The sequence below is a fragment of the Anolis sagrei genome, chromosome 13 (genome assembly GCF_037176765.1).
Source record: "Anolis sagrei isolate rAnoSag1 chromosome 13, rAnoSag1.mat, whole genome shotgun sequence".
In the NCBI taxonomy this organism is placed as follows: Eukaryota; Metazoa; Chordata; class Lepidosauria; order Squamata; family Dactyloidae; genus Anolis; species Anolis sagrei.
The window spans coordinates 136,797-188,269 of record NC_090033.1 but is presented as its reverse complement, the minus strand read 5'-3'; the positions used below and the strand labels follow the sequence as shown (position 1 = coordinate 188,269).

The window sequence follows — 51,473 nt, the reverse complement described above, 5'->3', positions numbered from 1 at the left end:
CCTGCATCTATGGCAAGCATCCTCAGAGGTTGTGAGCTATATGGCCATGTTCTAGAGGCATTCTCTCCTGACGTTTCGCCTGCATCTATGGCAAGCATCCTCAGAGGTTGTGAGCTATATGGCCATGTTCTAGAGGCATTCTCTCCTGACGTTTCGCCTGCATCTATGGCAAGCATCCTCAGAGGTTGTGAGCTATATGGCCATGTTCTAGAGGCATTCTCTCCTGACGTTTCGCCTGCATCTATGGCAAGCATCCTCAGAGGTTGTGAGCTATATGGCCATGTTCTAGAGGCATTCTCTCCTGACGTTTCGCCTGCATCTATGGCAAGCATCCTCAGAGGTTGTGAGCTATATGGCCATGTTCTAGAGGCATTCTCTCCTGACGTTTCGCCTGCATCTATGGCAAGCATCCTCAGAGGTTGTGAGCTATATGGCCATGTTCTAGAGGCATTCTCTCCTGACGTTTCGCCTGCATCTATGGCAAGCATCCTCAGAGGTTGTGAGCTATATGGCCATGTTCTAGAGGCATTCTCTCCTGACGTTTCGCCTGCATCTATGGCAAGCATCCTCAGAGGTTGTGAGCTATATGGCCATGTTCTAGAGGCATTCTCTCCTGACGTTTCGCCTGCATCTATGGCAAGCATCCTCAGAGGTTGTGAGCTATATGGCCATGTTCTAGAGGCATTCTCTCCTGACGTTTCGCCTGCATCTATGGCAAGCATCCTCAGAGGTTGTGAGCTATATGGCCATGTTCTAGAGGCATTCTCTCCTGACGTTTCGCCTGCATCTATGGCAAGCATCCTCAGAGGTTGTGAGCTATATGGCCATGTTCTAGAGGCATTCTCTCCTGACGTTTCGCCTGCATCTATGGCAAGCATCCTCAGAGGTTGTGAGCTATATGGCCATGTTCTAGAGGCATTCTCTCCTGACGTTTCACCTGCATCTATGGCAAGCATCCTCAGAGGTTGTGAGCTATATGGCCATGTTCTAGAGGCATTCTCTCCTGACGTTTCGCCTGCATCTATGGCAAGCATCCTCAGAGGTTGTGAGCTATATGGCCATGTTCTAGAGGCATTCTCTCCTGACGTTTCACCTGCATCTATGGCAAGCATCCTCAGAGGTTGTGAGCTATATGGCCATGTTCTAGAGGCATTCTCTCCTGACGTTTCGCCTGCATCTATGGCAAGCATCCTCAGAGGTTGTGAGCTATATGGCCATGTTCTAGAGGCATTCTCTCCTGACGTTTCGCCTGCATCTATGGCAAGCATCCTCAGAGGTTGTGAGCTATATGGCCATGTTCTAGAGGCATTCTCTCCTGACGTTTCGCCTGCATCTATGGCAAGCATCCTCAGAGGTTGTGAGCTATATGGCCATGTTCTAGAGGCATTCTCTCCTGACGTTTCACCTGCATCTATGGCAAGCATCCTCAGAGGTTGTGAGCTATATGGCCATGTTCTAGAGGCATTCTCTCCTGACGTTTCGCCTGCATCTATGGCAAGCATCCTCAGAGGTTGTGAGCTATATGGCCATGTTCTAGAGGCATTCTCTCCTGACGTTTCGCCTGCATCTATGGCAAGCATCCTCAGAGGTTGTGAGCTATATGGCCATGTTCTAGAGGCATTCTCTCCTGACGTTTCGCCTGCATCTATGGCAAGCATCCTCAGAGGTTGTGAGCTATATGGCCATGTTCTAGAGGCATTCTCTCCTGACGTTTCGCCTGCATCTATGGCAAGCATCCTCAGAGGTTGTGAGCTATATGGCCATGTTCTAGAGGCATTCTCTCCTGACGTTTCGCCTGCATCTATGGCAAGCATCCTCAGAGGTTGTGAGCTATATGGCCATGTTCTAGAGGCATTCTCTCCTGACGTTTCGCCTGCATCTATGGCAAGCATCCTCAGAGGTTGTGAGCTATATGGCCATGTTCTAGAGGCATTCTCTCCTGACGTTTCGCCTGCATCTATGGCAAGCATCCTCAGAGGTTGTGAGCTATATGGCCATGTTCTAGAGGCATTCTCTCCTGACGTTTCGCCTGCATCTATGGCAAGCATCCTCAGAGGTTGTGAGCTATATGGCCATGTTCTAGAGGCATTCTCTCCTGACGTTTCGCCTGCATCTATGGCAAGCATCCTCAGAGGTTGTGAGCTATATGGCCATGTTCTAGAGGCATTCTCTCCTGACGTTTCACCTGCATCTATGGCAAGCATCCTCAGAGGTTGTGAGCTATATGGCCATGTTCTAGAGGCATTCTCTCCTGACGTTTCGCCTGCATCTATGGCAAGCATCCTCAGAGGTTGTGAGCTATATGGCCATGTTCTAGAGGCATTCTCTCCTGACGTTTCACCTGCATCTATGGCAAGCATCCTCAGAGGTTGTGAGCTATATGGCCATGTTCTAGAGGCATTCTCTCCTGACGTTTCGCCTGCATCTATGGCAAGCATCCTCAGAGGTTGTGAGCTATATGGCCATGTTCTAGAGGCATTCTCTCCTGACGTTTCGCCTGCATCTATGGCAAGCATCCTCAGAGGTTGTGAGCTATATGGCCATGTTCTAGAGGCATTCTCTCCTGACGTTTCGCCTGCATCTATGGCAAGCATCCTCAGAGGTTGTGAGCTATATGGCCATGTTCTAGAGGCATTCTCTCCTGACGTTTCGCCTGCATCTATGGCAAGCATCCTCAGAGGTTGTGAGCTATATGGCCATGTTCTAGAGGCATTCTCTCCTGACGTTTCGCCTGCATCTATGGCAAGCATCCTCAGAGGTTGTGAGCTATATGGCCATGTTCTAGAGGCATTCTCTCCTGACGTTTCGCCTGCATCTATGGCAAGCATCCTCAGAGGTTGTGAGCTATATGGCCATGTTCTAGAGGCATTCTCTCCTGACGTTTCGCCTGCATCTATGGCAAGCATCCTCAGAGGTTGTGAGCTATATGGCCATGTTCTAGAGGCATTCTCTCCTGACGTTTCGCCTGCATCTATGGCAAGCATCCTCAGAGGTTGTGAGCTATATGGCCATGTTCTAGAGGCATTCTCTCCTGACGTTTCGCCTGCATCTATGGCAAGCATCCTCAGAGGTTGTGAGCTATATGGCCATGTTCTAGAGGCATTCTCTCCTGACGTTTCGCCTGCATCTATGGCAAGCATCCTCAGAGGTTGTGAGCTATATGGCCATGTTCTAGAGGCATTCTCTCCTGACGTTTCGCCTGCATCTATGGCAAGCATCCTCAGAGGTTGTGAGCTATATGGCCATGTTCTAGAGGCATTCTCTCCTGACGTTTCGCCTGCATCTATGGCAAGCATCCTCAGAGGTTGTGAGCTATATGGCCATGTTCTAGAGGCATTCTCTCCTGACGTTTCGCCTGCATCTATGGCAAGCATCCTCAGAGGTTGTGAGCTATATGGCCATGTTCTAGAGGCATTCTCTCCTGACGTTTCGCCTGCATCTACGGCAAGCATCCTCAGAGGTAGTGAGGTCGAGGAGTCGGCCTCCATCTTCCTCCAGGCACGTTCCTCGCACGCTGCTCCTTAAAATCGTTGTTCGTCATTCGTCGTCATCCATCCCTATCACAGAATATTGACTCACTCGTCCACAGCCAATCTCCATAGCCAAGTTTTCACCTGTTTTCTGAACATCAGAAAAGTAAAGACGGAAGGGGCAGTTCTGATCTCCAGTGGGAGAGAGTTCCAGAGCCGAGGGGCCACCACCGAGAAGGCCCTGCCCCTCGTCCCCACCAGACGCGCCTGAGAGGCCGGTGGGACCGAGAGCAGGGCCCCTCCAGATGATCTTAACAATCTAGATGGTTCGTAGGGGAGAACGTTGCATATTAGACTAAAAACATTAAAATAGCAAAATGCAATCACATAATTACAATGGTCAGTCATCACAATAAAATCGTTGTTCGTCAGTCATCATCATCCATCCCTATCACAGTCGAAAGCCAATCTCCATAGCCAAGTTTTCACCTGTTTTCTGAACGTCAAGACGGAAGGGGCAGTTCTGATCTCCAGTGGGAGAGAGTTCCAGAGCCGAGGGGCCACCACCGAGAAGGCCCTGTCCCTCATCCCCACCAGGCGTGGTGGGACCGAGAGCAGGGCCCCTCCAGACGATCTTAACAATCTAGATGGTTCATAGGGGAGAATACGTTTGGACAGGTCAACTGGGCTGGAGTCGTTTAGGGTTACTGCTTCTAGAAGTTACTGCTTCCACCCCAATAGCATTTTCAAAGAAGCGTGGAATCAAAGCATTGGAGGAGACCACAAAGGCCATCCAGTCCAACCCACTGCCTATTTATTTATTATTATTGGGAATCGGAGCTGTTAGGCTCAAAATAACCCTCAATTGGGATGATTCCACCATAAACATAGCAGAGTGCTAGAAGTAAACTTCATAACCAGTAGAAAGAAATGGGCCAGAGTGAAGAGAGAGGGGGCCAGGGGAGAGTTCCACCTTGTCTCCTGCATATGTCATCAGTTGGGGACCCCTCCCCCCCCCCCCCCCCCCGCAGCACCAATTGCCGCTCTGGGCCAGAGTGTAGAGAGAGGGGCCCAGGGGAGAGTTCCACCTTGTCTCCTGACTATGTCATCAGTTGGGGAACCCTTCCCCAAGCACCAATGGCTGCTTTGGAACAGAGTGGGGGGGGGGGTGGTGGTGGTTAGGAGACAGTTCCATCTTGTCTCCTGCATATCTCACCCATTGGGGACCCCCTCCCTCCAGCACCAACTGATTTGGATTATGGGACTTGGGGTAAAGCCTATGCAAGGAAATTGTGGAGAGTAGAATCCTAGAATTCTGGGAGACCTGGTGGGCCATCATCCAGTCCAACCCCATTCTGCCAAGAAGCAGGAATATTGCATTCAAATCACGACTGACAGATGGCCATCCAGCCTCTGTTTAAAAGCTTCCAAAGAAGGAGCCTCCACCACACTCCGGGGCAGAGAGTTCCACTGCTGAACAGCTCTCACATAGAATCCTAGAGTTTGAAGAGACCTCCTGGGCCATCCTCCAGTCCAACCCCATTCTGCCAAGAAGCAGGAATATTGCATTCAAATCACCCCTGACAGATGGCCATCCAGCCTCTGTTTCAAAGCTTCCAAAGAAGGAGCCTCCACCACACTCCCTCCGGGGCAGAGAGTTCCACTGCTAAACAGCTCTCACATAGAATCCTAGAGTTTGAAGAGACCTCCTGGGCCATCATCCAGTCCAACCCCATTCTGCCAAGAAGCAGGAATATTGCATTCATATCACGACTGACAGATGGCCATCCAGCCTCTGCTTAAAAGCTTCCAAAAAAGGAGCCTCCACCACACTCCCTCTGGGGCAGAGAGTTCCACTGCTGAACATAGAATCATAGAATCCTAGAGTGGGAAGAGACCTCCTGGGCCATCCTCCAGTCCAACCCCATTCTGCCAAGAAGCAGGAATATTGCATTGAAATCACAACTGACAGATGGCCATCCAGCCTCTGTTTCAAAGCTTCCAAAGAAGGAGCCTCCACCACACTCCCTCCGGGGCAGAGAGTTCCACTGCTAAACAGCTCTCACATAGAATCCTAGAGTTTGAAGAGACCTGGTGGGCCATCATCCAGTCCAACCCCATTCTGCCAAGAAGCAGGAATATTGCGTTCAAATCACCCCTGACAGATGGCCATCCTGCCTCTGTTTAAAACTCTCCAAAGAAGGAGCCTCCACCACACTCCCTCCGGGGCAGAGAGTTCCACTGCTAAACAGCTCTCACATAGAATCCTAGAGTTTGAAGAGACCTGGTGGGCCATCATCCAGTCCAACCCCATTCTGCCAAGAAGCAGGAATATTGCGTTCAAATCACCCCTGACAGATGGCCATCCTGCCTCTGTTTAAAACTCTCCAAAGAAGGAGCCTCCACCACACTCCCTCCGGGGCAGAGAGTTCCACTGCTGAACATAGAATCATAGAATCCTAGAGTTGGAAGAGACCTCCTGGGCCATCATCCAGTCCAACCCCATTCTGCCAAGAAGCAGGAATATTGCATTCAAAGCACCCCTGACAGATGGCCATCCAGCCTCTGCTTCAAAGCTTCCAAAGAAGGAGCCTCCACCACACTCCGGGGCAGAGAGTTCCACTGCTGAACAGCTCTCACATAGAATCCTAGAGTTCTAAGAGACCTGGTGGGCCATCATCCAGTCCAACCCCGTTCTGCCAAGAAGCAGGAATATTGCATTCCAAGCACCCCTGACAGATGGCCATCCTGCCTCTGTTTAAAACTCTCCAAAGAAGTAGCCTCCACCACACTCCGGGGCAGAGAGTTCCACTGCTGAACAGCTCTCTCTCATAGTCAGGAAGTTCTTCCTAATGTTCAGGTGGAATCTCCTCTCTTGTTGTTGGAAGCCATTGTTCTGCATCCTAGTCTCCAGGGAAGCAGAAAGGAAGCCTGCTCTTTCCTCCTCCCTGTGGCTTCCTCTCATGTGTTTACGTGATAGGCAAAAGGGAAAAGTAAAGGTTGGTGGCTATTGAGGCTTCTTGGAGAACAGGGACACTGACGGAAGGTGGGCGTGGGGGTTCAGGGGTCCAAGGGGGCATGTAGGGCATTGGTCTGCAAATACTGAGGGAGAAGCAACAGATCTCGGTATCCGCAGGGAAGGTTTTGTCCCATTAAATCAGCATTTGGATTCAATGGGATAAATGCTTGCAAAATAGCGGAATAAATATACGCTGCTTGTCGTCACGCCTGGCGGTTTAAACAATAGCCGGGATAGAGGATGAGTGTCTGTTTCCTTAAAGCTCAAAGGGAGCTTGTTTCCTGGAGAGAGAGCGCCGGCCTTTCCTTCCCTCTGGCCTCCTTCCCTCTGGGCTTCTCTATCTATGGGCAGCAAAATGGGATGCGGCAGCAAAAAAAGGCAGAGGGATGTTGGCCTCAGGCATCAAGAGGAGCCTCGTGTCTAGATCCAGGGAAGTCATGCTATCCCTCTGTTCTGCCTTGGTCAGACCACTTCACCTGGAATACTGTGTCCAATTCTGGGCACCACAACTCAAGAGAGATATTGAGAAGCTGGAATGTGTCCAGAGAAAGAGGGAGACTAAAATGATCAAGGGTCTGGAGAACAAGCCCTATGAGGAGCGGCTTAAGGAGCTGGGCATGTTTAGCCTGAAGAAGAGAAGGATGAGAGGAGACATGATGAGAGCCATGTGTAAATATGTGAGAGGAAGCCACAGGGAGGAAGAGGGAGCAAGCTTTCTTTCTGCTTCCCTGGAGACTAGGGTCTGGAGAACAAGCCCTATGAGGAGCGGCTTAAGGAGCTGGGCATGTTTAGCCTGAAGGATGAGACGAGATATGATAGCCATGTATAAATATGTGAGAGGAAGCCACAGGGAGGAGGAGGGAGCAAGCTTGTTTTCAGCTGCCCTGGAGACTAAGACATGGAACAATGGCTACAAACTACACAAAAAGAGCATTATTAGGACATTTTTCCTGACTGTGAGAGCTGTTCAGCAGTGGAACTCTCTGCCCCAGAGTGAGTGTGGTGGAGGCTCCTTTTTTGGAAGGTTTTAAACAGAGGCTGGATGGCCATCTGTCGGGAGTGCTTTGAATGCAATATTCCTGCTTCTTGGCAGAATGGGGTTGGACTGGATGTCAGGTGGTGCAATGCTGGCTAAAGAGTCTAATTTCTCTAGTGGTCTGGAGCAAAGAAGGGAGAAGAGAAGAAGTAGGAGGAGGAAGAGAAGGGGAAGGGAGAAGGAGGATGCTGAAGAAAAGGAAGAGAAGGTGAAGGAAGAGATGGACAAAGAAGAGAAGAGAGACGAGGAGGAAGGGGAGGGGGAGGAGAAGAAGAGGGAGAAGAAGAGAAGGGGAGAAGGCGGATGCTCAAAGAAAGGAAGGAGAAGGTGAAGGAAGAGATGGAGAAAGAAGGGAAGAGAGACGATTTGGAAGGGGAGGGGGGAGGAGAAGAAGAGGGAGAAGGAGAATGAAGAAAACGAAGAAGAGAAGGGGAGAAGGAGGATGCTGAAGGAAAGGGAGGAGAAGGTGAAGGAAGAGAGGGAGAAAGAAGGGAAGCAAGATGAGGAGGAGGAGGGGAGGAGGCAACACAGCTGGGCTTGGCCTGACTTCCTTTGACCCTGATCAAGATGAGGAGAAGGAAAAACATAAGAAAAGAAGGAAGGAGGAGGAGGAGGAAGAGAAAGAGGTGGAGGGGAAAAGGAGAAAAGGGAGAGGAAGGAGACGTGAGAAGAGAATAAGAAGGAGAAGAAGGAAGAGAAGGAAGAAGAGAAGGGGGGAGAGGAAGGATACTGAAGGAGAGGAAGGAGAAGGTGAAGGGAGAGATGGAGAAAGAAGGGAAACTAGATGAGGAGGAGGCAGGGGAGGAGGCAACACCGCTGGGACTTCAGCTGGACTTGGCTTGGCTTCCTTTGACCCTGATCAAGATGAGGAGAAGGGGAAACATAACAAGAAGAGAAGCAAGGAGGAGGAGGAGGAAGAGAAAGAGGTGGAGGGGAAAAGGAGAAGAAGGGGGAGAGGAAGGAGAAGGGAGAAGAGAAGGAGGAAGAAGAGCAGAAGGAGGAAGAGAAGGAGGACGCTGAAGGAGAAGGACGAGATGGGGAAGGAAGGACGCCAGAGGAGGAGGAGGAGGAGGAGGGGAGGAGGCGACCCAGCTGGGACTTCAGCTGGACTTGGCTTGGCTTCTTTTGACCCTGATCAAGATGAGGAGGAGGGCAAACATAAGAAGAAGAGGAGGAGGAAGTAGGAGGAGGAAGAGAAAGAGGTGGAGGGGAAAAGAAGGGAGAGAGGATGGAGAAGGGAGAAGAGAAGGAGGGCGCTGAAGGAAAGGAAGGAGAAGGTGAAGGAAGAGATGGAAAAGGGGAAGAAAAAGCACCAGGAGGAGGCGACCCAGCTGGGACTTCAGCTGGACTTGGGATGGCTTCCTTTGACCCTGATCAAGATGAGGAGAAGGAGAAACATAACAAGAAGAGAAGCAAGGAGGAGGAGGAGGAGGAAGAGAAAGAGGTGGAGGGGAAAAGGAGAAGAAGGGGGAGAGGAAGGAGAAGAGAAGGAGGAAGAAGAGCAGGAGGAGGAAGAGAAGGAGGACGCTGAAGGAGAAGGACGAGATGGGGAAGGAAGGACGCCAGAGGAGGAGGAGGAGGAGGAGGCAGGGGAGGAGGCGACCCAGCTTTTGACCCTGATCAAGATGAGGAGAAGGGCAAACATAAGAAGAAGAGGAGGAGGAAGAATGAGGAAGTGGAAGAGAAAGAGGTGGAGGGGAAAAGAAGGGAGAGAGGATGGAGAAGGGAGAAGAAGAGGAGGAGGAAGAGAAGGAGGGCGCTGAAAGAATGGAAGGAGAAGGTGAAGGAAGAGATGGAAAAGGGGAAGAAAAAGCAGCAGGAGGAGGCGACCCAGCTGGGACTTCAGCTGGACTTGGCCTGGCTTCCTTTGACCTTGATCAAGATGAGGAGAAGGGGAAACATAAGAAAAGAAGGAGGAAGTAGGAGGAGGAAGAGAAGGAGGACGCTGAAGGAGGGAGAAGGAAGGAAGGAAGCCAGAGGAGGAGGAGGAGGAGGAGGGGCCCCTGCCTGGGGCTCCAGCTGGGCGTCCAGCTTCCCCCCGCCCCGCGTGGAGGGCGGGAGGTGCCTCTACCGGGAAGGGCTCCCCCCTCCCCTTCCACTTTCGCTTTCCCTTTGGTGTCCAGGCTGCGCCAGAGCAGAGCGGGGCCGGGGGCCGTCTGGATGTCCCCGGGGCGCCCCCTCGGAGGCCCTCCAGCTGGGACCATGCGGCGGGTGAGTGAGGGAGTGGGTGAGTGAGTGAGGGAGTGGGTGGGTAAGTGAGTGGGCCCAAGCACAGCCAGCAAGCAGGACTCCCCAGGGCTGGTTCTGCTCTCCTGAGTTCAGCCTGTTCCTTGGTATCTATCTATCTATCTATCTATCTATCTATCTATCTATCTATCTATCTATCTATCTATTTGTCGTGTCAGAGCAACCAGTCCATTATATTACATTTCTAACAGAATAAAGCAAACAAACAGACAGAATACACAACTTGTGAGTTTGGTAGTGGATTAAATGTCCTTTGACCAGTCTCTGGCCCCGTGGAGTGCCTCTGGTGTTGCCACAAGAAGGTCCTCCATTGTGCATCATGTGGAAGAAGGGCTCAGGGTGCATTGCAGCAGGTGGTCAGCGGTTGGCTCTTCTCCACACTCGCATGTCGTGGATTCCACTTTGTGGCCCCATTTCTGAAGGTTGGCTCTGCATCTCGTGGTGCCAGAGCGCAGTCTGTTCAGTGCCTTCCAAGTCGCCCCGTCTTCTGTGTGCCCAGGGGGGAGTCTCTCATTTGGTGTCAGCCATTGGTTGAGGTGCTGGGTTTGAGCCTGCCACTTTTGGACTCTCGCTTGCTGGGGTGTTCCAGCGAGTGTCTCTGTAGATCTTAGAAAACTATTTCTAGATTTAAGTCGTTGACGTGCTGGCTGATACCCAAACAGGGGATGAGCTGGAGATGTCTCTGCCTTGGTCCTTTCACTATTGGCTGCTACTTCCTGGCGGATGTCCGGTGGTGCAATACCGGCTAAACAGTATAATTTCTCCAGTGGTGTCGGGCACAGACACCCCGTGATAATGCGGCATGTCTCATTAAGAGCCACATCCACTGTTTGAGCGTGGTGAGATGTGTTCCACACTGGGCATGCATACTCAGCAGCAGAGTAGCATAGTGCAAGGGCAGATGCCTTCACTGTATCTGGTTGTGATCCCCAGGTTGTGCCAGTCAGCTTTCGTATCATATTGTTTCTAGCACCCACTTTTTGCTTGATGTTCAGGCAGTGCTTCTTGTAGGTCAGAGAACGGTCCAGAGTGACTCCCAGGTATGTGGGTGTGCTGCAATGCTCCAGTGGGATTCCTTCCCAGGTAATAATCCTCAGAGTTCGGGATGCTTGTCTGTTCTTAAGGTGAAAGGCACATGTCTGTGTTTTAGATGGATTAGGGATCAGCTGGTTTTCCCTGTCAGAGGCAGTAAGAGCACCTAGAGCTTCGGAGAGCTTCTGTTCTACCATCTCAAAGCTCCCTCTTGAGCGGTGATGGCACGATCATCAGCACAGATGAAGCTCTCTGTCCCTTCTGGCAGTGGCTGGTCATTTGTGTAGATGTTGAACATGGATGGAGTGAGCATGCTCCCCTGAGGCAGGCCGTTCTTCTGTTTCCGCCATCTGCTTCTCTGGCCCTGGAACTCAACAAAAAAGCTCCTGTTCGGTAGCTGATTTCCTTGAGCGGTGATGGCACGATCATCAGCATAAATATTATTACTATTGTTATTTGAAGCACAACAAGATGAGTCCACAGCAAACGAGTTATGTCCATGTCTATAAGAAAATATGAAGCAAAGCTGCCTTTTCATGAACCAGCAACTCGTGGCTTTTGGAGTTTCCAAACTTCCTGAGCCAAGGATCCGCCAACAAAGGACGCAACCAGACAATAAGTGAATGGCTGTTGCGTTGGATCACACGTCGGACCCTTCCCAAGTGACTGCGTGATGTATCGGCAAATAACGTGCAGATCCCAGTAAGGTGGTCTTTTGCAGTTGGTGATATGGGCTGTGCTGATTGTGTTTAAGTGCAGGCCAAGGTCTTGAGGCACTGCACCCAGAGTGCCAATCACCTCTGGGACCATCTTGACTGGCTTGTGGCAGAGTCTTTGCAGTTCGATCTTTAAATCCTCGTATCGTGTCATCTTTTCCACTTGTTTCTCTGCAATCCTGCTGTTTCCTGGGATTGCAACATCAACAATCCACACTATGTTTTTTCACACGATTGTGAGGTCAGGAGTGTTGTGCTTTAGAAATCTATCTGTCTAAATCCGGAAGCAGTTTGGCGTGTTCATTCTCTGTAACTTTTTCCGGCTTGTGATCCCACCCGTTCTTTGTCACAGGCTGATGGTGTTTGTGGCACAAGATCCAAGGAGTCATCTGAGCAAGGGTGTTGTGCCTCTGCTTGGAGTCTGTCTGCGTGATCTTCTTGCAGTAGCTGAAGATGGGATCTAGTGTTGCCATCTGCTTCCTTGCAGCGTCTACACTTGGGATCTTTATTTTATTTTGGATTATTATTATTATTATTATTAGGAGATTCCACCTGAACATGAGGAAGAACTTCCTGACTGTGAGAGCCGTTCAGCAGTGGAACTCTCTGCCCTGGAGTATAGTGGAGACTCCTTCTTTGGAGGCTTTTAAACAGAGGCTGGATGGCCGTCTGCCAGGGGTGATTTGAATGCAATATTCCTGCTTCTTGGCAGAAGGGGGTTGGATTGGATGGCCCAGGAGGTCTCTTCCAACTCTCTTGGATTCTAGGATTCTAAGAACTTCCAGACTGTGAGAGCTGTTCAGCAGTGGAACTCTCCGCCCCGGAGTATAGTGGAGACTCCTTCTTTGGAGGCTTTTAAACAGAGGCTGGATGGCCATCTGTCAGGGGTGATTTAAATGCAATTCTCCTGCTTCTTGGCAAGGGGTTGGACTGGATGGCCCATGAGGTCTCTTCCAACTCTAGGATTCTAAGAACTTCCTGACTGTGAGAGCCGTTCAGCAGTGGAACTCTCCGCCCCGGAGTGTGGTGGAGGCTCCTTCTTTGGAAGCTTTTAAACAGAGGCTGGATGGCCATCTGTCAGGAGTGATTTGAATGCAATATTCCTGCTTCTTGGCAGAATGGGGTTGGACTGGATGGCCCACGAGGTCTCGTCCAATTCTTTGATTCTAGGATTCTATGAGGAGGAGGGGGAAGAGGAGGTGGTGGTTGTTTTGCTTCTCAAAGGGTTAGCAGAAATGAGGCTGGATGGCCATCTGTCAGGGGTGATTTGAATGCAATATTCCTGCTTCTTGGCAGAATGGGGGTGGACTGGATGAGTGCCCACCGAGTCTCTTCTGACTCAGTGATTCTATGATTATTGTTATTATTGGGAATCCTAGCCTGTTTGGACTGCCGGGGAACTGTGCTGGGATGCGTAGTTCTCGGATCGATTTCCCCTTCTGTGTTCTGACGGAAATAAAATCTGGGCAGTTGATGACAAGCTAGTACAAGCCAGGACTTCATGCTAGCAGAAGAATGGGATTACATCAGTGTTTCTCAACCTGGGGATCTCAAGGGGGTTTTGGGGGGTCACCATCACAAAACATAGTGTTTTCTGTTAGTCAAGGGGGTTCTGTGTGAGACGTTTGGCCCATTTCTGTCATTGGTGAGGTTCAGAATGCTCTGTGATTGTAGGTGAACTATAAATCCCAGCAACTACAACTCCCAAATGCCAAGGTCCAGTTTCCCCACCAGTGTCCACCCTCCTCCAAACTGCAATAGGATGTAGAGTGGGTCATGGGGGCTCTGTGTGCCAAGTTTGGTCTTGATCAGTCTCTGTTGGGGGCCGCAGTGGTCTGTGGGAACCGAAGGGTTTGAGAGTGCTACAAATCCCAACACCCATTGTCCGTCCTCCCCCCAATCTCACCAGGATGTAGAGTGAGTTATGGGGGGTTTTGTGTCCCAAGTTTGGCCCACGTCCGTCATCCGTGTTGGTCGCTGTGGTCTATGAAAGTGAGAGCTAAGTGAGAGCCAATCAGAAAGCGGCCACATTCCCCTCCGCATACAAACATTCACTTTCATTGCATACACAGAGAGATAGACAAGACATCTGAAAATTAGCAAACCTTGATTTTGCAGTTCTCTATAAGGGATTTATGTATTGTATTATGCCATGGTTTGTAATGGGACTTGAAGACGGAGGATTTTGGTATCGAGAGTGGGGCGGTGCCCTTGGGATCAAACCTCCGTGGGTCCAAGGGGGTCACTTTACTTGGGAAAGCTGACCAGACAGGTCACCGGACAGGTCATAGAATCATAGAATCCTAGAGTGGGAAGAGACCTCCTTCGCCATCATCCAGTCCAACCCCATTCTGCCAAGAAGCAGGAATATTGCAGTCAAATCACCCCTGACAGATGGCCATCCAGCCTCTGCTTAAAAGCCTCCAAAGGAGGAAGGAGCCTTCACCACACTATGGGGCAGGGAGTTCCACTGCTGAACATAGAATAATAGAATCCTAGCGTTGGAAGGGACCTCCTGGGCCATCCAGTCCAACCCCATTCTGCCAAGAAGCAGGAATATTGCATTCAAAGCACCCCCGACAGATGGCCATCCAGCCTCTGTTTAAAAGCCCCCAAAGGAGGAAGGAGCCTCTACCGCACTACGGGGCAGAGAGTTCCACTGCTGAACATAGAATCATAGAATCAAAGAGTTGGAAGAGACCTCCTGGGCCATCATCCAGTCCAACCCCATTCTGCCAAGAAGCAGGAATATTGCAGTCAAATCACCCCTGACAGATGGCCATCCAGCCTCTGCTTAAAAGCCTCCAAAGGAGGAAGGAGCCTTCACCACACTATGGGGCAGGGAGTTCCACTGCTGAACATAGAATAATAGAATCCTAGCGTTGGAAGGGACCTCCTGGGCCATCCAGTCCAACCCCATTCTGCCAAGAAGCAGGAATATTGCTTTCAAAACACCCCTGACAGATGGCCATCCAGCCTCTGTTTAAAAGCCCCCAAAGGAGGAAGGAGCCTCTACCGCACTACGGGGCAGAGAGTTCCACTGCTGAACATAGAATCATAGAATCAAAGAGTTGGAAGAGACCTCCTGGGCCATCATCCAGTCCAACCCCATTCTGCCAAGAAGCAGGAATATTGCATTCAAATCACCCCTGACAGATGGCCATCCAGCCTCTGCTTAAAAGCTTCCAAAGAAGGAGCCTCCACCACACTCCCTCCGGGGCAGAGAGTTCCACTGCTGAACGGCTCTCACAGTCAGGAAGTTCTTCCTCATCTTCAGGTGGAATCTCCTCTCTTGTAGTTTGAAGCCATTGTTCCATTGCGTCCTAGTCTCTCTCCAGGGAAGCAGAAAGGAAGCTTTCTCGTTTTCTGCTCGGTTGTCCAGTTGTCACCGGACAACCGACCTCCCAACGCCAGGCTTTGCCTTTCCACCCCGGAAAGCTCTTGCCCCTAAAAAGGTAAACAATGCACCAGGAGCCCAGAGTTTTTGCAAGAGGGGCTGCTCCACGTTGGGCTCCACGTGCCCCGCTTGCCCCCCATTTTTGCCCCACGGGTGACGTTTCTGCATTCTCTCCTTGTGTGGGATGCAGGCGCGCTCCCGCCCTGCCATTCTTTTCTTGTGGTGGGAAATCACGTAGCGATGGAGGAGTCAGATATTGCGTCGGTTGCGTCAATGGCAAACCCCACAAGCTGCGGTTGCCAAAAGGTCACGGGCCCCTGTTGCCGAGCGCTGTGCCTTCTGAATTTGCAGCTGAAAATATATGAATATACTATATATTATTTTTTACTAGCTTGAGTTATTTGAAAAAGTGAATTTTTTACTTGCTTGTGGGTGAACTATAACTCACTTCATGCCGGATTAACCCCAAGAAACTCCATTAGTACTTAAAGTTTGTTGTGTTGGGCAACTTTGCTCTAGATGCATCATCGGTGGGGTTCAGTGTACTCTTTGGCTGAAGGGTAAACTACAACTCCCACTATGATGAGTCAGTCCTCTCAAACCCTTCCAATAGGTTGAGTTAGTCATGGGGGTCCTGTGTGCCTAGTTTGGTCCAGGTCCATCATTGGTGGAGGTCACAGTTTCTCTGGTTGAGGGTGAACTACAACTCCCAGAAAGAAAGATCAGATCGCTGTCCCCCAAACCCCTCCAGTAATCAAATTTGGGCATATCAGGTATGTGTGCCTAGTTTGGTCCAGGTCCATCATTGGTGGAGATCACGGTTTCTCTGGTTGTGGGTGAACTACAACTCCCAGAAAGAAAGATCAGATCGCTGTCCCCCAAACCCCTCCAGTAATCAAATTTGGGCATATCAGGTATGTGTGCCTAGTTTGGTCCAGGTCCATCATTGGTGGAGATCACGGTTTCTCTGGTTGTGGGTGAACTACAACTCCCAGAAAGAAAGATCAGGTCGCTGCCCCCCAAACCCCTCCAGTAATCAAATTTGGGCACATCAGGTATGTGTGCCTAGTTTGGTCCAGGTCCATCATCAGTGGAAGTCACAGTTTCTCTGGCTGTGGGTGAACTACAACTCCCAGAAAGGAAGGTCACTTCCCCCCAAACCCCGTTCTCTAGTAATCAAATTTCAGCATATCAGGTATGTGTGCCAAGTTTGGTGCAGGTCCATCATTGGTGGAGGTCAACGTTTCTCTGGTTGTGGGTGAACTACAATTCCCAGAAAGGAAGGTCACTTCCCCCCAAACCCCGTTTCCTAGTAATAAAATTTCAACATATCAGCTACGTGTGCCAAGTTTGGTCCAGATCCATCGGTGTTTGGGTTCACAATGCTGTCTGGATGTAGTTGAACTACAACTTTCCCAAATCAAGGTGATTTCCCCCCAAAGGCCTCCAGTATTTTTTTTGCTGATCGTGGGGGCTCTGTGTGCCAAGTTTGGTCCAATTTCATCCTTGGTGGAGTTCAGAGTGCGCTTTGATTGCAGGTGAACTATAAATCCCAGCACCTGCAACTCCAAAATGTCCAGGCAAATTCCCCTCAAAACTCACCAGTATTCAAATGTTGGCATATCAGATACGCATACCAAGCTTGGTCCAGATCCATCGTTGTTTGGGTTCATAGTGCGCTCTGGGGTGAACTACAACTCCTATAAATCCCTCCAAAGACCTCCGGTATGTTTTGTTGGTCATGGTTGTAACTGGAGGTGACCCCCTTCTTCCCAGGGTTCTGTAAAAGATAGTTCAGAATCAGGGAATTCATAGTTTTGCCAAGGACATCAGGCTGGAACGATCCCATAATCCCCTGTCTCTCCTCCTGTTTTATGAACGGACTTGGCGGGGGGGGGGGAGGGGGCTGGTGTGAGTTCCCCTTCAACCCTGCATGACCCCCCCCCCCTTCCCTATGAACTCTGTGTATGCTCCCATGCCCCATTCCTCATTCCCTATAGGTGTCTATGTCTATCTGGAATATTGTGTCCAATTCTGGGCACCACAATTCAAGAGAGATATTGACTCCAAGCTGGAATGTGTCCAGAGGAGGTCGACTAAAATGATCAAGGGTCTGGAGAACAAGCCCTATGAGGAGCGGCTTAAGGAGCTGGGCATGTTTAGCCTGAAGAAGAGAAGGCTGAGAGGAGATATGATAGCCATGTATAAATACGTGAGAGGAAGCCACAGGGAGGAGGAGGAGGGAGCAAGCTTCCTTTCTGCTTCCCTGGAGACTAGGACGCAATGGAACAATGGCTTCAAACTACAAGAGAGGAGATTCCATCTGAACATGAGGAAGAACTTCCTGACTGTGAGAGCTGTTCAGCAGTGGAACTCTCTGCCCCGGAGTGTGGTGGAGGCTCCTTCTTTGGAAGCTTTTAAGCAGAGGCTGGATGGCCATCTGTCAGGGGTGATTTGAATGCAATATTCCTGCTTCTTGGCAGAATGGGGTTGGACTGGATGATGGCCCAGGAGGTCTCTTCCAACTCTTGGATTCTATGTTCTATGTTAAGAAAATATGAAGCAAAGCTGCCTTTTCATGAACCAGCAACTCATGGCTCTTGGAGTTTCCAAACTTCCTGAGCCAATAATCTCCTAACAAAGGACTCAACCAGATCAATTTGCATGGAGAATAAGTAAATGGCTCCTCTTGCCTGGACCTCGGAGGGCCGATAGCCAGGCCATCCGGAATAATGGAGTCTATGGACATATTGAATCACTCAACGCAAAGGACATTTCCCCATCTGCGAGGAACCAGGGATTTGTCACCCGGCCACATCCAGACCTCCGGAACCTCTCTCTGCTTCATCAGTGAACTCCATATCGCAGTAAGACCAAGGACCTGGCCTCTTGGAGCCAGACAAAAATGACAATTCAAGAGACAAAAACAATAACTCAGACCTGGCTTGAGAGCCTGAAGCTATCGCCTGGTTATTTGTAATCCAGTCACCTGGACATTTCTTCGTTGTTTCCCTGTTGCCCGCCTCCTTCCCACCTCATTCGCTGAGCGGCCAAAGCAGGGTCAGGACCCTCATTGGATCTCCTCCCAGCTCGCTGACGTCACCGCCAATCACAACAAAGTCGGTTCAGGGGGCGGGCACGGGAGACTTGAAGTTGACATCTCTATAAATATTGTATTTCTCAGCCCAGTGGGTTATGTTGATTTTTGGGCAGATTACTGCAATCGTCATCCTTTCCTTCAGCTTGGTGAGACTTATTTTGGCAAAATTAGGGAAAAATCTTTTTGGCGCTTGCCGTCTTGCCAGGTGTTCCAGATCCTCCTTTTGGGTCTGGCTGGTCTCTGCCTAGGCAGGGCCTCCCAAATTCGTGTTCGATGTCATTTCGATTAAGTTGGGAAGTTTTCCAGGGGGCTACTGCTGGGTCCCTTCAGTTTGAGGGTGGCTGCCAGTGGCTCCAGTGATGCACAGGCTGGGGTGAGGAGGACCTGCGGAACTCTCTGCCACAGGTCAGTGTGTTGTCAATACGTTATTTTGGTGGTGGTGTTGGGGGGGGAGAAGGTCTTTTCGGCTTGATAGTGCCCTTAAGCGCTCCAGCTGGAGGTCAGCTGTGACCAGCAATGCTGTAGAATTTGAAGAGGCACGAATGGAGGGCGAAAGAGAGAAACGTGCCAAGAGGAAGGTGCGTCAAGCCGACCGGGACCGCCTTCTGTCTGGAAACCGATGCCCTCACTGCGGGAGAAGATGCGGGTCAAGAACTGGGCTCCACAGTCACCTACGGACCCCACGCCAGGACACCGATCTTGGAGGACAATGCTATTCGGACAACGAGGGATCCCCTAAGTAAGTGAGAGAGTAACTCCCACAGGGAAACCCTAGGGACTGCCCCGCACTAGCAGAGATGCATCATAAACCTGCCAAACCTAGATAAGCATTCTTTGCTTTTGGGACTGTTTGGAATCAGGACCGTGCCCGTTATCCAGTATACGTTTGCCTAGCTGTGTACGCAAATATATTTTGCCTGTTGTCAGTGTTGAGACGTCTGTTTTTTAATGGTTGTAAGTTGCTCTGGGTCCTGAACTGAGGGGAAGACAGGCTCCCGTGTCAAACTGCATTAATTCTGCAGTGTTGATGCCGGACCCATAAACTGCACTACGAAACTGCCTTGTATGGGGTCCTGGGGTCCTTAACCCTACTCTCTCTGCCTTGAATCGTTTCCTTGTGTGTTTAATTACTTTGTGTTTTCATTTCTTTCTGTCTCTTTCTTTCTAAGCTCCTGGGAACAAAAGTTATCTGTGAAAAACGAGGTAATGTTCCTTTTGCAAGAGTATTGGTTGTTTTCATGTAACTTCAGGTTTGTGGGGATTTTCCACTCCAAAGGTCAGCAGCGCTGTTGTTTACTTCTTTCCCTCTCAGACTTGGCTCTTGCTCCATCGTGCGGGGAGAGACAAGAAGCACCGCTCTGCCTTCCTGCCATCCATAGGTTCAAAAGTATCTTCCAACCGCATGGTTTTGTGCATGACTACATTGCCTTCTTGTGGAACGCGACGGGTTGAGAATGCCTTATCTGAAATGCTTTGGACCAGAAGTGCTTTGGGTTTCAGATGGTTGTTTTACTTCTGGATTCTGTACAACCTGCATTTGCAGAAAGTTATATCATGAGACACCTTGGACAACCTACATTTGCACAAGTGCATATCATGAGATACTGTGAACAACCTACATTTGCACACATGCATATCAGGAGACACCTTGGACAACCTACATTTGTACACATGCATATCATAAGATACTGTGAACAACCTATATTTGCACACATGCATATTAGGAGATACATTGAACAACTTGCACAAAGGTATATTGCAAGATATCTCGGGCAACTTGCATTTCCACAAGTGCATATCATACGATACCTTGGTCAACTTGCATTTGCACAACTTCATATCGGGAGATACCTTTAACAACCTACATTTGCACAAGTGCATATCATGAGACACCTTGGACAACCTCCATTTGTACATATGCACATTGGGAGATACGTTGAACAACTTGCACAAAGCTATATTGCAAGATACCTTTGACAACCTGCATTTCCACAAGTGCATATCATGTGATACCTTGGCCAACTTGAATTTGCACAACTTCATATTGGGAGATCCTATGGGCAACCTGCATTTGCACAAGTGCATATCATGCAATACCTTGCACAACCTGCATTTGCACAAATGCACATCGGGAGATACCTTGGACAACCTGCATTTGCACAACTGCATATGTTGTTGTTGTTCACTCGTTCAGTCGTCTCCGACTCTTCGTGACCTCATGGACCAGCCCACGCCAGAGCTCCCTGTCGGCCGTCACCACCCCCAGCTCCCTCAAGGTCAGTCCAGTCACTTCAAGGATGCCATCCATCCATCTTGCCCTTGGTCGGCCCCTCTTCCTTTTGCCTTCCACTTTCCCCAGCATCATTCCCTTCTCCAGGCTTTGCTGTCTCCTCATGATGTGGCCAAAGGACTTCCACTTTCCCTCTGGTCTCCTTCCCTCCAATGAGCAGCCGGGCTTTCTTTCCTGGAGGATGGACTGGTTGGATCTTCTCGCAGTCCAAGGCACTCTCAGAACTTTCCTCCAACACCACAGCTCAAAAGCATCTCTCTTCCTTCGCTCAGCCTTCCCTAAGGTCCAGCTCTCACATCCGTAGGTGACTACATATAGGTATTACATTATTTTTCCATATAATCACCATTCAGTTCAATACATTTTGTCATCTGTGGGACGGGTTTTGGATGCCTGTGTCAGAGAAGGTTCTCTTTGCCTTTTTCAGCCAGTTCGTCCTTCGATTTTCACCTTGCCATCGTCAGAAAAGTATTTTCCACCCAAGTGTTCCTTCAATTTAGTGGAGAGATGGTAGTCACTGAGTGCAAGATCAGGGCTGTGAGAGGGGTGGCTTAAAGCATCCCAACTACATGAAGTCAACAACTCTTGTGTTGCATGAATGGTGTGTAGATGCGCATTGTCATGAAGGAGACAGACTCCCACTGTCAGCATCCCGCTGGATGGCTCTGCGAAGCTTCTTCATGGTCTCACAATATATTGCACACCCATTTTGTCACATGCTGTTGTGACATTATGCCCTCTCCATAAACTGAAACAATTTTGCAATGAATCGCAGCAGCCCTTCGCATTTAGCTAATGTATTACAGTGCAAACTTTGCACCGGGAGGGAAACGGAATGAGAATGCTCATCTCTAACCCTCACCACAACGCCAGTCGATGAGCAACTGGCGACTGGCACTGCTCGCTCGCTTCCACTGGCTTCCCACTACACAGTAGTAATGCCAACTTCCCCTGTGAAAATTCCCCATGAGAGCTGTGTGCCTTGTAACCTTACTTTCCGGATATCCCTTTTACAGCCTGAACTTTGTGTTTGAAGGGAAATGGAATGAGGACGCTCATCCCTAACCTTCATCACAATGCCAGTCGATGAGCAACTGACGACTGACACTGCTCGCTCACTTCCACTGGCTTCCCACTACACAGTAGTAATGCCAACTTCCCCTGTGAAAATTCCCCATGAGAGCTGTGTGCCTTGTAACCTTACTTTCCGGATATCCCTTTTACAGCCTGAACTTTGTGTTTGGAGGGAAACGGAATGAGGACGCTCATCCCTAATCTTCATCACAATGCCAGTCGATGAGCAACTGACGACTGGCACTGCTCGTTCGCTTCACTTCCACTGGCTTCCCCCTGCACAGCAGTGAGACCAACTTCCCCCGTGTAAATTCCCCACAAGACCTACGTGCCTTGTAACCTTACTTTCCGGATATCCTTTTTACAGCACGAACTTTGTGCTTGGAGGGAAACGGAATGAGGGTGTTCATCTCTAACCCTCACCACAATGCCAGTCGATGAGCAACTGACGACTGGCACTGCTCGCTCGCTTCACTTCCACTGGCTTCCCCCTGCACAGCAGTGAGAGCAACTTCCCCCGTGTAAATTCCCCACAAGGCCTACGTGCCTTGTAACCTTACTTTCTGGATAACCCTCACATGTCTTAAGCACATAGCCTGAATTCCATGCACGGTACATTTAATACTTTTGTGCATGAAACAAAAGTCGGTGTTCATTGAACCACTGGACAGCCAAGGCATCACCATCTCAGCCACCCATGCCAGAGCATTTCAGATTATGGAATTTGGGACAAGGGATGCTCCGCATGTATTGCATGTTTTGTGTGGCTTTGGGCTGACCCATTTCATTGGAGGAGTTGGGGCACAAGTGATGCATGTTGTGTGTGTTTTATGGTGAATGCCCTTCCTTCCTTCCTTCCTTCCTTCCTTCCTTCCTTCCTTCCTTCCTTCTTTCCTTCCTTCCTTCCTTCCTTCCTTCCTTCCTTCCTTCCTTCCTTCCTTCCTTCTCTCCCTCTGGCCACCAGTATTAAACAACTCTAAAATCATAACAGTAAATAAAGAACACTCAAAAACAGGGGAACTCCAGACAAGAAACAATCAAGGACAGCTAATCACCCCTCAACAAAGGATTCCCCCAGGCAGCAAGACGCCACACCTGAAACGGCCAGGGCATTAAATGCTAATCAAGGTATCCAGTGGAAACATTCACACCTGCCTCAAACAGACAAGAGTTCTTTCTCCCACCCTGGACATTATTCCACAGGTATCCAATTTTCCTAGTTTCCAACACAGCTCACAACCTCTGAGGATGCCTGCCATAGATGCAGGCGAAACATCAGAAGAGAATGCTTCTAGAACATAGCCATACAACCCAGAAAAAAACAATAACCCAAAGAATAACTAGTTTACTCTTCTTAGTTCAGAACAACATATGTACGATGTGATCAGTTACATCAACTCACATAATGTCCTTTTATGAGAGATCTAGAATGGTCTTTCTTTTGTCCATGTGGATAAACTCCTTCACTCCACACTCTCTCTCTCTCTGCCTCTCTCTTCAAAACTGTCTCTCTTTGCACATGCATAGCTGAAGCCTGAACAAAAATGGAACAGTGTCGAAAAGTCCCAGGCTCAGCCTGCTCCCCGGGCATTGCCTGACCAGTCAGCTCCATGCACCTTATTTTACAGTTGACACACACACACATTAACTGTTTCCTTGCCTGCTCCAACACTGGTCATCACAATAATGCCATGATGGTTGACCTCTATCCTTACATTTCTCTTTGCGAATCCACATTGGGAGAACCAGAGGCAGGCACACTTTGTCTCATGAAGCACCCGAACCTTGCGGTATTGTTAGAGGGGTCTCGTATTGACCTGATCTATATCTATTGAGACTTTTTGGACCACAAGGCACGATATGACAACCTTCATTCTAGTCTTGGTCATTGGATTCTTTGTTTTTGTCGAAACGTGTTGTCAAAACATGTTGAGCGAACACCAAATAACGTTTCTTCCTTCTTTCCTTTTTCCCTCGAAGATTGTTTGCGTTTTCCTTGCGACGCAGCTCCTGTTTCACCGAGAAGCATTGTCCTGCCAAGCGTGGGAGTACAGGAGTAGTAGTGGTGAATGCTGCCCCAAATGTGCTTCAGGTACGTGATATTCAACGCAGAAACATCAGCCCCTCCATGCAGTTGTTATTATTATTATTATTATTAAAAATATCTCTTCAGGTCTGGCCCCATCTACACTGCCACATAATGTGGTTTGACTCCTATAATATACTTGAACTGCGACGTTTACACAAATGATCAGCCACTGCCAGAAGGGACAGAAAGTTTAATATATGCTGATGATCGTGCCATCACTGCTCAAGTAGGAAACTTTCAGATGGTTGAACAGAAGCTCTCCGAAGCTTTAGGTGCTCTTACAGTGCACACTGAGGAGCAGAGAATAATCAACGTGCTTTGCCCTATTACAGGAAGCTCACACAGAATCATAGAATCAAAGAGTTGGAAGAGACCTCATGGGCTACATCCACAGCCTTCCCCGCATCTATCCAGCTTGTAACTGTATCGAAAAAAGAGATCAGATTAGTCTGGCATGACTTGTTTTTCATAAATCCATGTTGACTATTAGCAATGACCGCATTTGTTTCTAAGTGTTTGCAGACCACTTCCTTGACAATCTTTTCCAGAATCTTGCCTGAATTGCCTGAATTCTTCTTTGGTGATTTCTCCCTTTTTCCACTTCTTGTGCATGTTTTGTGGCTAAACATGCCCAGCTCCTTAAGCTGCTCCTCATAGGGCTTGTTCTCCAGACCCTTGATCATTTTAGTTTCCCTCCTCTGGACACATTCCAGCTTGTCAATATCTCTCTTCAATTGTGATGCCCAGAAATGGACACAATATTCCAGGTGTGGTCTAACCAAAGCGGAATAGAGCATGGGGAACATGACTTCCCTAGATCTAGGCACTAGGCTCCTCTTGATGCCTGAGGCCAAAATCCCATTGGCTTTTTTTTTTTTTTTGCCACCACATCACATTCCTGGCTCATGTTCCCCTTCCTCCCCACGAGGACTCCAAGATCTTTTTCACACGTACTGCTCTCGAGCCAGGCATTGTCCCCCATTCTGTCTCTTTGCTTTTCGTTTTCCCTGCCAAAGTGGAGTATCTTGCATTTGTCCCTGTTGACCTTCATTTTGTTAGTTTTGGCCCTTCATCTCTCTAATCTGTCAAGATCGTTTTGAATCCTGCTCCAGTCCTCTGGAGTATTGGCTATCCCTCCGAATTTGGTGTCGTCTGCAAACTTGATGATCATGACCTTCTCACCCTTCGTCTAAGTCATTAATAAAGATGTTGAACAGGGCTTCACTTTGTGTCCCTATTTCTTGAGGTTGGCTCTGCATCTCGTGATGCCAGAGCGCAGTCTGTTCAGTGCCTTCCAAGTTGCCCAGTCTTCTGTGTGCCCAGGGGGAAGTCTCTTGTCTGGTATCACCCATGGATTGAGGTGCGGGGTTTGAGCCTGCCACTTTTGGACTCTCGCTTGCTGAGGCGTTCCAGCAAGTGTCTCTGTAGATCTAAGAAAACTATTTCTTGATTTCAGTCGTTGACGTGCTGGCTGATACCCAAACAGGGGATGAGCTGGAGATGTCTCTGCCTTGGTCCTTTCACTATTGGCTGCTACTTCCTGGCGGATGTCAGGTGGTGCAATACCGCCTAAACAATGTAATTTCTCCAGTGGTGTAGGGCACAGACACCCTGTGATAATGCGGCATGTCTCATTCAGAGCCACATCCACTGCTTTAGCGTGGTGAGATGTGTTCCACACTGGGCATGTGTACTCAGCAGCAGAGTAGCATAGCACAAGGGCAGATGTCTTCACTGTGTCTGGTTGTGATCCCCAGGTTGTGCCAGTCAGCTTTTGTATGATATTGTTTCTAGCACCCATTTTTTGCTTGATATTCAAGCAGTGCTTCTTGTAGGTCAGGGCACGGTCCAGAGTGACTTCTCCCAGGGATTTGGGTGTGCTGCCATTTCTTTCTTTATTTATTTCGGGCATTTATATCCCATTCTTCCGTGTAACTCCCAGGTGTTTGGGTGTGCTGCAATGCTCCAGTGGGATTCTTTCCCAGGTAATCCTCAGGTAATGTCTGTTCTTAAGGTGAAAAGCACACATCTGCAATGTAGATGGCTTAGGAATCACCTGGTTTTCGCTGTAATAGGCAGTAAGAGCACCAAAAGCTTTGGAGATCGGAAAGCTTATACCTTTGTTTATGTATTGTCTGTCCTTGTTAATTGTGTAACAGCATTGAAGGTTTGCTGTATATGTGTTCTGTCATCCACCCTGGGTCCCCTTGGGGAGAGAGAGCGGAATATAAATAAAGTATGTTGTTGTTGTTTTTGTTTTTGTTGTTGTTGTTGTTAGAAGAAGAAACATAACAAGGTGAGTCCACAGCAGACAAGATCACTCTGCTGGGTGTTGTATCGGATCACACGTCGGACCCTTCCCAAGTGTCTAGGACTGTGTGATGTATCAGCAAATAATGCGTGCAGATCCCAGTAAAGTGGCCTTTTGCAGCTGGCAGATGGTAATTTTGTCAGTGCCAATTGTGTTTAAGTGCAGGCCAAGGTCTTGAGGCACTGCCCCCTGTGTGCCCATCACCACTGGGACCCCCTTGACTGGCTTGTGCCAGACTCTTTGCAGTTCGATCTTTAAATCCTCATATCGTGTCATCCTTTCCAGTTGTTTCTCTGCAATCCTGCTCTCACCTGGGATTACAGTATCGACGATCCATACTTTGTTTTTTAACACAATAGTGAGGTCAGGAGTCTTGTGCTCCAAAACTCTGAATCCGGAAGTCCCAGAGTACCTTGACGGGTTCATTTAGTGTAACTTTTTCTGGCTCGTGATCCCAGCACTTCTTTGTGTCAGGCAGATGGTGTTTGTGACACAAGTTCCAATGAATCACCTGAGCAAGGGTGTTGTGCCTCTGCTTGGAGTCTGTCTGCATGTCTTCTTGCAGCAGCTCAGGATGTGATCTATTGTTTCACCTGCTTCCTTGCAGAGTCTACATTTGGGATCTGTTGTCGACTTTTCAGTTCTGGCTTTGATGACATTATTTCTAATGGCTTGTTCTTGGGCTGCCAGAATCAGGCCCTCCTTTGTCTCCTTTTTCCAAGTCCCATTTGTGAGCCAGAGCCATGTTTTTCTTTGTCAGTTTGGCTCTCAATTTTTCCCAGGAACTGTCCATGGAGAGAGAGCCTTCTTTGGCCAGTTTTCTCTTCTGCTCTGGATTGTGTTTTTATGACATTCCCTCTTTGTCTTTTGCACTTGAAGCAGTTTTCTACTCTTGACTTCCCTCCATGTTGGTTCTTGAGTGCCTTTCCCATCATCTGCCAGTCCGTGTTTCTCTCCTTCTTCTTCTCCCGTCTGTTTCCCTGGCAGAATCCCTCTCCTCTCTTCCTCCTGATTTTCTGGGCAGGTCAAGTCTGTCGACATCACTACGCAAGTGTCATGAGGAGTGGATGGTCATCAGTTTCCTTGTTTTTCTGTGCAAATCAGCCATCTCTGCTTGTGTCCAGTTCACAATCCCAGCCGTGTCTCTGATGACGGGGATGGCCCAGGGGTTGAGAGCCTTGATTGTATTTCCAACATTTAATTAGCTCTTCAAAACCTTTCTGACTCTTTGGACATATTCTTTGCTGGCCACCTTTTTCACTTGCCCATGCTTGATATTGTCCAACTCTAGTATGCCCAGATATGTATAGGCTTCAGGCTGATTGCACTTTATGGTATCTCCATGCCCTCGCTGTGGGTAATGTTCCCTTTCTTTAATGCCACTGTGGCACATTTGTCTAGGCCGAACTCCATACGGACGTCAGTGCCGAAGATTCTGGCTGTGTTGGTCAGGGACTCGATTTCTGTTTCTGATTTTCCGTAAAGCTTTAGATCATCCATGTACAACAATGATGAATTTCTTGCTGTTTGGTAGTCCAGGTTTGTTTTATGTAGAATTACTGACAGTGGGATCATTTATTTACAGCATTTTTACCCCGCCCTTCTCAACCCCCCCTCTGGGGGGGGGACCCAGAGTGGGGGGGGGATCAATGCAATGATGAACAGCAGTGGTGACAGTGAGTCGCCCTGGAAAATTCCTCTCTTGATGTTCACAGTTCCATAGCTTTCGTTGCCCACAAACAAGTCAGTTTTCTATTGTTTCATTGCATTTTCAGTGAACTTTCTAATATTTTCACAATATTATTATTATTATTATTATTATTATTATTATTATTATTAAAATTCCTCTCTTGATGTTAACAGTCCCATAGCTTTCGTTGCTCACGAACAACTCAGTTTTCCATTGTTTCATTGCATTTTCGATGAACTTTCTAATATATTGTCGAAGACTTTCATGGCTGGAATCACTAGGTTCTGGTGGGTTTTTTCGGGCTATAGAGCCATGTTCTAGTGGCATTTCTCCTGACGTTTCGCCTGCATCTATGGCAAGCATCCTCAGAGGGAGTGAGCTCTACCTCTGAGGATGCTTGCCATAAATGCAGGCGAAACGTCAGGAGAAATGCCACTAGAACATGGCTCTACAGCCCGAAAAAACCCACCAGAACCTAACTTTCTAATATTTTCATATTATTATTAAAATTCCTCTCTTGATGTTAACAGTTCCATAGCTTTCATTGCCCACAAACAACTCAGTTTTCCATTGTTTCATTGCATTTTCAGTGAACTTTCTAATATTTTCACAATATTATTATTATTATTATTATTATTATTATTATTAAAATTCCTCTCTTGATGTTAACAGTCTCATAGCTTTCGTTGCCCACAAACAACTCAGTTTTCCATTGTTTCATTGCATTTTCGGTGAACTTTCTAATATTTTCACAATATTATTATTATTATTATTATTATCATCATCATCATCTCATTCCAGCATAAGGGAATTGCTCCCAACGTCTTCACCATAAGCTCCCACAGAAACGTCAGCCAGTTTAGAAATCACCCTGAATGAAAGCAACCATCGCACAAACCATCTGTTTGGATGTCTTTCTTGCAGGAAGCAGAGTCGCAAAGCCCTGTACCTCCAGTTCAAGTACAAGATGTGTCCCGTGTTCAGAGGGTACATATACCGACCACCCAAATGGACTGGCGGAGTGCTTTCAATGCCTACCCTGTGATCCAGGTAAATACAGGAAAGAGAGCAACGTATGGATGTGACTCGGAACTCGACCTATTCTATATCAATAGAGACAGTGCTTTCTGTCACTCTGCTTAACTGTTTCTTCTATTCTGACTGTTTATTATGCCAAGTCCGGAATATAGTCTTGGAAGGGAATGGTATCACATGAGCTATTATTGTCAATCATGCATCCAAATATTCCCATATGTTTTTCTTCCTCCTTGGAGAAGCACCCTGCTTCCCCGCAGTCTCCCAATGCGTAGTTCCAAAATTTCCGTAACTTCAAAACTCCAAAATGCATCCTTTCCCCAACCACAACGCCAAGGACCAGCTCTCTGTTTTCCATACAACAGAACCCGACTCCCTACACAAACTCCAAGACTCCCAAAGCGCACTTCTTCCTTTTCCCTTGAGAAAGAAGCCCAGAGCATATCTGACACTCTCTGAATACACCATCTCTGTCCTTCCCATGGAGTAGAGCATGGCGGGTGGAACAGACTCCTCAGGTCTGCCACAATTTGAGAATTATTAGATTGAGTCTTTTATAGGAATATTCTGTTGATGTCATCCCAAAGTTGTAAATTAATGATAGATGTTTTCCATCCTGGAATATGTTGACTTCAACTCACTTTCCTGGCCAGATTTGGATTCTTCTTGATTAGTGTTGACAAACGCAAGGCTTGTGTTGACTTCCTTCTTAACATAAGGAGTGTTGTAAACATTTCCTTAACGTAAAATAATCATTGTCACACTTCTTATCACAGTTTACTTTTCAGTTCTCATCAGCAGGTTTTAATTGCAGTCCAGCAAACAGGATTAGTCATTCCTGGCCTTGGCCTTTCAGAATTGATGTCTCCAAAATTATTAGCTCTACTCATTCATTCATCTTCCATTCTTCCATTCATACCCACATATCATACTATATCCACATTTATCAAATTTGCAACATTGAATTTCTTATTATATGGGTGAAAAAGATCTTGGAATCCTCGTGGGGAGGAAGGTGAACATGGTCCAGGAATGTTGTAAACATTTCCTTATTTAAAATAATCATCGTCACAGTAATTATCACAGTTTGCTTTTCAGTTCCCATTAGCAGGTTTTAATTGCAGTCCAGCAAACAGGTTTAGTCATTACTGGCCTTGGTCTTTTAGAATTGGTGTCTCCAAAACTATTAGCTCTACTCATTCATTCTTCTTCCATTCTTACCCACATATTTATTACTTACTAGCTGTCCCCTACCACGTGTTGCTGTAGCCCGGTATGTGTATATGTGTTTTGTGTGTGTATATATGTGTATATGTTTGAGTATATGTGTATATATGTGAGTTTGTGTAGATATGTGGTATTGTGCATGCGTTGTAATGCAATTTTAGGCATTTTGGCTTTTAAAGTCTCTTTTGTTGTGTTTTTCAGTGTTTTTATGAGTGATGGTCACTCGTTGGCCTGATTGTAGGGCTGGGCAGTTTCGTTTCGTTAATTCGTAATTCGTTAATAATTTGTTAATTTTTTTAATTACAAAACGATAACGAACCATTCTGGAGCAATTTTTTTAAAAAACAAATTTTTAAATACGTTTTGTAAATGCTTCGTATTTCGTTATTGTATTCGTTTCGTTATTGTTTTGAGGTCGTTTCGTTATTATTTCCGCATGTCTGGGGCAAGTTTTATGGTTGTTTTTTGTTTAATTAGTGAAAAAAAATTATAATATCACACCAACAGTCAACAACAGAGGGAGAGGGAAGCTTCAGAAGGTTTTGGAGGTTTTTTAGCGTATTTCGCGGTCGCGTCCGCCATTAACGAATCGATTCGTTATTGTTTCGGAAATCGATTCATTAATGTTTTGTAATTTTTTTCACATTTAAGAAATTTCGTAAATATCGAACTTTTTAAAAGGAAAATTTTGTAATTATTTTAAATAACAAAACGCAAAAAACCCCAAAAAACGAATCGATTTTAGAAACAAATTTTTCCGTTGTTACCCAGGCCTACCTGATTGCTGTCTTGTGTCCAAACTTGGTGTCAATTCGCCCAGTGGTTTTTGAGTTATGTTAATCCCACAAACTAACATTACATTTTTATTTATATAGATTCTATTATTATTCTATTATTATTATTTCATGCTATTATTGTTATTATTGTTATTATTATATTTCTATGACCCTCTGCGCATGCTCAGGAACAGTAGCCTAGCTTTGCAGTGCTGGATTTCTAATTATTATTATTATTATATTATTAATATTATTATTATTAAATTTTATTTATTTTTATTTTGCTTTTTAAGTCTCTTCTGCTGTGTTTTCCAGTATTTTTTAATGAGTGACGGTCACTCATTGGCCTGATTGCTGTCTTCTGTCCAAATTGGGGTGTCCATTCGTCCAGTGGTTTTTGAGTTCTGTTAATCCCACAAACGAACATGATATTTTTATTTATATAGATTTATTTATTTATTTACTGTATTTATATCCCGCCTCTCTCAGCCCAGAGGTGACTCGGAGCGGTTCACAAAATGGCAGCAATTCGATGCCATAACTCATAGCCGTTTACTCATAGTTTCTTCATCACTACCAGACTCACTGGCAACCCGCTTTACTCCCCGGTAATCCAATTCCTCCAAATCCTCGGGTCCAAACCCTGCAAAATCTTCCGTGTCGCTCGGTGCCAAAATAATATCTCGAATATGCTGATGCTGATGCTGATCCAGTTCTGACTCAGCATCACTCCTCCTTCTCCTACAACCGGTAGTAGTTTCACTGCCAAGACGCTGAGCCTCAACACTCACACTTATAATAAATAAAAACAATCATAAAGTTCCATTAAAACAATAATAGCATCGATATAAATGAAAATGTCGTGTTCGTCTGTGGGAATAACAGAACTCAAAAACCACTGGACGAATGGACACCCCAATTTGGACACAAGACCCCTCTCAGGCCAACGAATGACCATCACTCATAAAAAAATTACTGGAAAACACAGCAGAAGAGACTTGAAAAGCCAAAAAACATTACAATGCATGCGCAAAACCACATATACACAAACACACATATGTACACAAATATATACACAAATGCATACGTATACACACACACAAAACACATATACACAGCAACGCGTGACAGGGGACGGCTAGTATGATATAAAAATATAAAAACCGTACAAAGCCTTAAAACATGATCAAGAGCGCCTCCACATTTATCAAATCTGCACATGGGATTTCTTATTACACGGGTGAAAAAGACCTTGGGGTCCTCGTGGGGAGGAAGGGGGACATGAGCCGGGAATGTTATGCGGCCGCTAAAAACGCCAGTGGGATTTTGGCCTGCATCAATCGGAGTCTCGTGCCTAGATCCCGTGTTTCTGCTGCCCTGAAGACTAGGACACCAAACGATAGGTTCAAACTACAGGGAAGGAGATTCCACCTGAACATGAGGAACTGTGAGAGCTGTTCAGCAGTGGAACTCTCTGCCATGGACTGTAGTGGAGGCTTTGAAACAGAGGCTGGATGTCCATCTGTGGGGGGGGGGGGGTGTGCTTTGAATGCAGTACAAATTGAATTTTGCCAGGGATCTTCTTAGTCCCGCTGGAGATGTTGCCATAATCACCATGTCGTCAGCGTAAAGCAAAGAGTGCTTTGAATGCGATTTTCCTGCTTCTTGCCAGGATGGGGTTGGACTAGATGACCCATGAGGTCTCTTCCAACTCTATGACTCTGTGATTGTCGTTTCAAGTCTGTGTTGTTATTTGTTTTGTGTCCTTCAGGAGCTCACCTGAAAGTTAAAGAGGAATGCACGTACACCAAGAACACTGTCTGTACCTGCGTCCCAGGTTACTTCTGCAGCCACCCAATGAATGAGAAGCCCTGTGAGATATGCACCCAACATACTGTCTCCCCACCTGGTTATATGGTGATACAGGAAGGTAAGACAAATGCTTTGGTTGTGGGTGAACTACAACTCCCACTATGGTGAGTCAGTCCCATCAAACCCTTCTAATAGGTTGAGTTAGTCATGGGGGCTCTCTGTGCCAAGTTTGGTCCAGGACTATCATCGGTGGAGGTCATTGTTTCTTTGGTTGTGGGTGAACTACAACTCCCACTATGGTGAGTCAGTCCCATCAAGCCCTCCAGTAGGTTGAGTTAGTCATGGGGGCTCTCTGTGCCAAGTTTGGTCCAGGACCATCATTGGTGGAGGTCATTGTTTCTGTGGTTGTGGGTGAACTACAACTCCCACTATGGTGAGTCAGTCCCATCAAACCCTCCAGTAGGTTGAGTTAGTCATGGGGGCTCTCTGTGCCAAGTTTGGTCCAGGACCATCATTGGTGGAGGTCATTGTTTCTGTGGTTGTGGGTGAACTACAACTCCCACTATGGTGAGTCAGTCCCATCAAACCCTCCAGTAGGTTGAGTTAGTCATGGGGGCTCTCTGTGCCAAGTTTGGTCCAGGACCATCATCGGAGGAGGTCATTGTTTCTGTGGTTGTGGGTGAACTACAACTCCCACTATGGTGAGTCAGTCCCATCAAACCCTCCAGTAGGTTGAGTTAGTCATGGGGGCTCTCTGTGCCAAGTTTGGTCCAGGACCATCATTGGTGGAGGTCATTGTTTCTGTGGTTGTGGGTGAACTACAACTCCCACTATGGTGAGTCAGTCCCATCAAACCCTCCAGTAGGTTGAGTTAGTCATGGGGGCTCTCTGTGCCAAGTTTGGTCCAGGACCATCATTGGTGGAGGTCATTGTTTCTGTGGTTGTGGGTGAACTACAACTCCCACTATGGTGAGTCAGTCCCATCAAACCCTCCAGTAGGTTGAGTTAGTCATGGGGGCTCTCTGTGCCAAGTTTGGTCCAGGACCATCATTGGTGGAGGTCATTGTTTCTGTGGTTGTGGGTGAACTACAACTCCCACTATGGTGAGTCAGTCCCATCAAACCCTCCAGTAGGTTGAGTTAGTCATGGGGGCTCTCTGTGCCAAGTTTGGTCCAGGACCATCATTGGTGGAGGTCATTGTTTCTGTGGTTGTGGGTGAACTACAACTCCCACTATGGTGAGTCAGTCCCATCAAACCCTCCAGTAGGTTGAGTTAGTCATGGGGGCTCTCTGTGCCAAGTTTGGTCCAGGACCATCATTGGTGGAGGTCATTGTTTCTGTGGTTGTGGGTGAACTACAACTCCCACTATGGTGAGTCAGTCCCATCAAACCCTCCAGTAGGTTGAGTTAGTCATGGGGGCTCTCTGTGCCAAGTTTGGTCCAGGACCATCATTGGTGGAGGTCATTGTTTCTGTGGTTGTGGGTGAACTACAACTCCCACTATGGTGAGTCAGTCCCATCAAACCCTCCAGTAGGTTGAGTTAGTCATGGGGGCTCTCTGTGCCAAGTTTGGTCCAGGACCATCATCGGAGGAGGTCATTGTTTCTGTGGTTGTGGGTGAACTACAACTCCCACTATGGTGAGTCAGTCCCATCAAACCCTCCAGTAGGTTGAGTTAGTCATGGGGGCTCTCTGTGCCAAGTTTGGTCCAGGACCATCATTGGTGGAGGTCATTGTTTCTGTGGTTGTGGGTGAACTACAACTCCCACTATGGTGAGTCAGTCCCATCAAACCCTCCAGTAGGTTGAGTTAGTCATGGGGGCTCTCTGTGCCAAGTTTGGTCCAGGACCATCATTGGTGGAGGTCATTGTTTCTGTGGTTGTGGGTGAACTACAACTCCCACTATGGTGAGTCAGTCCCATCAAACCCTCCAGTAGGTTGAGTTAGTCATGGGGGCTCTCTGTGCCAAGTTTGGTCCAGGACCATCATTGGTGGAGGTCATTGTTTCTGTGGTTGTGGGTGAACTACAACTCCCACTATGGTGAGTCAGTCCCATCAAACCCTCCAGTAGGTTGAGTTAGTCATGGGGGCTCTCTGTGCCAAGTTTGGTCCAGGACCATCATCGGAGGAGGTCATTGTTTCTGTGGTTGTGGGTGAACTACAACTCCCACTATGGTGAGTCAGTCCCATCAAACCCTCCAGTAGGTTGAGTTAGTCATGGGGGCTCTCTGTGCCAAGTTTGGTCCAGGACCATCATTGGTGGAGGTCATTGTTTCTGTGGTTGTGGGTGAACTACAACTCCCACTATGGTGAGTCAGTCCCATCAAACCCTCCAGTAGGTTGAGTTAGTCATGGGGGCTCTCTGTGCCAAGTTTGGTCCAGGACCATCATTGGTGGAGGTCATTGTTTCTGTGGTTGTGGGTGAACTACAACTCCCACTATGGTGAGTCAGTCCCATCAAACCCTCCAGTAGGTTGAGTTAGTCATGGGGGCTCTCTGTGCCAAGTTTGGTCCAGGACCATCATTGGTGGAGGTCATTGTTTCTGTGGTTGTGGGTGAACTACAACTCCCACTATGGTGAGTCAGTCCCATCAAACCCTCCAGTAGGTTGAGTTAGTCATGGGGGCTCTCTGTGCCAAGTTTGGTCCAGGACCATCATCGGAGGAGGTCATTGTTTCTGTGGTTGTGGGTGAACTACAACTCCCACTATGGTGAGTCAGTCCCATCAAACCCTCCAGTAGGTTGAGTTAGTCATGGGGGCTCTCTGTGCCAAGTTTGGTCCAGGACCATCATTGGTGGAGGTCATTGTTTCTGTGGTTGTGGGTGAACTACAACTCCCACTATGGTGAGTCAGTCCCATCAAACCCTCCAGTAGGTTGAGTTAGTCATGGGGGCTCTCTGTGCCAAGTTTGGTCCAGGACCATCATTGGTGGAGGTCATTGTTTCTGTGGTTGTGGGTGAACTACAACTCCCACTATGGTGAGTCAGTCCCATCAAACCCTCCAGTAGGTTGAGTTAGTCATGGGGGCTCTCTGTGCCAAGTTTGGTCCAGGACCATCATCGGAGGAGGTCATTGTTTCTGTGGTTGTGGGTGAACTACAACTCCCACTATGGTGAGTCAGTCCCATCAAACCCTCCAGTAGGTTGAGTTAGTCATGGGGGCTCTCTGTGCCAAGTTTGGTCCAGGACCATCATCGGAGGAGGTCATTGTTTCTGTGGTTGTGGGTGAACTACAACTCCCAGAAAGGAGGGTCAGTTCCCCCCAAACCCATCCAGTAATCACATTTCGACATATCAGGTATGTGTGCCAAGTTTGATCCAGATCCATTCGTGTTTTGGTTCGCAGTGCTCTCTGGATGTAGGTGAACTATAACTCTCCCAAATCAAGGTGAAGACCTCCAGTATTTTTGTTGGTCATGAGGTCTCTGTGTGCCAAGTTTGGTCCAGTGCCATCTCTGGTGGAGTTCGGAGTGCTCATTGATTGCAGGTGAACTATAAATCCCATAACCTACAACTCCAAAATGTCCAGGCTAATTTCCCTCAGAACACACCAGTATTCAAATTTGGGCATATGTTGGGTATGCATGCCGAGTTTGGTCCAGATCCATCGTTGTTTGGATTCATGGTGCGCTCTGGATGTAGGTGAACTACAACTCCTATAAATCCTTCCAAAGACCTCCAGTATGCTTTGTTGGTCATGGGGGGTCCGTGTGCCAGGTTTGGTCCAATTCCATCTTTGGTGGAGTTCAGAGTGCTCATTGATTGCAGGTGAACTATGCATCCCAGGAACTACAACTCCTATAAATCATGGTGAATTCTCCCCAACCAGCCCCCCCCGCCCCTTACGTTTAGTTGCGGATCAATTCCTCTCTGTTTGCTGTGCGTCATAGAAAAGAGTAGGAAAGGGTTAAGGGAGAAGCAGTGGGCGGGGTCATGCAAATTCCACAGCAATGGAGAGAGTCAGAAACACTGGGATGTCTGTGGTGGAGGAAACACATAACATCCAGGATGAAATGGTCCCCATTGGAAAGCCTTCCCTTGGGTGGTGGGCAGTGTGGTGTTTGCGGAGGACATTGGCAGGGCTCGTGGACATGTTCATGGCGCTCGCGATCACCTGCAGTGTCATTGGAGGGAGGCCATTGGTGACTAATGAGTAGTGGAAGCTAGAGCTGTTTGTGGAGGCCGGAGCATGTCTGTGTAAGTGGACACCCCACTTACATATTTTCACTTTCATTATGATTAGCATATATGAGGGTTGAATGAAAAGTAATGCCTCCCCCTTCGTAACTCCTCAACAGATGGCAGTACTGGGATGCGGCAGGTACTGGCTTGTTCAGTAGACTCTTCTCTACAGTTCCATTTTGGCGGGAAGCCTTAGTATTGAACGGTTGTGTTGTTAAAGTGAAAAGTAATGCCTCCCCCTTCGTAACTCCTCAACAGATGGCAGTACTGGAATGCGGCAGGTACTAGCTTGTTCAGTAGACTCTTCTCTACAGTTCCATTTTGGCAGGAAGCCTTAGTATTGAACGGTTGTGTTGTTAAAGTGAAAAGTAATGCCTCCACCTTTGTAACTCCTCAACAGATGGCAGTACTGGAATGCGGCAGGTACTGGCTTGTTCAGTAGACTCTCCTCTATAGTTCCATTTTGGCAGGAAGCCTTAGTATTGAACGGTTGTGTTGTTAAAGTGAAAAGTAATGCCTCCACCTTTGTAACTCCTCAACAGATGGCAGTACTGGAATGCGGCAGGTACTGGCTTGTTCAGTAGACTCTCCTCTATAGTTCCATTTTGGCAGGAAGCCTTAGTATTGAACGGTTGTGTTGTTAAAGTGAAAAGTAATGCCTCCACCTTTGTAACTCCTCATCAGATGGCAGTACGGGTATGCGGCAGGTACTGGCTTGTTCAGTAGACTCTCCCCTACAGTTCCATTTTGGCAGGAAGCCTTAACATTGAATGGTTGTGTTGTTAAAGTGCGAAGTATGGAACCCTGCACAGATGGTCAGTCAATGCGACTTAAGCAATGTGCTGTCATTGAATTCTTGACAGCAGAAGGTGTCACCCCAAAGGAGATTCCTCAGAGAATGCAAGTTGTTTATGGTGGTTGTGTTGATGTGAGGACTGTGCATCGTTGGGCGAGAAAGTTTAAAGACACTTTCTGCTGTCAGGAATTCAATGACTGCACGTCGCTTAAATCGCATTTACCGACCATCTGCTTAGGGTTCCATATTTCACACTTTAACAACACAACTGTTCAATGCTAAGGCTTCCCACCAAAATGGAACTGTAGAGGATAGTCTACTGAACAAGCCAGTACCTGCTGCATCCCAGTACTGCCATCTGTTGAGGAGTTACGAAGGTGGAGGCATTACTTTTCGCTTTAACAACACAACCGTTCAATGCTAAGGCTTCCTGCCAAAATGGAACTGTAGAGGAGAGTCTACTGAGCAAGCCAGTACCTGCCGCATACCAGTACTGCCATCTGTTGAGGAGTTACAAAGGTGGAGGCATTACTTTTCACTTTAACAACACAACCGTTCAATGCTAAGGCTTCCTGCCAAAATGGAACTGTAGAGGAGAGTCTACTGAACAAGCCAGTACCTACCGCATACCAGTACTGCCATCTGTTGAGGAGTTACAAAGGTGGAGGCATTACTTTTCACTTTAACAACACAACCGTTCAATGCTAAGGCTTCCTGCCAAAATGGAACTGTAGAGGAGAGTCTACTGAACAAGCCAGTACCTGCTGCATACCAGTACTGCCATCTGTTGAGGAGTTACGAAGGTGGAGGCATTACTTTTCACTTTAACAACACAACCGTTCAATGCTAAGGCTTCCTGCCAAAATGGAACTGTAGAGGAGAGTCTACTGAACAAGCCAGTACCTACCGCATACCAGTACTGCCATCTGTTGAGGAGTTACAAAGGTGGAGGCATTACTTTTCACTTTAACAACACAACTGTTCAATGTTAAGGCTTCCCACCAAAATGGAACTGTAGAGGAGGGTCTACTGAACAAGCCAGTACCTGCTGCATACCAGTACTGCCCTCTGTTGAGGAGTTACAAAGGTGGAGGCATTACTTTTCATTCAACCCTCGTATATAAGGCATTGCCCTGGTAATTATGTTAAGACTTCATTTGGGGGTCTTGGCCAAAACATCTTTGATATTAAGTCAATCTCCATTCTTTTTCAGGCACAGAAACCAACGATACCAAGTTTGTACGTTGCCCACTGGGAACTTTCTCAGAAATGGAGATGTCTTCCTCCTGCGAGCCTTGGAAGGAGTAAGTGCCTGCCTCTCTCTCTGTCTCCGGGTGCGTCTGCACAGTAGAAGGAAGACAGTTTGAGACCACTTCAACTGCCATGGCTCTGTGCCGTGGAATCCTGAAAGTTGTAGTTTGGTGAAGCTTAGGCACTCTTTGGCAGAGAAGTCTAAGGAACCCTGTAAAACTACATCCTGCTTTGTGATCGTCACGACACGGAGGGAATTCTTTAATAATATATTAATAATAATATTGTGAAGGGGTCGTTAAACTGCTGCCACCAATTGTAAAGAAGACCGTATTAATGCCACCGAATGCCACCAAATGTGAAGGTGCGAGTGGTAAAACACCCACTGCCACCTAATCTGTGAGGGAAGCCGGGCAACGATCAATATCAGCCTAGGAGCTATCTTATAAAGGAACTGTTAACGACAGAAGGTTTTATTCAGTGGATAGCGTAGCGTTTACTTTCCTGGCTTGACTTTACTATTGCAGGCTGTTCAACTTAGCAGAAACTGTATCAGGCAAGGCTTGAGGAAGACAGTAACAAGTTTATTTTAACAGCAGTGTAATAAGTTTAACTGTTTCTTCAAAAGAGGCACAAATCTTGATGGTTACAATAGTAATGTTTCATGAGTAATCTCAGGCACAGTCTTCAAGAAGTTTCTTTAAGCAGATGTAACCCTTCTGGACAACTGCCCTAATATAACAACTAAGCTAAAAGGCTTATTTTCACAGAATTCCCTATAGCACACTGGCTACAGACACATTCCCTGAATCTCCACCCAGAGACTCAGTGTTCTCTCAGTAGCTTTCCGGCCACACTAATTCCCTGTTTTTCCCACTTGAGAAATCAGGCCCTTCCTGTAGCTCACCGGCTTACAACTACATTCCCTGAATCTCCACCCAGAGACTCAGTGTTTTCTCAGTAGCTTTCCGGCCACACTAATTCCCTGTTTCCCCCACTTGAGAAATCAGGCCCTTCCTGTAGCTCACCGGCTTACAACTACATTCCCTGAATCTCCACCCTGAGACTCAGTGTTCTCTCAGTAGCTTTCCAGCCACACCAATTCCCTGTTTCTCCCACTTGAGAAATCAGGCCCTTCCTGTAGCTCACCGGCTTACAACTACATTCCCTGAATCTCCACCCAGAGACTCAGTGTTCTCTCAGTAGCTTTCCGGCCACACTAATTCCCTGTTTCTCCCACTTGAGAAATCAGGCCCTTCCTGTAGCTCACCGGCTTACAACTACATTCCCTGAATCTCCACCCAGAGACTCAGTGTTCTCTCAGTAGCTCTCCGGCCACTGACTAACTTTTTAAAACGCAGCTGCCTCCTGAAGAGGCAGTTGGCTCCGCCCCTGTTGCTATGGCAACTCAGCTAACGCCAAGCCACCCTCTCCCACAAAACATAATCTCCCATACTGCGCCCGTACCTCGGGAAGTCTGACTTGGCCACGGTAGTACACGCTCTGGTCCCATCCCGCCTTGACTACCGCAACGCTCTCTACGTGGGGCTGCCCTTGAAGATGGCTCAGAAGCTCCAGCTAGTCCAGCGCGCGGCAGCCATGTTACTAACAGGAGCGGGATGCAGGGAGCACACAACGCCCTTGTTGTCCCAGCTCCACTGGCTGCCGATCTGCTACCGGGCCCAATTCGAGGTGCTGGTGTTGGCCTACAAAGCCCTAAACGGTTCCGGCCCAAAATACCTGTCTGACCGCATCTCGGCCTATGAGCCCACGAGGACTTTGAGATCGTCTGGGGAGGCCCTTCTCTCGATCCTGCCTGCCTCACAGGCACGCCTGGCGGGGACGAGGGAGAGGGCCTTCTCGGTGGTGGCCCCCCGGCTGTGGAACACCCTCCCTGTGGACATCAGACTGGCGCCCTCCCTTATGACATTCTGCAAGAGACTAAAGACGTGGTTGTTTGAGAAGGCGTTTGAGTAAATGCTACAACAATTGGCAATGACGATTGGAACGGAACATGGATAATGAGATTTGGATTGTGATTCAACGATGAGATGTCGCGAATGACTTAGTGTAATTGTATTATTGATAGTGATGCTGTTTAATGTTGTTTTTGATATTGCTTATGTTGTAAATTGTACCTGATTTTACATGTTGTACACCGCCGTGAGTCGCCCCAGGGCTGAGAACGGCGGTCTACAAGTGCAGTAAATAAATAAATAATAAATAAATAAATAAATACTTACCATCTCTAAACCACTGTCCAAACTACACATAACCAAAGAAATAAAACTTACACATCGTCACAAATATATTATTTATAATCTTGTAATATTATTAATTATATTATAATATAATAGTATCCTATCTATAATATTAATAATAAGAATCTATTCTAATCTATCTATTCTAATAATAATTATATCCTATTAATAACGTATTATAATCTATTATAACCTATCTATTCTAATATAATAATAATAATATCCTATCTATAATCATAATGATGATGTATTATAATCTGTTATAAATTATCTGTTCTAATAACGTAATAATAATATCATATCTATAATCATAATAGTGTAATAATCTGTTATAACCTATCTAGTCTAATAATGTAATAATAATATGCTATCTATAATGATAATTTATTATAATCTATTCTAATAATATAATAATAATATCCTATCTATAATCATAATAATGATGTATTATAATCTGTTATAACCTATTTATTCTAATAATGTAATACTAATATCCTATCAATAATAATAATAATAATGTATTATAACCTATTTATTCTAATAATGTAATACTAATATCCACTCTATTATAATAATACCCTATCTATTATAGGTATTATGATGGAGCAGCAGATTAAACCGCTAAACTGCTGAACTTGCTGACTGAAAGGTCAGTGGTTCAAATTCAGGGAGCGGAGTGAGCTCCCGCTGATAGCCCCAGCTTCTGTCAACCTGGTAGTTGGAAAACGTGTAAATGCGAGTAGATCAATAGGTACTGCTTCTGCGGGAAGGTAACGGTGCGCTATGTGGCCATGCAGGCCACGTGACCTTGGAGGTGTCTACGGACAACGCCGGCTCTTTGGCTTAGAAATGGAGATGAGCACCACAACTAGTCTTAATGTCAAGGGGAAACCTTTTACCTTTACCATTAATATTAATAATGCAATGCATAGGAATGTTCACACAGGTTGTGTTTTTTTCTTCAGAGTGAATTTGTGAGAGTGGCTGATGCATCCCTTCGTGGGCCCTCCTTTCCTTTTCCTTTTCACTCCAGTTGCAGTAAGGAAGGCTTGGTCGAAGTCCGCTCCGGCAGCGCCTCTTTGGACGCGGTGTGTGGACGCCCAAAGCCGGGCAAGAGGAGCCGGGCGCCGTTGTATCCCCTTCTGATTGCGGGTTTTCTCCTTTTGGTTGCTTCACCTCTTGGCATGATTTACCGCAGAGGACAGCAATCCACCAAAAAAGGTAGGCGTGCCAAACACGTCCCCGGCATCCCCACCTCCAGCCATAAGGATAATAATAATAATAATAATAATAATAATAATAATAATATGGCTTATTATTTATATTTCGCTCTGTCTTCCCAAGGGGACTCAGGGCAGATTATAGAACACATAGACGGCACACATTCAATGCCGTTGTACAGTCAACAAGGACAGACAAAACACACACAGAGGCAAAGGCTTCCCGTCCTTTTCCGTCTCCGGCACCTGGAGGCTGTGCTCGGCTCCGGCCAGAGGGGGTGCTGTGGCTCCATCTTCCACGCCAAGAAGCCTTCTTGTCCATAGACAACTCTTCCTGTTCAACTCCCATTAAAAACAAACAAGCAATGCCTTTACAATGATAAACAATGGGACACACGCAAACACAAACAAAGGCAGAGGCTTCTCCTTTTCCATTTCCGGCTTCTGGAGGAAGAGCTTGCCTCCATTTTCAAGCCATTGTCATCTCCTGATTGTCTGACCCACAAGATTGCTCAGGGTGTCTCTTTGCTATTTCCCACCAAAGTGATACCTATTTATCTACTCACATGTTACATATTGTCGAACTGCTGGGTTGGCAGGAACTGGAGGTGACAAATGGAAGCTCACCCCGTCTTGTGGATCAAATTGCTGACCATTAGATCAGCAATTCAGCCAGTCTTCAGGTCAGCAGTTCAGTCAGCCTACAGGTCAGCAGTTCAGCCAACTTTCAGGTCAGCAGTTCAGCAAACCTTCAGGTCGCCAGTTCAGCCAACCTTCAGGGCACCAGTTCAGCCAACGTTCAGGTCAGCAGTTCAGCCAACCTTCAGGTCACCGGTTCAATCAGCCTTCAGGCCACTGGTTCAGCCAACCGTCAGGCCACCGGTTCAATCAGCCTTCAGGTCAGCAGTTCAGCCAACCTTCAGGGCACCAGTTCAGCCAACATTCAGGTCAGCAGTTCAGCCAACCTTCAGGTCACCGGTTCAATCAGCCTTCAAGTCAGCAGTTCAGCCACCTTTGGGTCAGCATTTCAGCCAACCTTTAGGTCAGTGAAGGTGAGAGGGTCGGTACATAAAACCTCGAAATAAATAAAATAAATAATAAGGTCAGCAGTTCAGCCACATTCAGGTCACCAGTTCAGTCACCTTCAGGTCAGCAGTTTAGCCAACCTTCAGGTCAGCAGTTCAGCAGCACAAGGGTTTAGCCCATTGCACCACTGTGGGTCCTCCAAGTGGATCTCTGGATGGTATTAGTTTATTATGCAGAGAGAAGCAGCCTCCAAATTGTCCTTGAATCTGATATGGAAGCCAACTTGAGTCAGAGATAAAGCACATTTCTGACAAAACCCTGTCTTTGGTCTTTTCCAGGTGCTGCTGAGGAAGAGGTGAGTGCCTTTCCGGTGGTGGATCTGATTAATATGGGAATCTCTGGGTTCCCCAGCGTGGGTCTTTCTGGCGCCACCATTCGAGGCGGTGCAAACAGTTTTAAAGTTAGAGTGAAGGCTGGGGCGGGGGAATGGGAGGAACGTGGGGCACTCCTCTTTATTCCCCACTCCTAATGACATCCGTTCTTCGCCGTGACGTTGTTTTCCTTGGCTTTGTTTTAGAAGGAAGAGCGGGAAGGAGACTACATCCCCGTTCAAGAAAGGAACGTCATGGTGATACCGATGCAGGAGACTTCTCCGAATCACGGAGAACCGAGCTATCGGACCTTTCCTTCCGTCGACCAAGCTTTGGGTTGAGAAAAACAAATCGTCAACACGTGTCAAGGCTCATCCCCACAGCGGAGGATTTGGAAACATCACTGGGGAACACGAACGAGCTCCTTCCCTGAGTTCCTTGTAGCCGTCCTCTCTCCTCAGGCCAAAACTGGACAATGGAGCGGACGAGTGAGTGAAGGAGGTGAGAAAGGGGAGGACAAAGTAGAGTTGGAGGAGAGAGGAGGCTCCGAGGGCCATCCAGCCCAACCCCAGTCTTCCATTCAGGAAAATACAGCCCAAGCCCTCCTGACTGATGGCCACTCTGTTTCAAGAGCTCCAGAGAAGGAGACTCCACCACCCCAAGTCTTGAACATCTACGGCCACCCAGAAGTTTCTCCTGAGACTTTGGTAGGATCTTTTCTCCTGGAGGTTGAATCTGTGGCCTGGTGTCCTCATCTCCTGAGCAGCAGAAAACAGTGTGCCTCTCCTCAATATGACATCCGCCCAAATATTGAAACATGGGTGTCGTATCTCCTCTCAACCTTCTCCAAGCTGAACATCCGCAGCTCCCTGTACTGGAAATGCCATAACCCATCAGAAATAACTGCGCCATAACCTTATTGAAAAGGTAAACATGATGTCACATCCGTTTGGCAAACGTGAATCTCCCTGAAAACGGAGACCACCTTTTGAAAACCACAAAGCATGGCCTTGTTAGAAGTCAACTCATAGGCATTCGTGTAATGGCACACAGGTAACTCAGCTGTTAAACTGAAGAACCATGTCTTTAAACTGCCAAGGATAAAGGCATGCCACTACATAGCAGAGGATGGTCTAAAAGTCCTAACTGCAACATGCGCCCACCTCCACTGAGGTCTGAGGCAAACACATCCACCTCCAATGAGGTGGTAAGCAAACGGAATACAAAATGGAGTCCTGTGCCTGAAGCCCCTCCCACACCGAAGAGATACAGTCCAACTGGCAAACCAAAATGTACATACGAGGGTTGAATGACAAGTAATGCCTCCACCTTCGTAACTCCTCAACAGATGGCTACTGGCTTGTTGTCTACTGGCTTGTTCAGTAGACTCTCCTCTACAGTTCCATTTTGGCAGGAAGCCTTAGCATTGAACGGTTGTGTTGTTAAAGTGCCAAGTATGGAACCCTGCGCAGATGGTCGGTCAATGCGACTTAAGCAACGTGCAGACATTGAATTCTTGAGAGCAGAAGGTGTGTCACCCCAAAGGAGATTCCTCAGAGAATGCAAGCTCTTTGTGGGGATTGTGTTGATGTGAGGACTGTGTGTCTTTGGCGAGTAAGTTTAAAGATATTGAGGTGGGAACATCTGACTTGCGTGACAAACAAAGAGCTGGACGTCCTGTGACAGCAACCACCGAGTTTCACAAGCAAAAGGTTGACAGATGGATTCAGGACGATCGTCATATTGCTCAGAAATTTCAAGCATAATTGGCATTTCGTAAGAATGTGTGGGTCACTTTATTGCTTTGCTTGGCTATCGGAAGATCTGTGCACGATGGGGACCCAGGATGCTGACGCTTGAAATGAAAGCACACAGGCTTGAAACTTCAGAGACTGGATCTCACCACCATACAGCATCCTCCATACGGTCTGGATTTAGCACCGCCTGACTTCCATCTGTTCCAATAATGAAAGAAGATCTGTGGGGACCTCATTATGCTTCCGATGGAGACGTTGAGAGAACTGTGAGACGCTGGTTGCGGAAACAGAGTGTCGACTTCTTCCGTGACAGCTTCAGAAAGCTTGTTCATCGTTGGCAGAAAAGTATCCAATTGTCTGGTGATTATGTGGAAGAGTGAATAGTGGTCGTTAAAGAGCACATTCCAAGGATTATTCCTGCATTTGATTTGTTAAAATATTCCCATCCAAACCCAAGTAACGAAGGTGGAGGCATTACTTTTCATTCAACCCTCGTACAATATAGGTGAACAATTATACACATTTACAAACAGATAGTGAAGGCTTGGAAGGTTGCTATTTCCAACCTAATGCCTGTCTTCCAGATTTGTCGCCATTCCAGTCACCCTTCTCTTCACATATTCCAGCTTATCAATATTCCCTAGCTCGGTATTGACTTGATTAGCTGCCGCGTCGTTGACTCTTGTTCAGCTTGTGGCCTTTCTTAGACTCCTAGATGCTTTCCCCGTGTATTGTTGTCAACCCACATGTTACCTATATCCGATAATTTTATATATATATAGATATTCTGTCAAAGTGTAATACTGTACATTTCTACCTACTGACATTCATTTTGTTAAGCTAATCGGTTGAGGTAGTTTGGGACCCTGATCCTGTCCTCGGGAGTCTTCTCCGTCTCTCCCAATTTGGTGTCGTCCGCAGATTTGATAATTATTCCACGTCTTTAGGGTGTTGTGTGGTTTGGGAGCCTTTCCTCGTGATGTTTCACCTGCATCTGTGGCTGGCACCTTCAGGGGATGCCAACCACAGGTGCAGGCAAAACATCAGGAGAAAATGCTGTTGGAACATGGCCATTCGACTCAGAAACTACACAACACCCCAATAATTCCAGCCGTGAAAGCCTTTGGCAATACATTCCTGCTTTACTGTTATCTAAGTCATCGGTAAAGATGTCGAATGGTATTGGGACCAGGACAGAACCCTTTGGCGCCCCATTGGTCACTTTGCTCCAGAATGAAGAGGAATTTGGGGACAGGTCAGTCAGAATTGGGGCAACCACTGCAGTTGGTTTAGGTTTATTGGACAGCCATATAAAGGCCACTGTCAGCTTGGAAAAGCCTACCTAATAGGTGTGCCTTTGGGCCGTGGTGGCGCGGCGGGTTAGACTGCTAAGCTGCAGAACTTGCTGACTAGAAGGTCAGCAGTTTGAATCTGCGGGACGGGGTGAGCTCCTTCTGTTAGCCCCAGTTTCTGCCAACCTAGCTGTTGTACACAAGAACAGGAACCCCTCTCTGACCTTAAACGCCACGCCAGCTTGGTAAAATTAGCAAGCAGTTTATTGAAGAATATGTGTAGGCAAAACAGTTAAAATGTTCCAAAACAAAGAATAATCCATGAACTTCAAGGCGGAGCAAGATACCAAAATCCATGAAATAAGGAATGAGAATCCATGAATTATGGCAGCATGAAAAATCCGATACACAAATCAGGAGCTGAGTAACAACCAAGAATGCGTGAAAGCAAGACCGCCATGAAATTCCAACATTGAGCCAACTCCTGTGAATCAATATAAAGCTTTCCCAGATCCCAGAACTGAAAGGAAAGCATTTCTCTTGACCTTAGACCCAGATAACAATGGCTTCTCCCTCTTTCCCTGTAAACGAACGGATTATCTTTCTCTGTCTCTGTTTACAAAAGCCTTGTAATATCATGGAATCAGTATCATGGAATCAGTGCAATCAAAATGGAATAAGCCCTATAACTGTGTAGTATGGATGGGCCATGATCCACAGAAATTGGATCGCTCTGCACCTGACAAATCGTCTTCAGACAGTTCCTCTGACAAAGACTGTGAAGGGCGTCTCCCAGGAATGTGACCTTGTGAATCTTCTGGAGTCAGCTCGGGCCAAGGCAAGCCCTCATCCCCATCGCCGAGAGACCCAGACATCATCCCCATTCCCATCATGAACATCAGACACAATCCCAGGCTGACATACAACACTTGCAGTTCGAAAGCATGCAAATGTGAGTAGAGAAATAGGTGGTACCACTGCGGCGGAAAGGTAATGGCGCTCCACGCAGTCATGCCGGTCACATGACCTAGGAGGTGTCTATGGACAACTCCAGCTCTTCAGCTTAGAAACGGAGATGAACACCACCTATGTGTACCTTTAGTTTCGGGACTCTACAAGTACAATCTTTGGCTCTGGCTCATCACATATTTGGCCAGACGGCACGTGATATTTGTCTTGGCTGGGATGCAGGGGGATGTGGTGGGATTGCTTACTGCAAACCAACACGTGGTAATCTACCTGGCAGTGTGGTCATATCGTTGGGACATATAGAAAAAGGACGGAACCCAGCTGATAGCCAAAGTGGGCTTGGATGCAACCTTCAGGTTTAGCCTGTTAGAATGGTGATGCTGGAGCGGGGGTGGGCGGCCTACCCGAAATCCATGTTGCTCAGGGCAGAGTCAAGCAATGCCAAGTGGCAAGGGTGGCACAAAGTGGTTTCATGTGGGTCTCCACGGTATCATCTCAGGATGACCCGGCAGATGGGCTTGGGGTGGGATGATGGTTTGGGATGACAGGTGGATCTGAACCTCATGCCACCTGAACACTAATAAAGTGGTGACCTTTGTTTACCCAAGTTGTGTTTATTGGGAAGAGGGACCCTCTTCCTTGAGCCAGTGCCTTAGACCCCCCCCCCCCCCCAGGCTTAAGGAGGGAGAAAAGGTTCAGGACCTGAGGTGACCTGAGAAGAACCTTTGCACGCGGAGGCTAATTTCAGGGCCAGATCAGGAGACACCGACCTGGAAAGTCACCTTGGGAGTTGTAGTTCCTGGGATCAAATCAAAGAGCATTCTGAACTCCACCCAGTCCCACCCCCTTCTTCACCAGGGCAAGGAAACACCACCCAAGCCCTCCTGACTGTCAAATGTCTCAGTTCCACGCTGTGTGGCTCTGGAGGAATCTCCTATGAAGGATCACACAGAGAATCACGAGTGGAGTAGACATCAACACGTTTATTGTTCGGAATACAAGAGCTTCAACTACAGGCCTTCTATATAGTACTAACTAGCATGCCATAAATCATACACTCAGGTATCCTGGTGCCTTTACCATTTCAAAGCCTTTCCATCTCAAGGCCCATTTCCTCCCTTACCTTTGGCACCTAGTCCCATTACCATATCAAAGCCCTCCCATATCAAAGCCCAGTTCTCCCCTCACCCTTGGCAGCTGAGTTTTATGGCTGTCCCGTTTGTCCTGCATTTCCTTTTGGCCCAATGTCCCATGGCCATGTGGTTTGTGTCAGTTGTATGGCATGATCTAGAGATCATGACACTGACAGAGAGCCACCCAGCCATTGAGATAGATAGATGGATGATAGACACGTGACAGCAACAGTATCCTAGACTGGAAGAAGGACCCTCCAGAACAGTGTTTCTCAACCTGGGGGTCGGGACCCCTGGGGGGTCGCGAGGGAGTGTCAGAGGGGTCACCAAAGACCATCAGAAAACGCAGTATATTATGTTGGTCATGGGGGTTCTGTGTAGGAAGTTTGGCCGAATTGTATCATTGGTGGGCTTCAGAATGCTCTTTGATTGCAGGTGAACTATAAATTCCAGCAACTCCAACTCCTACATGTCAAGGTCTATTTTCCTCAAACTCCACCAGTGTTCTCATTTGGACAATAGAATATTTGTGCCAGGTTTGGTCCAGATCCATCATTGTTTGAGTTCACAGTGCTCTCTGGATGTAGGTGAACTACAACTCCCAAACTCAAGGTCAATGCCCATCACACCCTTTATTATTTTCTGTTGGTCATGGGAGTTCTGTGTGCCACGTTGGGTTCAATTCCATCATTGGTGGAGTTCAGAATGCTCTTTGATTGCAGGTGAACTATAAATCCCAGTGACTACAACTCCCAAATGTCAAGGTCTATTTCCCCCAAATTCCACCTGTGTTTATATTTGGGCGTTTTGAGTGCTTGTGCCAAGTTTGGTCCAGATCCATCATTGTTTGAGTTCACAGTGCTCCCTGGATGGAGGTGAACTACAGCTTCCAAACTCAAGGTCAATACCCACCAAACCCTTCTAATATTTTCTGTTGGTCATGAGAGTTATGTGTGCCAAGTCTGGTTCAATTGTATCATTGGTGGAGTTCAGAGTGCTCTTTTAATTTAAATGAGCCATAAATCCCAGCAACTACAACTCCCAAATGACAAAATCAATCCCAACCCCACCAGTATTAAAATGTGGGCGTATTGGGTATTTGTGCCAAATTTGGTCCAGTGAATGAAAATACATCCTACCTATCAGATATTTACATTATGATTCATAACTTCAGCAAAAGTACAGTTATGAAGTCCCAACAGAAATAATATTGTGGTTGGGGGGTCACGACAACACGAGGAACGGCATTAAGGGGGCCGCAGCATTAGGAACATTGAGGACCACGGCTCCAGAAGGACGAGGAGACGCGGCCTGTGCCAGTTGGCCAACCAGACCCTCTCCACGTCCACACTGACCCAGGCACAGCAAGAAGAAACCTGGTTGACCTGCAAGCGGAAATGCCCGACGTAGATTGGAAACCAGCACTTTCTCATCCCTTGATTTGGCAGATCTCCAAGCTGGGCCACAGCAACGCCTGGCAGGGGACGGGTAGCACGAAAGACAACATTAGGATACGGTATAGATGGATTACATCTTTGGTTAGACCACTTTACCTGGAATATTGTGTCCAATTCTGGGCACCACAATTGAAGAGAGATATTGACAAGCTGGAATGTGTCCAGAGGAGGGCGACTCAAATGATAAAAGGTCTGGAGAACAAGCCCTATGAGGAGCGGCTTAAGGAGCTGGGCATGTTTAGCCTGAAGAAGAGAAGGCTGAGAGGAGACATGATGAGAGCCATGTATAAATCTGTGAGAGGAAGCCACAGGGTGGAGGAGGAGGGAGCAAGCTTGTTTTCTGCTTCCTTGGAGACTAGGACGCAATGGAGCAATGGCTTCAAACTACAAGAGAGAAGATTCCACCTGAACACAAGGAAGAACTTCCTGACTGTGAGAGCCGTTCAGCAGTGGAACTCTCTGCCCCGGAGGGAGTGTGGTGGAGGCTCCTTCTTTGGAGGCTTTTCAATAGAGGCTGGATGGCCATCTGTCAGGGGTGATTTGAATGCAATATTCCTGCTTCTTGGCAGAATGGGGTTGGACTGGATGATGGCCCAGGAGGTCTCCTCCAACTCTTTGATTCTATGATTCTATAATCCTAGAGTTGGAAGAGACCTGGTGGGCCATCATCCAATCCAACCCCATTCTGCCAAGAAGCAGGAATATTGCATTCAAAGCACCCCTGACAGATGGCCATCCAGCCTCTGTGTAAAAGCTTCCAAAGAAGGAGCCTCCACCACACTCCCTCCGGGGCAGAGAGTTCCACTGCTGAACGGCTCTCACAGTCAGGAAGTTCTTCCTCATGTTCAGGTGGAATCTCCTCTCTTGGAGTTTGAAGCCATTGTTCCCTTGCATCCTCGTCTCCAAGGAAGCAGAAAACAAGCTTGCTCCCTCCTCCTCCCTGTGGCTTCCTCTCACATATTTATCCATGGCTATCATATCCCCTCTCCGCCTCCTCTTCTTCAAGCTAAACATGCCCAGTTCCCTAAGCCGCTCCTCATAGGGCTTGTTCTCCAGACCCATGATCATTTTAGTCACTCTCCTTTGGACACTTTCCAGTTTAGAGTCAATAATATCTCTCTTGAATTGTGGTGCCCAGAATTGGACACAATGTGATTCTGAGCCCGAGCGCGGCAGGGAGCCCCGCCTTCACATTGGTGTGAGCCGCAGCGGAGAGTTCCGCAGTTCCTGGGTCAAGTTTTGGGGACCAACAGATGAAGTGTGCCCCAGCAGCCAGCTCAAAACCAGGAATGCCTGCAGCTTTCTTTTGCTTTCCCCTTCTCCTTACATTGTATCATTCCCCTAGTAAAGCACTTGAAACATTTAATCTTTCCGCTTGATACTTTTGTATCTTTCCCTGCCTCAGACTATAGGCCTGGGTAACAACGGAAAAATTTG

The 51,473-nt window shown here is 47.4% G+C and overlaps 1 protein-coding gene across 4 annotated transcripts; it reads left to right on the top strand.

The window, feature by feature from the left end:
• Positions 1-9,614: 9,614 nt before the first annotated feature.
• TNFRSF14 (TNF receptor superfamily member 14) lies at positions 9,615-48,048 on the top strand. 4 transcript variants are annotated; one of them, XM_067472934.1, is made up of 10 exons: positions 18,545-18,756; positions 19,187-19,220; positions 19,330-19,404; positions 23,362-23,473; positions 28,396-28,521; positions 32,281-32,439; positions 38,513-38,603; positions 41,845-42,032; positions 43,396-43,412; positions 43,635-48,048. In XM_067472934.1, the coding sequence occupies exons 1-10, from the start codon at positions 18,560-18,562 to the stop codon at positions 43,767-43,769; spliced, it is 1,134 nt and encodes a 377-aa protein (XP_067329035.1). In that variant the 5' UTR covers positions 18,545-18,559; the 3' UTR covers positions 43,770-48,048. The 4 variants fall into 4 exon arrangements, with proteins under 4 accessions (XP_067329037.1, XP_060615039.2, XP_067329035.1 ...); XM_067472936.1 differs by lacking the exons at positions 18,545-18,756; positions 19,187-19,220 and adding an exon at positions 9,615-9,736; XM_067472935.1 differs by lacking the exon at positions 19,330-19,404.
• The last annotated feature ends 3,425 nt before the right edge of the window (positions 48,049-51,473 follow it).

What these genes read in the sequence shown, in the direction of transcription:
- TNFRSF14 (XM_067472934.1), top strand. Translation starts at nt 18,560, where the DNA reads ATGGAGGGCGAAAGAGAGAAACGTGCCAAGAGGAAGGTGCGTCAAGCC. An exon ending in CTGCCCCAAATGTGCTTCAG is followed by an intron (nt 23,474 to 28,395) that starts GTACGTGATATT and finishes TCTTTCTTGCAG; the next exon opens with GAAGCAGAGTCGCAAAGCCC. An exon ending in TTATATGGTGATACAGGAAG is followed by an intron (nt 32,440 to 38,512) that starts GTAAGACAAATG and finishes ATTCTTTTTCAG; the next exon opens with GCACAGAAACCAACGATACC.